General features: G+C 47.1%; 2 protein-coding genes across 3 annotated transcripts in view; one reads left to right on the top strand and one right to left on the bottom strand.

Moving 5' to 3' along the window:
• Window positions 1–26,871: 26,871 nt before the first annotated feature.
• LOC148339303 (chemokine-like protein TAFA-2) lies at window positions 26,872–62,910 on the bottom strand. Its single transcript, XM_088290581.1, has 5 exons — window positions 62,420–62,910; window positions 44,771–44,871; window positions 33,629–33,778; window positions 32,023–32,147; window positions 26,872–27,631 (listed from the first exon to the last, which is right to left on the bottom strand). The coding sequence occupies exons 2-5, from the start codon at window positions 44,868–44,870 to the stop codon at window positions 27,620–27,622; spliced, it is 387 nt and encodes a 128-aa protein (XP_088146707.1). The 5' UTR covers window position 44,871; window positions 62,420–62,910; the 3' UTR covers window positions 26,872–27,619.
• A 5,750-nt stretch (window positions 62,911–68,660) lies between these two features.
• Window positions 68,661–71,509, top strand: part of LOC148339302 (rho-related GTP-binding protein RhoA-D-like) — a 9,798-nt gene continuing 6,949 nt past the window's right edge. Inside the window, exon 1 of one of the 2 annotated variants that reach the window (XM_088289198.1) lies at window positions 68,661–68,853. The gene's annotated coding sequence lies outside the window, so the exon portion shown is untranslated. Of the gene's footprint in view, window positions 68,854–70,927; window positions 71,089–71,509 lie in introns of those variants that run through there. The other variant, XM_088289197.1, reaches the window with a different exon arrangement.

Raw genomic sequence — 71,509 nt, 5'->3', positions numbered from 1 at the left:
CAAGTGCATGAACGACTCCTTTAAAAACATTTTCATTTGCTTCATTCACGCGTTTACGTGGCTGCAGCGCATCTCGGCTCTCCGCGACTTGGCGTGGCCGTCGTTCAGCCCTCGAAATATTCTTGACGTCAAACTCTCAATGGCACCGACGGCCGACGACATAATACAGCAGTCGCCTACCTCGAGTTTGCGGCAAGCCATATTTTGACGGACTGCCATGTAAACAAACAAACACGGTTGAGTTCAAATGTGGTTGTTTTGAATTAGTTGGAGGCCAACGCATGTTCCTGGAGTGGCGCCACCTTCGGGTAAGGGGCGACAACCACACCCGTATTTGCCTCAAATTTACTCCCACAGATATTGTCACCATTTCCACGCCATCCGATTTATAAGTACGAGTTTGCCGTGTTTTTCCGATGCACAAATATATGCAGTGCAGGGTCTTCAACCGCTCCCTGGCTCAAGCAGTCATCCCCGCCTGCTTGAAAACCTCCACCATTATTCCTGTCCCCAAAAAGTCACCCGCCGTCCACCTGAATGACTACCGTCCTGTCGCTCTCACACCAGTCATTATGAAGTGCTTCGAGAGGCTGGTTCTCCAGCACATCAGGGACTGCCTTCCTCCCGCTCTGGACCCCTACCAGTTTGCATACCGGGCTAACAGATCCACTGAGGACGCCATCGACGCTGCCTTGCATGTTGTGCCGGGCCACCTGGAACAACAGCAGAGCTATGCAAGGATGCTCTTTGTGGACTACAGCTCGACATTCAACACGATCATCCCAGACATCCTCGTCGCCAAACTGGACACTCTCGGCCTCCCTGCCCTCACACGCATCTGGATTAAGGACTTTCTGACCAACAGACCCCAGACTGTGTTGCTCGGCCCCTACACGTCCTCCACCCGCATGCTGAGCACCGGTTCCCCTCAAGGATGCGTGCTGAGCCCTCTCCTGTACGCCCTCTACACCTACGACTGCAGCCCGGCCCACGGTAACAACACCGTCGTCAAGTTTGCTGACGACGCGACAGTGGTCGGTCTGATCTCGGAAGGTGACGAGACAGCCTACAGAGAGGAGGTCCGGAGGCTGACGGCTTGGTGCGAGGACAACAGACTGCAACTCAACATTGCAAAAACAAAGGAGATCGTCATCGACTTCAGGAGGAACAAGACGGTGCCGCCCCCCCTCTGCATCGAAGGCGTGTGTGTGGAGAGGGTCCACACGTTCAAGTTCCTGGGAGTACAGATCTCCGATGACCTTTCTTGGACTCACAACACCACAGCAGTGGTAAAGAAGGTCCACCGGCGTCTGCACTTCCTGAGAGTCCTCAGGAAATTCAACCTGGACAGGAAGCTGCTGCTAGCCTTCTACCACTCGTCCATCGAGAGCCTGTTGACGTACCGTGTCTCCACCTGGTACGGCGGCTGCACTGAGGCGGACAGAGTGAGGCTCCAGAGGACGGTCAAAACAGCGCAAAGGATTATTGGCTGCCCTCTCCCCTCACTGTCGGACATCGACACCGCCCGGTGCCTCAGAAGGGCTCTCAACATCGTCAAAGACGATACCCACCCAAACTCACACCTGTTCGACCTGATGCCCTCTGGCAGGCGCGACAGGTGCATCAAATCGAGGACCAACGGACTGAGAAACAGTTTCTTTCCGAGAGCCATCTCCATTATAAACTCTCACACACACGACCACCCAGCGTGATGTGTTTTTATATATCCTATTCAGTATTATTTTTCATTGCATATTCTCTTATTTATCTAATTTATATATCTATCTGAATTCTTGTTGTATTGCACTGGAGAGGGGAGCTCTCTAATCTCGTTGCACACTTGAGTACAATGACAATTGTCAGGGTCGCCTTTCGGCGAGGAGGAAGGTGGACCCAAAAGGCGAGGAGGCAGGGAATGGATGTCGTTCAGGGGGTTTATTAAAGGGGTTCAACAAAGGAAGACAACCGGGACGGTAGCAAAATAACAACGGTACCAAACGTGACGAACAGAAAAAGGGGGGCGAGGAACAAAACCGAGGCAAAAAGGCTGAGGAAGGCAAACGGGAACGAGGAGGAGGAGAACAAAAGCAAGAGCATGAACATGAACGTGAGCGAAACGTGGTCGTGGCAGTCCGTAACTTGCGGCAATGACCCGACACAGAGTGGTGGGTCTGGGAGGCTTAAATAGTCCGAGTAATTAGGGGAGCAGATGGGAATCAGGTGCGTGATGAGGGTAACGGGGAACAGGTGCGTGGCTGGTGAGGACGAGTGCTGAGGGGAGGCGCTATCACAGCTGACCAAAACAATAACAGAAAACACATGGCGGGAAGGAGGGGACCAAAACAATAACAAAACCGCATGCACATGAAAACAATAACAAAGCCCCTGTCATGCCCGACGCGGATCATGACAACAATAAAGGCATTTCTGATTCTGATATGTTCGATTTTCGCATGTTTGGTGACGTGACGGGCGCCGTCATCGTGGCCTATCGCTTGGAAATATTCAGTTCTGGGAGTGGATTGTCCAATGTGAGTTTGAGGATCAGCAAACATTTTTGAGAGAAATGTCAAATGCCGTTTAAAGATATTCTCAAATATAAAAAGGCCATCCAATCTCGGTTCGCAAGATCGCCACGTTGAACGGCCACAAGCCGCTTTAAAAAATTGGAAATGAAAAAATGAAGACCCAAACCCTGCGACTGGCCGGCGACCCGTTCAGGGTAACGTCCAACTTCCGCTCAAAGTCAGCCGGCAAGTCCGTTCGGGAGAAGCGGCGTTGAAAATGACCAAAATGCAAAACGAGCCTTTACTTGATGGTCCATTTGGCGCAAGTCACGGAAACAAAATAAAATCCGACCTTGCCGCTTGTTTTGACTTCAAACGAAAGGCCTTCTACTTCTGCGACTCTGTCTTAACGCGGACATTTTTTTTTTTGTTTGACTTTGGAGCTTTTTCACAGAATGCCACGTCGGAGAGTGACTCAGGTTTGTGACAACGTGCGCAAGAAAATGCCGCATTGGCGAGACGGTCGGGCCGACGCGGCTTTCAATTTTGCGGCATCTCGACTCCGCTTCTTGCAAGCTCGTCTGGCGGCACGTGTTCGTTGCCATGGCGACTCGATAAATTCCCTTCCAACGGCCATCGGAAGCTTGTTTGAATCCGATGTACGCCAAAAAATGCGTTCAGATGCCGTCAAGCATACATTTCCGACCTCGATCTGCTTTGCGACGGACGAAGACGCTCAAACGGATCTTTTTGGCGGTAAAGGTTGGAAATTCGTCATTTCCATCGCTCCTATTCGGCAAACTCCAAAAGTTTCACATCATCATCTTCAGACATGATTCCGTTTTTCAGGTGTGGGATTCGGTTTTCTAAATGCGTAAACCTCCTTTTTAAATTCTACTCATGCTTTGGATTGAATGTCAAACTAAGCCGACGACGAAGACGACCGTGGATTTAAAATAAGCTTTGCCTTACGACGTCCGTTTGGCTTCATGCAAATGAAAAACTAAAAATTGGAAATTGTGGTGGTCTTATAAATGTTTTAGGCAAACGCGTATTGGAACGCTCACAGGCAAATCTTTTTTGTCTAATATTACCAAACTCTTAAAGAAAGTTTGTTTGATGTCCGTTGCAATGAAGCAAACAACGTGGCGAGATTTGTTGAGTTGCCAACATTCGATTGGAATAATGAATTGAATTTGGTTGTTTTGATAAAGTACGACAATATAGCGTAACCTTTGTGAACGTAGAAACATATTATGCAATCTTTTGTTCACTTTTTCGTTTTTGGGGGTGGGGGGGGGGGCGGATTAATGGCATTTCCATTCATTACAATGGGCAAAAAGGATATATAATAGATAGATAGATATATATCTATCCAATTTTTAGGGTCTGAATTGTATGCCATTCTGGCTTGCACTGCTTGTAAATGACGATGTTTTCTTGACGGTGGATGGCCAACGGACGTTTGTTGATGGATGAATGGCAGCCATGAGATGAGTGAAGAGGAAAACAGGCAGCCGGGGTCGCTTTGAAGTTTGGTCACAAATAAAGGACCGCAAATCTTTTCTTGTGTCGGAACGCTCCAAGCACAAGTGGCAAGCAAGCGCATTTGTTTTTTGCATTTCTTCTGCAGGCTCCTTTTTTTTTTGCAGCATGCTTCTTTTTCAATTCTCTCCGCTCTTCTTATTTGATTGCTGTGTCGAGACCCTCAAAACTTCTGACGATGAAAACATTGCGGATTGACAAATTCTGCCAGCCCGTAAAGCTGAAGAATAAAAACTTTTGGACTTCAAATTTGGCTTGAAAGCGCTCCAGCACAAGCAAAAGTGCGCTGGAAATTTGTCACTTCCACTGCTGCGTTTTGCTCGTCTGACTTGATGGCGGTCAGAAAAAACATGCGGGTCGGCGCCGAGACGCAAGTCGTGCTGCAGTGAGCCCACGAATCCGTAGAGAAATTTGGAAAAGGTCATTCTGTCCTCCTGTGAGAGGCAAAAAATGTCGGATGTTTGTCTGATGCAGCAGCAAGTCATTGACTTGTTTGCTCCCGGTGGAACGTTGAGGAAGTGCAAGAAGCGAAAGATGTTTTGTCATCTTCCCAAGCAGACGCTCAAGTGACTTTGTCTAAAATTGAAGCGTTTAAAACTTTGAATCTTTGTTCCGTTTCATTGAGAAGCCAATTAATAGAACTGCATGAACAAGTACATGCAGTGAAAGTGAAATTGTGCGTTGCTATGACAACGGGCGCAACATCACGTTGTTTGTGAGCAACCGCTGCTCAACTTGAACTTTTCCTTTCGCCGCATACGTTCTTGTGCCCAGCAACCAAAATCATTTCGGTTCAAATCGGACATCAAAATCAGCAACGGCGGCATCACGACAAGTCCGCACGTCATCCCAATAGAATCTTTCGCTGCAAAGTTGGCATTTTTTAAAATGTTTAATTTCAGTGCACTTTTTCGCCTTTCATAAAACCAAAAGTCTGTTGAAATTAGCTTGCGATTGCCACAAAAACGTTCAGCGTTGGTCACGTTTATAGATTTTCAACTTTCGTTGGCATCAAATTTGACATTTTGGTTTACATTTAGTTTTAGATCAGACGGTTTTAGTTTCCGACAAATGTGGCTCTTGGCACGTAAACTTCCAGTTTTGAAAATTTGTCTTTTTCTTCTGCGTTGTGACGACTCAGCATTGGTCCGTTAAGGCGCAATATTTTTTTTGTTGTGGCCACTCGAAAAGATGCTTTCCAGAATGCAAACGATGCACCTCCACACAGCGGCGAGGCATTTTGCAGAATAACGCAACAACAATGACAGTTGAGCGGCTCACTCCACCACCAACGATGCATAACAAAGGCGATCGGCGTCTCGTCGTTCTGCAAATGACGACATTCCCGAAGAGTGCCGACACCAAAAGCATTTTGGTTGTTAGGACGTTGCTATGAGCCTAATTATCAATCAAAGGCATTTGTGTTCAATAAACTAACGTGAGTATTCTGAAAATGGATTAATTTCTCCAAATCAATCAAGCTTAATTCACACTAGGCCTTTAAAACACACGAAAATGTGTGCATTCATACGCGCACAAAAAAAAAGCGCGGAAAAGGTTCAAACAATCCTCCCAAACGAACGACGTTATATGCAAAGAGCTCGTTATTGCTTAAGTGTTCAGTCGTGTCTTGTTGAAATTTCAAAACATCGGCCGTGCTCTTGAACTCATTTCTTACTTCTTTGAAATATGTCGAATCGGCCGTCTTGCAGAAAAGTTGAGCGGTGAAGGAAGAAAAAAAACAAAGTGTAGGCTTAGCCACCTCTTCAGCTTGCTGAACTTTCTGCTCCATCGACACTTGCGACGAGATTAAGCGACGGCGAGTTGCTCCGGTGCGACGTTGGCCCGCTTGCTGTTTTCCATCGCGACGCATGTGTGCGCTTTCATCCGCGTGCGGGATTATCATCCCACTCTGATTGCATTTGTGCGAATGCGTATGCATGAGATGGCGTGCCTCGTGCGACCGCCGTCTCGCTCTCGGCTGATGACGTCCGTGCCGAGGAATTCCGCGGAGGCATAAGAGAGATTGCGACGAGCCGCTTCGCTTCCAACGACTAATAAGCTCCTCCCCCATTCATTCAACACTCGAGTCCTAATTGGACGATCATCCGCCGCATAAAGATTTTGTTTTAATCGCCGACGAAGCAACACGCGCTCCGAGAGTCGCGAATAAACCCTCAAGATGCCAAACGCTCTAATCTTTAGCAATTAAATGGCGTGCACGCGAGACTGAAGTCCTCACAAGGTTTTCATTTATTTACACGAGACTAAATTTTCGGGATCAAATTTGACAAAATGGTTGACTGTGTAATTTTAAACAAGGTCTTACTGCAGTTTGTTCCCGAAGATTGCCGTCAACGTTTTGGACTAATCGGCGAATTCAAGGAGCAAGATCAAAAAAATGAAAACAATTTCCTTTGGATTGGAGCGAGTGTTTTTATCTCGGCGGACGGTGGTTAGCACGAAGGCCTCGCATTGCCGAGCTCGTGGGTTCGATTCCGACTGCGGCCTTCCTGTGTGGCGTTTGCAGGTTCTCCCCGTGCCTGCGTGGCTTTTCTCCGGGTGCTCTGCTTTCCACCCACATTCCAAAAACTTGCATGGCAGGTCAGGATCGCTGCGATGGGCCCCAGCAGCCCCGCGACCCTTTTGAGGAGAAGCGATACAAATAATGGACGGACGGACGCTGGAGAGCGCCGACGCTTTGGTGGGTGTGGCTTGCTGCAATTATTTGGTCTTTTTGTTTCTTTTTACCCGAGGTGGGCACTTGACCCTTTTTTGCCGCTCACCGGTCGTGATCTTGATACCATTCGACCGCCCGGCCTTATTCAGGAAAAAAACCTTCTGCCTCCAGGACAGCCTTCCCAGCTCTGCTTTTTACGATATCGGGAAGCTTACCTTACAATACAATAAATTCGACACGTAATGTGCTACCTTTGTTTTTTCTGCCACAGGCTCGACATTCCCAGGCCGAAATCTTCCTCCTCTGCGCTGACCTCCATCTTGTGAAAAAAAGCGTGAAATGAAACAATTCCCGCGTGACACGGATCCCTTGAGGCCCGAGCATCTGACTTGAGAAACTTCCGGTCGAGTGAGCCGTGTGCTTTCGCCCCAGCCGGCCGTTCGCCGTCCGCCGTGTGTCTTCAAGCGGGCCAATGAGGGCGGGCGAGTGAAGCCCGGCAAGCCTTCGCCGCTCCCCTGACAGGACGAGCGCGTTTTCAGTCGAGCGGAAAAAGAGCAGCGCCTTCCGCAGACTTTGCCACGCGGCAAAATGCAGTTGTTGAGAAATATTCCATTTTCTCTTCGAAATGTGCGGAATTTCAAACATGTTTTTGTCAAAAAATTTGCAATGATATTTTGACACACTGAAACCTAAAATAAGACGGAAACCAGTTGGATGGCATCTCCAAAATGAATATTTCCCAGGAAATGCCAAAACGCCTTCTTGCTTGTTGAGTTAGCAAACTTTGCGATGTCGCGTTACGCACCAACATCAGCAACAACATCATGATCAACCTGGAATTTCATTTTTCATTTTTTTTTACGCTGTCATTGATTGCGACACGAGACGGGTAGGAAGGCAATTATTTTGGTACGAAAATGTGAGAAGGGAAGAAAACGTGGCGTCCTCTGGATGTGCTGGAAATGCTGTTCACCGCTTCCTGTGTCTATTTTCATCGTTCTCACATTTGCTCTTCTCCCGCGTGCGCCTCCTCTTGCGCCTTGAGAGGCGATCTCATCTGTGCCGTTGTCGTGGTTCTTATCTTAACGCTCCAACATGGCTGCCGTGCACAACCTTGCTGCTACTTTTCGGTGCAAATGTTTTAGCAGCGCTTCACTATTTGCAACGCTGAGCCACATTCTGGACTCGAAACGGGTTTGAAGCACATGCGCACGCTTGGACGTGCTTGTGGCGTCCCCCAAGGGTCTGCCTTCAGGCCAGAATCATTTAGGATTTGCGATAGTTACATAGAGAAAGCAGAATTATTTGCACATGACAAATACTTTTCATTGTTCTGGAGATTTCTAGGAATTATTCTTCTACCTCCATTCCTAGAACACCAACTGCCCGCACTAACTATTTGCTCTGGGCACGTTTGTGCAGAAGAAGCAGACGAATAAGAAGGAGACCGTAATAAGCGAAGCCGACTAACATTGTTTAAATTAACCTCCGACATTAGCATCTCTCTCGGCGGCGTCATGCACGGGGAATGTTTTTTTTTTTTTTTTTCAACAACAATAATTATGACTAAGGCCGGAGGGTGGAGTCCGGAACCCTACTGCGATAGCGTCCGGAGGACGGGAGACTGACCGACAACAAAAAGGGCTCAAGTGCCCAGCTCTGAATTGCTTGTGAATTTGAGCGAGCGTCTTTAAAAGTCTTCTAAAATCAAAGACACATCGGGTATGCTTTTCATCTTCCATTTTTTTCAATTAAGTTCTCAAAAGAGCTGAAATCCTTTTCATGCCTCTGCACAGCTCTCATCGTGCTCTCTGAAAAAAAAAAAAAAAGCAGGCAAACACGCAAAGCACCACTGGGCTTTCCTCGGAGATGATTTCAAAAAGAATGTAAATGATATTTTTGGAACACTGCGTCAACTTTTTCCTGATACGAATCCGGGTCGTGACAAAAAGAAAACAAACAAAACCCGACAAAGAATGTTGGAGACCAAATGAATAAATGTGTGACGAATGAGTCCGGGCGGGCGGGCTTATTGATTTCAAAGCGTTCACTAATCACGATGGTGGATGGAAGATGTAAATTGCTTGTTGTTCAATTTGCCACCGTAATCAACAGTCCAAACACACACACGGCGGCTCGGAATAATTGAGGTGAGATGGAGAGAAAAATAATATTCCAATCCAGATTGGCCAATCTGATCGATCGGAGCCGTTCCCTCTTCCATCTCGTCACTTTTGGAACGCCGCACAAATGAAACGAGAACACTTTCTTCATTCCGTTGTGTTCTCCATTACAGCTGCTATTAACTTTGCCATCGTGCAGTCCGTGGGATTGCATGTTTGCGTAGAACTGAGAGAAGAGGCTGGCAGATGTGTTTGATGCTCCATAAAAGAAGTCATACAGATTTAGTTTTTCTTTTTGTGGTCAAATTGACAGAATAACGCATGTTCAACATACGCGATGGTTGCCGACCAACACGCAGTAAGAGTCCGTCAGCTCTAAATGACTCAAACGAACGAGACTGCAATCCAGGTGCTTTGTTCCTGATTTGATTAGTCGTCCCCGAGCACGCGTGCGCACGCGTCTCTGTGAAAGCCATCACGCTCGTTTGGATTAGCCGCGATGGGCGGTGTCATAAGGTGCCACGAAATCCAAATGAATAATTGATTTGAAGCTGGGCCGGAAAGCCGTGCCAGATGCTCCCCGTCAGCTTCTCTCGCGTTCGCCAGCAGATGAAGCCTCCGATGGGCGGAGTTGCGTACACGACGCGCTCTCATCGTGCCACCCGTGTGCCGATCTGCAACCGTGTCGGGGCAGGGAAACCGAACCCGACGCCATCCGCGGCGAGTGTGTGAACGTCAACACACACGACAAAACAAGCAAGCGAACGACCTCGTTTGGGTGTGGCCTCACCGGCGACAAAAGCCCGTTTGGATCTTGGCTGCAACTTTTTTGCGGTTGCCGTTGCGATGTTCTCCGGGTTACTTTTTATTATTCAGAGTTGCGGCGGCATTTCCTTGTCAACATTTCAAGCAAGAAAGTACGCGAGGTGCAGAAAGATTCAGTCAGTGACTGAAATTTTTCTGGCGAGGGTCGCAATTTCCTCTGGCTTTAGTTTGCCCCAAAATTTGCTTTGAGGAGCTCATCTTTGCCAAATGCAAGTCCGACTTTGTGACTTCAGGCCTTTTTTGTTTTTTGTCACGGCTGTCTTTGTCGTTTTTTGGTTTTGCTTTTGTGAGTCTCGTCGTTAAAGCTTATCGCGTCCACCTGTGCTTGTCGCCGCCCCCGCTCCTGTTAGCCAATCAGCTCCCGCCAACGCTTTGCGTCTTGTCCAGGTGTTCCTCGTTGACTCGTCCATTTCTTTGGCTTTCCTCTCCACGTTCCTTTTCAATCTCGGTTGCTCGCTTGTCTGCCGTCCGTTCCTCAGCATGTTCATCATATTTATTGACTTTTTTTTTCTTTTTAAACAATTCCAACAGCTCCGCATTTTTCTTTGACGACGGTTCTGATTTGAAGCCGGTCGTGTAGTAAAAACTTCAACCTGATTGAAAAAGCAAAAACAAAATGAACTCGCGTGAGGTCAACTTGATTTTGAGGAATAAATCCATCTTAAGAATCCTCACGTTTGTTTTTTTAATGCCAACATTCTAGATTCATAGCGACCAAAATGCTTTTGTTCGGCAATCTTGGCGATTTCATTTGCCATTTTCTGAATTTCACGTTTGGTCTTGAAGTGAACGTCTGCTCTTGGCATCGCAAACGTGTGCAAAACGCAAAGTTCCGTTGCGTTTGTTTTTGTTTTGTGAGTCTTTAGAAAGCTCCTGGTGCCAATGTGTTCAGGAAGTGACACGTTTCTAAATTGTCAGCACGGCAATTAGTTTGCGTGTTACGTGAGCGCCGCCGCCGCCGCCGCCGCCGCCGTTTGGATGCACGGCTTTCTGCCGGACGCCGACGTCACGCCGACTGATGGATCAAGACGATAATTGTCGGATGGCGCTCGGAGAGACTTGCCCGATGACTTCCTTCGTTTGATGGAATTGGAAGCAGCACCGAGGTGACATTTGGCGACATCTCGTCGCTTCCGGTCGCCGATTTGCCACTCAAACGAGCGAGAAGGCGTTGCCGCGCGTGGCGCATACCGAAGCTCGTTCAAGTCAACCGTGCGCACATTTTGGGGACAAGAAAATTCTGAGATGCTGTGGGTCAGGTGGCGAAGCCGAGATCATCCCACACACACACACCAGTTTCACTTCATATCATTTGCGCTTTGTGTACAAATGAGTTTTTCACATTTTTTTTTCAGTTTTTTTCAAAGACACTTTTAAAGTGCCCTTCCGGGATAAATAAAGTATTTTGAGTGCAAAATGACACATCGACACTCGGACACAGCAAAAAAAAAAAACATACTCAACTTTCCGTTAATGACTTGAGTCTCAGAGCATCTCGACATGCGTTCACGTCACGTCTCCATTTGAAGGCGAGCGTCGGAACCAAAATGACTCGTTCACAAAGTCGCTCACATAATGTGAGTCTTGCGTTTCCGTGCAGCCATCAATCCATCATTGACGGCTTCACAGATTTATGAGGCGCGACTCGACAATCACTTTTGGATTCAGAACTGAGTTGAGTGCAAAAAAACAAAAAAGGAAATATGCCAGCCACACGTGTCATCGTGACATAGTAGCAGAATGTTGCGACTTGCACGGAACACATTTAGCGACACACACATTGGCGGAGCTGTCGGGAATTAGGTAGGTGACACTTGACGGTGACGTCTTGAAATACGAGTGTGCGTGCGTTGTTGTGCGCTGTTTGAACACAAATAATACAGGACAGATCATAAGACAACAAAATTCAAGAAGCATTAATATTGTTGCCCGGCTCCATCAATATATTCGGATGTGCGATTTAAGCGGCGGGCTTCCAGGTGACCAAGGCACGCGCATCGGAAGGAGAAGCACAATTTCCATTGAATTGAAGGGGAAAAAAACATTTTATTTCTATCATGACTGCATGTTTTTATCTTCAACAATATTATGAGTATTTTTTTTTTTTTTTTTTTTATAAAAAAAAAAAGTCTTTTTGTGGGAGGGTCCGAAATGGATAAATGCGATTTTTCCATTTCTCCTGAAATGACTTGAGTGAGGAAAGATGATTGCAGAGATGAGTTTCAAGTTGTGAGCGTGTTTGCGGAACAAAATGAACTCATATTTCAAGGCAGCCGCTGTCAGGCTTTGATTTGTTTGGTGCAAAGTGAGCTCATCGTTGTGGTCGTTCCATCGCTGTCGCTCGCTTCAGAGGCTGTCGTTGAAAATGAATTGAACATAAAAAAAAAGATTGAGCGGCATAAAAGGCAGAAGGCAATTTGTTTTCCCGTTGCAAGAAAGTCTGAAACTCCAAGACACTCGTGATCACCCGCGAGAATGTGATCACGATAAGATGACTGACGAGCTTCATCAAGTTCGCTTGAAGTCCAACTCGGAAATGAAATGTGACATTTTCACGGCGGCGATATGAAGCGGTCCACGCGGCAGATTGCGACTCGGCTCCGCTTTTTCATCTCTTGAACCGGAGGCCATAAAAAGAATGAAATGAGTTTGTGGTCGTCTTGCGTGCGCGAAACTTCCTCACATGAAAGCAAACCAAGTCGAGCTTGTGAAATGTAAAACAAGATTGGATTATTCTCCGTGACGGACTTTATTGACTCGTATTTTCCGGAGCTGGGCACTTGACCCTTTTTTTCTCGATACCATTCTGACCTCGACCCGCTGGCCTTATTCATGAAACAAGAGAAAAAAATGCGGCCGTGCGTGACGCCACCGCGGGAGCGATGCTAACGGTGGAGTTTTTTTTTTTAAACGATTCGTGGGCCAGACGAAAATCAATCTCTGGCGTTTGTTAATGGAACGCCTTTTTTCAAATTTGCAGAATGGAATGGACTGTCCAGCGCTGGCGTATTCCAGATCGTTTTTTTTTTTTTGTGGCTGCATTTAGTTGCCTGGATCTCGCCGTTCTGTGTTTGCTTTTCCACTGAGGCTCGTTTGTCGCTTTTTGCATCGTCGCCTTCGTGCGCTTCGTGCAACGTTAGCCATCAGCGCATGTCATCGGGCAAACGCACATTCTTGAAGCGGCTCGTCCATGTCCATGAAGCGCCACTTCGTTCTTTGCCGTCCTGGACCGCGGACGATATTCTTCGGCGGGCCGGGCGACGGGCTTCGCAGCTTCGACTGCCGCGAACTCGGTCGCGAGACTTCCCGCGGAAGCCTCAGCCCGCCACTCACACTTCCGAGGTCTTAAAAAAATGAGACTCCCTCGGGACGCGGCGGCCGCGCTCAAGTCTTGTCGCCATCCCATTTATATGCGGACGGATTTCAGTTTTAATTCCAGATAACCAAAGACGGTCACGCCGTCTCCAGGGAGGAAGAATGAAAATCAGAAGCGCGCGCTTGTCAGTGGAGCTTTGCATCATCGAGCATGTGCAGCCGTTCGTTAAGACGCTCCGGAAACATGTGGAGGGGGGCGTCGCCCATTTCAGAGCGTTGCGCCTGCCAAGATTTCACGAATCACGTTGAAAATAAATGCCAAAGCAGGTCGCTGGTGGTCGCGCTGGGGCTCGTCTCTGGAGCGCCGTCAGCAACAGGCGGCCTCGCCAAACAAACAAACACACACACACACACACCCGCGCACACACACACGGTGTCTACCAAGCCTTCTCCTCCTTTGCAAAAGGTCAGCCACGTCTCCCCGCCCCCTTTTATCGCTTGATTGGGCGGCCAAATTTGCAAAGTCTCACCTCGAAATGTAGCAGAGAGCGATGACGACACGCGTGTGCGTGTGTCGCCTTTATCACAATTATGGACGTCGTGTGTGTGCGTCGACAATGTTTCCTTTGCAAATGTTGCCAGGCCGACCGCTGATCTCACGTCAGCGCTTTAAATGGTGCCGCCTCAATAGATTTTCATTTTGTGCCAATGTGATCGAGGATCCGTTTCGATTGCATTTCGTGACGAGCAGAGCAGAGCTGAGCAGTCCGATCAGGGAACGGAACGCATCTTTGTTGACAAATACCCCTCTTGGAGTTGAAGTCTTACTCATCTTAGAGAAATTATTTACTTTGTTCAAATCCGGCGTCCATTTTCATTTCGGGATCCTGAAGTCCCGTTGAGAACTAAAAAAACAATTTTCGATTTTTTTTTTCCTCTCCTTACTAACTCTGCTCTAAATTTTCATGCAGAGTTCAAAGTGGACCCAAGAGCAACGGAGTCAGAAGTGGCAAAGAATTGGGATTTATTATGGAGAAGGTGGTGGGGGGGTCCAGTGGAAGGCAGGCCAGGTGAGAGGACGATGCGGCTTCAGGAGGTTCCAGGCGTTCACGCGGGGCTTGGGCCGACGGGACAGGAGAGAAACAGGAAATTGAGTCAGTTGGCAGGAGGGTTGCATCAACGCAAGGTGGGAGCCTGAGTCCCGCAGTTGACGCAGGATAATCTGGCGTCTGACTTTTGGCTGCACGGAGTTTTTGTCTGCTGGATGATTGTCAGTGATGAGCTGCAGGTGCGCCGGATCAGGAGGGCGATGAGAGGGATCCGCCCAAGCCCTGTTGCGAAGCACAGAGGCTCCAAAAAGCAGGACACCACGCAAAGTGCTTCGTCAAGTGGAAAAAAAAAACATAACAACCAAATAACAAAACATTACATTCCCAGCGTTCGCGTCCACTTGATCGTCAATTCGTTGCTGGGGGCAGAATCTCTGCAGGATCTCCGCCAAACTTTCCTTTTGGATGAAACGCAAAAGTCGGACGTGAGTTTCTGAGATGGTCTTTGTTCAATTGATCTTCAAACTTCGATGACGTTAGCTTTTTGCGAGCCGTCTCCGTGATGCAACTTTTTTCTCACGACCAATCGGAGAATGCCGAACAATGGCAGAATTATTTATTTATTTTCGTTTGCACACGCGTCACTCGGACAAGCAAGCGACACTTTGTTCATTCCGTCCTTGACGTTACATTCCGCCGCACATTCGATCTGCTCGGCAGCACCACCAAAAAAAAAAAAAAGAGCTTGTACTCTTTGAAGTGGGAGCTTGCAGGTTTTTTTTTGGAAGCCTGAAGAAGAACAACAACAATCAGAGATGGAAGGCAAATCCGATGACGTGCCAATCGTTTGTCCAACGCTCACCGGAACACTTATCTCGTGCCGACACGCTGCGTTTCGTTGATCACCTCTTTTGGATTTGTAATTGCGCCTCCCGAAAAAGAAACTAGCGATTATTAGTAGTCATGGAGGCCGATATCGTTGATTTGTGAAATGTGAGCGGGTCACTCTGCGACACGCGATTTCTAAGTTTCACCCTCTTCGACACAACGAGCAACGTTTGGAGGAACCATAAAGACGAACCTTCAAATCGGAACTCTCCATTCGTAGACGAGTGAAAACGAGCGCTTCTCTACACTTGATGTTTTTTTTTTTGTGCTATCGTTCATCACGGCAACTTAATGTTGGTCAAGTTAGCGTGCTGAACATCGTCAAAAGCAAGCTAACATTTGTCAAGCGTGAAAAAAGTGTTGTTGTCTTCATTCCAACAGGAAACGGTTTGAGCTTTTCCACGTGAGCAACGGGACATATTTCAAGTCCAATTTCCCACATTGGTGTCATGTCGCAGTGTCAAATTGTTCGGCGAGAGGTCTCATCCAATCAGAATTCAGATCGCTTGTGTTGCTCTGCAGATTTCAGAAGCTCCGAGGTGGCTCGATGACCTTCAGGATTCCGGCTGCTCGGTTCTTGCGTCGCGTGTTGCAACGTTTGATGTCGTCCTCATGAAATCCACATCATGACGAGATGTCGGGAAACCCAATTTTTGCGTGGCCAACGTGGCCCCATCTGCACACGTACGAGCTGGGCGTGCGGCACCGCGTCGCCGCTTGCGGCGTTCTCGCAGAGCAGACCATTTGCTCAATTTCCAGGGAAATTGATTTGATATCAGTTGCGTGTGCTTGTAAATCAGACTTCCGTTTCCAAGCGAGCGGGCGCTTCGACTCTTATCTCCTTGACTGGATTTGTTAAAAGCGCTTCCGAGTTCTCCGATTTGCAGCCGGCCCGCCCGCCTTGGGAATTTGCGTTTCCTGCTGCCGCGGCGATTTCGCCGATGAAGTGAATCAATTAAAGTGGAAAGAAACGTGACATGTTTCCTGCCCGCCTAAAAAAATCGCTTCGTTCGGGAGGACGATTGAGTTGGCAAAGCTCAAGTCCGTTTGAAGACTTTCAATTGTTAGATGGGACAAATCCTGTCGGGAGATGTTGTTTGTTGTTTTTGTGGCTTTAGTTTTTAAATTTTTTTGATTTATTAAAGCGTATCGCGTCCACCTGCGCTTGCCGCCGCCCTCGCTCGTGTTGGCCAATCAGCTCCCTCCAAGCGTTTGTGTCTGCTCCAGGTGTTCCTCGTTGTCTCGTCAATTTCTTGGCTTCCTTCCGATCCTGCCGTCGTGTCGGCCTTAATCAAGTCCGTCGCGTCACGTTAGCTCATGTCCGAGTTTTTCCTTTGCAAGCTTTTGTTTCTTGGATCCTTGTTGTTTTGCACGTTGATTTTCTTTTGGTTTACCTCGGTTGCCTTTTTGTTTCTTTCAATGAAACGCCCTTTAAGTGACCCCCCCCCCGCCCCCCCCCCCTCGCTTTCCCGCATTCGGCAGCTTAATTTAACAAGATGTGAAGCTGATGAGTGTTTTTTATTATCCAGGAGCACACAAGAAACGGACCAATCATCTTCCGCCAGCAAGGCTGCTGTTCATCGTGTGAAACTGGAAGAGTCACTCAATATTTTTTCTGTCCGACATTCTTCATTTGATCCGTTCCCAGTTTCTTCCCTCCAGATTCAACAATTGCGATGCAAAAGTGTCGTTTCACTGAAACGCTAATTGAATGAGACGTGCCCCCTACCTCGGAGCAGAACCCCCCGCCGCCGCCTCCCGTACTCGTGCCTTTTCATTCTTCACTGGATGTGTCAGTCAACCTTGAAATATTCATGCTGTCAAGTGAAAAATGAATGCGTGTGCTGCAAGGAGCCCACGCGGAAGACAAACGACTTCCTTTCTCGCCGCCGACGCTCGCTGGCGATCAAAGTGGCAAGTGTTGTTGCAGGTGTGCGGGACGCGAACATGCAGTCTTGACAACATTTAAGTCAACTCCTTCTCATCAATAATTGACGGATGTTGTTGACGTGAAGATTGCAGTCAATTCTCTTTCTTTCCCTCGCCAAAGTTGAGCGCTCATAGACTGCCGACTTTCCCGCGTATTTTCTCTCCATGTGACTTGCATCACTTTCCGCACTCACGCCGGCGTATTATTTGTTTGTTTTGAGGTCACATTCCACTTCGGATCAGCCCCAAATTGCACTTGTGTCCAAGTGAAAGGTGCTGCTTTCGGAAAAGTAATCGATCACCGGACGACGCAAGATCAAGTCAAAATGGACTTGGAAAAAAAGCCCGTCGGAAGAATTCATATCGGCGGATGTGGTGAATATTCGTCAACTGAGAAGCCCTTGAAGGCATTTTGCGACAAAGGGCGAGCGGAATAAATGTGACTTGACGAGAATCGCGCCCGTGAAATGACGTGATCACAATTTTTATGAATAAGGCCGGGCGGCAGAGGCCGGAAGGTCGTGAAACCTGACCTTGGACTTGCGTATACAAAGTCAAATGGCGAAAGAAAAGCGCAGCGCAGGCCAAAAGCCGCAACGTGTATAACGTGCGGAATCTGGAATGTCCCGTCAATTTTTCGGACGTATCTCCAGAAGCTCGTACTTCTTCCACATACGACTTTGCATCAAATGTTCTGATGGACTCGCTTGTCCCAAACTTTCCCGGTTACTCTGCAGATTGGAAGATTGTTTGGCGCTACTCGTGAAGAACGCTGCAAACCACACACACACACACGTCTGACACATGTGGAAGTCGTGTCCACATGTTTGAAACACGACGCAGTGACTGGACCGAAGCACACATTCCATTCGTGTTCCGCGGGCCGCTAATGGCGAATAAGACGCTTTTGGGCCGGCCGGGCTATTAATCATGGATGAACTTCGGCATCGCTGACAAATAAACCTCATCTCACCGGGAGGGGGCGGGGCTGCAAACGCTGGCATGCAAGCGTGCGGACACCCTCATCCATACATGCATTTTATCAGCCGGATCGCCTAAGACGGAGCCGAGCATGCTCGGACTAACAAACGGAGCATTAATGCAGAGCAGGCGGCGCTCAATCGTGACTTTTCACTTCTTTGAAGCTCCTCCAACACGTGCACATTTGCCAACTGCCCACTCAGATGCTTCCCAAAATGCAAACAATGCACAGCGCCGAGACATTTCGCAACGTCACTTGAGCAGCTCATCATTTTGTCAATGACGTCATTCCCAAAAGAAGGCCAAAATGTGCCAAAAAAAAGCATTTTGGTTGTGAGGGTGTTGCAAAGGGTCGAATTTGAATCGAGGGCGTTTGCATTAAAAAAAGATATGAATTTGGAGTATTCCTGAAAATACGATGTTGACTTCACATTTGGTCTTTGAGAGCAAAATGATTTGAAATGAGCACACGAGAAGCGTGTGGACGAGCGTGGCCATGAGTCGTATTTTCAAATCATTTTCGAATGATTATTTTTTTTTTTGTTTTCTTTCTTCCGCTATGTTGTTTTTTTTGTTCTGTTGGTTGCACCTTTCTTTAAGATCAGGCCTAACGATGACATGTATTTCATTTTCTCCGGCTCGGGTTAATTGCTGCGCTTTGCTGTCAGAAAGAGGTGAGGTTGCGACGCATTTCCTGATGAATGCCTCCCATTCACTGCTTTGAATTTATAGAAATGGTCTTTTTAATCTCAGTGAAAACACAAGCGAGGGTCCGCCTGCGTGGCGTACGTTCGACAACAACGCGTTCTCGAATTTGCCGGGCTAACGTCGCCGCGCTGAAAACGGCGATAAGAGAGAGTAATCGTCTTAGGTGTGGCGAAAGCTTAATCAATATTAACATATTCTTCAGCTCCCTCCCCATTGAATAATTGATATCCCCACGCAGTCTTGCTGAGAATGAAATAAGAAGTGGGAGTATTAAAATAACTTCCCGGAGATAAAAGAAAATTGATTAAAAAAAGATGGCTGAAAATTAAAGACAGGGAAAGCGAGCCTAAGGGATTGGATTTTGCATGCAAATGAAGCGTGGGGGGCGGGGCTTTAATGGAAGTTAGGAGCTCATTTCTCCACCTCAAAGCACCCTGTGAATTTTTTAGCCCCGCAATCAACGAGCCTAATCTGAGGGATCCGCTGATAATCTCCAATTTCTGACTTCCTTGTACAACATGTCGTTATTCATCAGCGGCCGCTCCTCGCCACTTTCCGCATGATTAGTCTTCATTACAGCATGCGGCGAGTCTGTGCGTCCGTGCGTGCGTGCGTGTGACCTCAACTCACAATGATTCTTTCCTGCTCTCGATCACAATTTGGATGAAATGAACTTTCCAACGTTTGAGCGCCGCGGCGTGAAGTTGAAAGCTACATGCTAATGCTAGCTTTACGAACAAAGCATCTCTTTTCACAACGTTCAGGATTTCAACTTCTTGGCCTTGCGACTGCCAGCGAATGGAAAAGTTGCAGGGATAAAACGTTTTTTATTCCAGTCGGCCCACCTCCGTGCCAAAGTTATTCAAGTTTGGGATTTTGAATTTGTCTTAGTTTTGATTTCATTTTGAGTTCGGGGTCTGTTATCTTTATTAGTTTTAGATTTAGTTGGATTTTAGTTCGTTTTAGTATTTGTGTCCTTTTTTTTTGTCTTCACGTGTTCTAAATTAAAGAAAAAAATGATAATTGATAATAATGATAAATGATAATTCCGTTTGCAGGTTAACAGTCCACAAGAAGCGGCGGGCAAGCCTTTAAGATGCAGACGCAGATAATTGCAATAAAGCTGGCTCGAATGACGACTTCTAAAGTTGATTTATGACTTGAAATCCTGTCAAGAAGTCTCACGGTAACAGTTTTGGAATGGATAATATTTTTTTTCCCGTTTGAAGCAGGAAAAAAAAAAAAACTTGTTTTGCCTCACGTTGAGTTTTGGGTTGAGTTTAATTTCAAGAGCAGGCAAGCAGTTCGAGCCAAAGCCACACGCAAACTCGTCTCGGAGGAGCGACGTCACCTGCTGACGCTTTTTTATTGGCTGCTGCTTGATGATGTCGCTTCTTTTCGACAAACAAATGAAGAAGACGACGACTCTCAGACGGCTGTTCCAACTTTTCTTCTTCCAGAAACGGCCATGCTGTTAATATCCAAAGAAATGCGAACGATGAAAACCAACAACATTTTGTGTGTGTGTGTGTGTAAGACGCGACAAAAGTTGTCCGTCTGCGGCGGTCACGGCACCACGTGAAGGTTGTTTGCGACGTTCCCGACAGGCGTTTTGGTTGTCGCGAGGAAAGAAAATAAGATGTCAACACGTTGACGACTATGGATTGGACATGTGAGACACGATAGCGCCACCTCACTGCCGTAAACAGCGACGTCGTGTCTCCCCGATGACATCTTTCGTGACTCGGCAGACAACTTGACGGATGCTCGGCCCTTCGCCGCGTCGCTAATGAAGACATATTTGCTCTCAGCGCGTCGCTCGTCATTAAGCGCACGACGGCACGCTTTACGAATCACTTGCCTTGTCGTCACTCTTATTTCGATTAAACGTCGACCTGTAAGTTTCGTTCGGTGACAATTCCATTCCCAAGGGATGTGTGTCATGACCCGTGTCGGTCCTGACAGGCTTTTTTGTTGTCATTTTCACGTCCCGTGCCTTGTCTTTGTTTTTGTTTTTCTTTGTCAGCTGAGTGGGGGCGTTTCCTTCTGCGCTCGTTCCCCACCAGCCACACACCGGTTCTCCGTTAGCCTCACACACCTGACTCCCATCTGCTCCCCTAATATTTAAGCACCCCTTGCCGACGGTTCGGCGTCGGTGCACTGCCCCATTTTGCCGACTCCACTGTGCCCTTGCGTTGCTTTGTCCTCATGTCATTGTTTGCTCGTTACTGTCATGACCCGTTTCGTTTCCTGCCTTCATGTGTTTGTTTTTGTGTCTGCCCAGATGACGTGGGGGCACCCTTCCCTGTCATGTCGTCACGGCTGGAGAGGCGCGCCCACCGGCCTCGCACCTGAGTCTCATCCTGTCATGATTGCTGCCTATTTAAACGCGTCAGCGTGGGATTATTCCCTTGCTCTTGCCATGTTCCAAGTGTCTATTCTCGCCATTGTTCTGTGCTTCACGTGTGTTTTGACCTCGTTTCCGCCCGTCGACTCCGTCTCTAGCCTTTGCCCTTCTCGGCCGCGTTCGCTCGCCAATTGGCTCCTCTTACCCTTCCGCGGTAAGCTATTTTCGTTCGTCCTTGTTTTCTTGCCTTTTGCAAGCTCTTTTTGTTCTTGGCGTTTTTCTCCTGGTGTGGACCCCCCACCAGCACCTTCGGTTCTACTCTCGGCACCTCCCTTCAGTTCTAGTCATTGTGCTTATGTAATTGGTGTTCTCTGCCGGAACAATAAATTCCTCGCCGACGTCTCTTGCTTGTCCGTGTCTGCGACCTCGGCGTTTCCGGCGCTGCCGGAGACGCCCCCCTTACAGATACCCCCGTTCATCCTCATAGCTCATAGTATTCGTTACTGTCCCCGTTTCTTAGTCAACTTTAGTCTTCCCCAGCCGCGTTTCGTTCGTCTTCCTTGGTTTGCACTTGGTCACGTTTATTTATTCCGAGTCCCTTGTTTGTCTTTCAATTTTGCTTTTGTTCATTAAATTCCCTTTACGTTACCCTTACCTTGTCTTCCCTGCGTTTCTTCGGTCCTCCTCCACCAGCGAGCCTAACAATGTGCTGCTTTCCGCTCTCGATGGTGACGAGGTTTTTAAAAGGAATTTACTTTTTGTCGGCCATTTCCGTCGATGGCCGTTAAAAGGACGGGGAGAGGAAATGAAACTGAAAGCTTGTCAACTGTTTGCTCTCCTAATTCACGGCGCTCACTGAAGACGTGTTCTCGACCAAATACTCAATTTGGTGTTTAGTTTCAGGCAATGTGCATTTGATGTTTTTCTGCCTCCTTCATCATCTCTTATTCTCTCTCGTTCTGTCGGCGCAGCCTTGGGCTCCTGTCGACTGAAACGAATGGACCTTTTTCCAACCAGTGCAGCATTGGGCATCTGTCAGTCAGGCTGCACGTATTGATCATTTTACTTGCCAAATGCCATTAAATCAGCCCGACGCAAGTAAAAATTAATCATGCTCGCCCCCCCGAAGCCAATAAAAAAATTTTTTCCGCAAATACGCCCGCATTTTTTCATCCGAGCGGAATATTGTCTCTGCACTTGCAAGGCGGGTCGCTGATGGTGTGGGCGGTCCTCTCGCCTGAACCGTTTGGTGCTCCGTGACGACGTCAGCCGGGAGCCGCGGTGAAGATGACGCGAGCCGATCGTCGTCCGACGGAAATTTACAATCCGAAAGCACCGTACGCATCGAATATGATCCAAATGCTATACGTACGATAAATACGTTATACGATGTGGCCCGATATACAAAATAATGTCGTGCTGAGAAGAACAAACAAAAGCGTTTATTTTGGCCAAAATGTTTCTTTGACCAGGCACCGTTGTCAACAAAATGCGACCATAAAAGTTGGAGACTTGAAAAGCAGCTGTTAAAAATGTTTCAATCCTTTTTTTTTTCCACACCGCTGACAAAAAAAGTCATGCAGACGCCGGCTCAATGTCCAGCTTGAAGACGGAAGCAATTGCCGACCAAATCTCAGGTTGCATCATCATGATGTGAAAACGCGCTCATCGAAAGCTGGAGCCGATCGATTTTTGGAAAGGCTCGCGGCCGTTGGCCGAGGTCTCGACTTGTTTTTTCCGGCGGCGAGGTTTCTATCTGGCCGGCCATCTGGGTCGGGTTATCCGACGCTGACCTTCAGCCTCGGCCCGGCGCGGCGCTACCCGCGGCCCGGCGCTGCGCCGCTCGCTGCTCGTCGTCCGCGTTTCCGGCCAACACATCTGTCCTCCCAGACGGGCCACGGGGACGTCTCGGGCCGGTCGCCGTCACCTTGTCGACACAATCCAATGGCAACGATGGCGTGGACTCCCCTCAAAAGATCTTGACCCGAATCAGCTCCTTTGGACTTTCCGCTCCTCTTTATTGACGACGTTACTCGGAGCCGATTTGCGTCATTAAAATGGAGCCAACCTCATCCACGTGTGACGTGTCGTCCGTCCGTCCGAAATATTTGCCGGCACAGGAAAGGCGGCTAAAGACTATTTCCATTCCTCGATCTCGCTTCGCTGCGTGTGCGCACTCTAAAAGATTCATCTGCTCGTGGTCATCTGCTGATGCTTTTTCCTTTCAATTATTTACTGTGGAAATGCAGGAACAATCTCATTGAAATGAATGGAACTCGCCCCCCCCCCCCCCCCCCCCATAAGATAAACGCTTTTCCATTGCTGCACTCTTACTCTATTGTCTTGCTCTGCATCTATTTTTTATTCGTATTAGTCTGCAGCGGCAGCCATCCTAATTAATTCTATATGGCTTCCTCGAATGTTTTTGGTGAAGTATGTGTCTGGAAAAGGAGCGCCCGCACAACGTCGTCGGCAGCCCAGTGAACAGCGGTTGATGTTGATCTGTGGACAACTTCTAAGCGAGAAACGCAATTATTGCGAGGCGTCGTCCCACGCGTGATTTCATCGGTCGGTGCCGTGCGAAGCTTTTTAAGTTTAAGATTGTGACGCCACCAACACGGAAAAAAAACACGTTTCTGAACGCATTCAACATCTTTGAAGGCAGCTAAAAATTCAATTCAGAAGATTGCGACGGAACCGGATTGTTTCCGTTTTGCGGATTTTTGTCACTTGACTAAATGAGCCCCCCGTGACGTTCTTTTACGTCTGGCGTGAGTGGCCCCTCCCACACGATGTAAGAAGGTGAGCGCCTTCGGGTCGCCTTCGTGGCCATATGTGGCACCGTTTTGTCTTCGCTGGAGAAGCCATCTTTATAAACCATGTAAAGTGAATTCCGGGAGTTGTTTCTCAATAAATGAAGCACGTTTGCAGATCATTTGTGAATGTTACACTTTGACGAAAATGCAAAAGTTGCCACCAGATTATATCGTCGGCAATAAACACAAAAGCAAAGTTGCCTCTTACAAAATGGTCCAAAATAAAGATAAGAGAGCGCACACAATCACAAAGTTGTCGCGATGATAAGATTTCCAATCGTTTTGTCTCTAAAAAGTCTTCAATCCACCAAAACAAACTTTTGCTTTTCTTCCAGTCTTCCGTCTTTGCGACGGCAGTTTGTGTGAATGCGATCGAAACGGAATCGAAACGGAGAATCGCACACCTTAGCGCGCGCGTCGCCGATGTCCGTGGCCGCCATCAGTAAATTGCCCAAAACTTTGGCTCTGTGACAAAAACATCGGGCGTCTGCAGATGCGACGCCAATGAGTGCTGAAACTCTCCCGAGTGGTGGATTGAGTACAACGTGGATGCGACTGCCATCACGCAAAACCGATCATGAAGCCAATAAAGATTTCCGTAAACAAGCGCACATTCGCCGCCACCTCCCTCTCTTCCTTTCTTGCCTCACTCTCAAATTGAACATGGGCTTCAAGATCAGCGCTCACCTTCACTCGATGTCATTGTAAGCGACAAATCAAGCCAGAAATGTTTTTTTCAATTATTGACTCAGACCTGAAAAATATTGCCCGAAAAAATGACGACCCTAACCCTAACCGTACCTATAACCCTACCCCTAGCCCTAACAATAAATCTAGCCCTAACCCTAACCCTACTCCTAACCCAAACCCTAACCCTAACAGTAACCCTAACCCTAGCCCGAACCGTAACCCTAAACCTAAACATACCCCGAACCCTAAGCCTACTCCTAACCCTGACCCTATCCATAACCCGAACCATACCCTTACCCCTAATCCTACCCCTAACCCTAGCCCTAACACTAACCCTAACCCTAGCCCGAACCGTAACCCTAAACCTAAACAAACAAGCAAAAGAAGCGGACGGGAACGGGCTTACGCTGCCATTCTGGCGCAGCACAAACAGGATGCTGCATCGAATGCGAAACAATTTGAAAAAGTACGACGAGAATGATGCCGCAGACGAAAAATTGGAAAGATCTGACGCGTTGGATCCGATGAAACCACAGACGACTGCAAGCAAGTCAAGTCGATATATCAAAAGCCTTCACTTAGCAACGTCTTGAGTGACCGTTAAATGTTAAAAAAAGAAAAAAAAAGATGATGATGTGAGGTCTTTTTTTCCACGAGTCGACGCTGCTAATCGGTCTCCCGGTGAATTGAACGTTGTTGCGAAGCGCCGACACTGTCGCCTCTGGGCCACCGTCTGTTTTCAGATGCAAGCACAATTCAGCCGAGCAGAACTCGGAAACGTGGTCGCTCGCGACAAGATGAATACGTCACCTTCCCGTTGAAGATCCGAGCTGATATGAGGCGACTCTCAAGTCCAACTGGGGCCTCGCTTCGGCAGCCACGCGAATCGTTTTGTGCAACTCAAAAGGCAATTTACTCAAACCTCACAAGATTGATCCGTTATTGGATTTCGGCGCAGCTCCAGAATCACTCGCAAATGAAATGAAAGGCCTAACAGTCTGTCGCTTTTTTTAGGTGTGGTCTGGACTTTTGACTTTTTACTTGATGTAACCCGGCTTGACTTGCACTAACGAGGCACTCTAATTTCAAGTGAGTCCGGACCGTGGAGCTCGCACTCGCGACATTCGAGTGAGGCGCAGGACAGAAACAACGGAACATTTAGAGCATGTCATCAAGTCAACCCAATTGCAATTCCCGTCCCGCATTTTTCTGGACGCGACACTTTTCGATGTGACACCGGTCTCTCCTTCAAATTCTGTTCCTTCCCATTTGGACCTTTTCCTCAAGTTATGTGAAGTCTTGCAAATTTTTCTCACGCGCTCGCAGCTTGCAAGAAGCTTAAAAGTGCTCCGCGATTCCGCTTGCTTTCTGCTCAACTCGTCATGTTCCGAAAGCGTCCGTCAAGGTTCTCATTAAGGTCTCACCCGTTTTTCATTCTGCCAATGCTTTGGACCAGATAAAACCCGGCCGGCCGGCAGCCTTGGAGCACATTTGCGGCCACGGCAGACTTGACTGAAGCCGCCGCGCCGGACTCAGCTTCATCGGCCCTCCCGTGTCCGACGGTCGGAGAACTGCAATGCGACGGATCGCACCGGTCGGGCGGCCAGACAAAGTAGCTCGTTGTGAGAACGGTCTCCAAACGGTGACGAGTCGTGAAAGGGATGCCCGGGAAATACACAGGATTCCGATCCCACCACTTTTGAATCACAACAGCTTTTCTCCTCGGCGCTGGAACGTCATTAAAAGTAAACGTCGGATTAATCGACATCCGTGATCGATCGCTGCCTTTTAATGAGTCGATATTTAAACTGGCACTAAACTTGTCGCACTGCCGCAATTTATTTGACATGTGGATCACCTAAGAAGAATTTCCTCTTCTCCAGATGTCCCACTTGAAGATTTAAACACATCACATGAAGTCACCCTTCATTATTTCACAAGTGTACGAAAGGAAAAAAATGACCAAATGGAATGTCGTGAGCTTGCAAATTCCTTTTTAAAAGTGAGATTTAATTCAAGCGGTATTTTACGGGAATCTGGTCACATGACGTGTCGATGGAATCGCAGTTATACTAAACGCAAATATTTGACGGGAAATACCAGGAATTAAAAAAATAAATAAATAAAATAAATATATATATTGAATGTACTTTTTACAATATTAGAGTAAAAAAAAAAACAACAACGAAGAGAAGATAAAGAGGACTAAGAATTGATCCTTGGGGGACGCCATATGGAATGTCCTGAATGTGATTCTGATGATCGACTACCAAAACGAAAGCCCAAATGTGACGGAGGGTTTCATTTTCAACAAAAAAGAAAACTTTACGATGATCAGCTCTTTGAAGCCAAATCTTTGAAATGGAATGAATGACTAGCCCTCGTTTTCGTTGCTTTTGTCTCGTAATCGTTACTTTAGATTGTCAATTGTGATCCACCTGAGTTGTCCATACAAACAAAAAGTAACATTTCCTTTTGAAAGGCTTTATTCATTTCATATAATACTGACACATACTCAATAGCGGTTAACAGGCCTTTAAAAACTCAGATATTAAAACCATTTGAGCATCACTCCACTTTTTGCCCCACGGAATCCAGGAATCCTTTTACGTGTTTACCGTAACACTTCATTGATAGCAGTCGAAACTAAACCTTGAACGGAAAAAGAAAAAAGACCGTCTGTTGAAATAAGAAATGCGGAGAAACCACAAACTTTTCAACGTAAATTATTCCTACAAAGTTCAAACATTTTTAGAGCTTTGACGGAGACATTTGATCGAATTTCGATCTTTCGCAATGTGTGTTCAATTTCAAAGTGTGCGTGATCCGTGTTTCTAGTCATGTTTTCTTTACAAAATCCAAAGCCCGACAATTGCCCGTGTAATTACGGAACGGCACAAAGTCAGAGAAGAGGTTTGAATAATATCGCTCGCTGGAAGGAAAATCTCGTTCGCCCACTCGTTTTCACTTCATAGTTTGAAAAAAAAATTCAAGTTGCCGTTTGGGTCAAGGGTGTGGCGTTACGCAGTCCTTTGCAGCAAGTTCGGGTCGGTCGGGCGACATCCAAGTCCTGCCTCGTCCGGCCGCCATTCCCCGGACGTCCTCGGAGAAATGAAACGAAATCTTCGCTCAAGTCCATCAGGAGATGTTTGCAGCGTGTTTGCAGGTCGTCGTGCTGCAAAATCACGGCAGCCGCCGCAAACTTGCCTTCCTCAACTATCGGGTCACCTGAAAAACCGAGACAAAAACAAAAACGTGGGTCAAAACCAGGAATGCCCCAAAAAATAAATAAAAGAGAAGTTGAGAAAATTTGTGACGACCGCTGGTGCTGATCACGTGCCAGCTGTGAAACATTCTGAGTGGTCCGTTTGAAAGGAATGCAAAGTGATGCTTGTCGGCGCAACAAGCGCACGGCCGGCACACGACTAAACAAGACGCAGCTGGAGTGATGCCCGCCCGCCCGCTCGCTCTCAGCACCTGGCGTGCTGCCATGTCACTTTGTGTGTTTGTGGGGACCGCCGCTGTAATCATGAGGACTCTTTAGTAGCGTTACCTCGCCAGCTTCCATTTTTCTTTGGCTGTCCGACCGCTTTTAAGTCATTTGCAGCTTTTAGGAGACGTCGCCGAACAGCGGATGTCACAAATAATCGTGTGCGAGGCTTTTTTGCGTCATCTTTCTGCCTCAACTCCCACTGGCTTTGTTTCCTAACAACAACTGCGGTCCCGTCTAGTGGGAGGCCGTCTTTTGTCCACGCCAGGTGCCAAGTGTTGAAGGCCAGCCATCGTCAGGAGAGCACCCAAAAAGGTTTTTTCCCTTTTTGCCTCCCAGCTGGCAGCCGGGGGGAGGCTTGGAGTGTACCGGGGCTGGCTCTGTGGCGCCATCACCGCCGGGGCCCGTTCTCATTGGCTTCGGGCTTCTCGTCAAAGACTCTTTGGGTGTTTGTTGTCACGCCAGTGCACACACACACACACACACCGCTGTATCGCTCTGCCTGCTATCGTTTAACGTAGCGAGTCCCTTTAGGCGCTTGTGTGTAAATATGCCCGCAGGTGGCCTGATTATGCCGCGGTGACAACAAGCGTACAAGTGTACGAGTGACTTTGCAAAGCTGATAAATGATTTTGGATCATGTCCTGTTTGTCCCCAAATAAAAGCGGACGTGTTTTGCAGCAAATTCAAAGAAATTGTTCATCGTAAATGTCTAATAAGATGCGGACACCAATTGGCCGTTACATAAAAAGTATTCACCACCAAAAGTCTTTTTTGGTCTTCTGCAAACTGATTCCACACTTTTGGAAGTGTACAATTCTCTAACATATCTTAAGGTCACGACAAGCAACAGATACTTTGGTGTTTCTCTCAAGCGTCTCCAGTTGCGCCAAAATACTGCCGCTCGTCTTTTAAGTGGAGCTCGGAAGAGGGAGCACATCACCCCAAACTTGGCCTCTCTTTGCATCTTTAAATCTTGACATGGCCTCGCCCCAGCATACCTCTCTGAGCTCCTCCCCCCTACGGACCCGCCGGCTGCCGGAGGTGCCGAGGACGAAGCGAAGCCTTTTCTGATGCCGCTCCTTCCCTCACGAATGAGCTCTCATTAAATGTTAGGCAAGCCCCGCCCCCTCTCTGTCCACTTTGAAAACTTGTTTGAAGACATTTTGGATTCATTGGCATGAGACTGTCGCTCTTCTTCTGCTCTTTGTGTTTTAATGTGTGTTCTCATTTCCAATGGCAATTTGACTTCATTACTCTTCAAATGTCATTTTTCTGAAAGGTTCAGCTTTGTGGTGCCCTAAGATGCTGCTAAAAAGAAGAACAAAATATCAGCGTGGAGGGATCAAAATAAGAACGCAACGAGGCCTGTCCGAATACTTTTTGTTTTTCTTTTCTGTCTTGAACGACGCGCTCGCGCAACAAACAAGATGCTCGCACGGCGCTCTGTGTCAGCCCAGCGACGTGTGGCTGCTCATTGGCATGATATTATTTGGCATGGATGGAGCTGTGATGTGTCTCCTCCCTTTCGCCCTCCCCCTCGCCACCAAGTCGGCGCTCTGCGCCAAAAGCTCAAGCTCATCGTCGGCGGACCAGCTGCGATGTTCTTGCTTTCAACTCTGCTTTACTGCTTTATCTTCCTCCCACCTCCTCTCCAGGCTACATGCCCCCCCCCCCCCCCCCCATGTGGCTCGCTCTTTCTTTTTACAGCTTTCATCTCATCTCTCTCTCATCTCTCGCGCTCGCCAGTCCATCGTCAGTTTCAATTTACGAGCGGGCCTTAATGGGACGATCAGAATGTGTGTGCTGGTATCGATCTGGATGCCGGTGCATCTTGACCTCAGCAACAATGAGAAAATAAATTTAAAAAAAACAAAAAAAAAGAACACGGCTTTCCATCATCTGGCAAAGGTTCATTTCATTTAGCACACAAATAATCGATTAAAGACCGAATGTCGTGATCTATATTTGTGGTTTTTGCTTTCTGATTTAGTTTTTTCCTGGTGTTTGGTGTGTCTCGTCATGTTCATTGTGCTCGTCTCGGCCCTCGCGTTAACCAATCAGCTCCTTCCGAGCCTTTGCGTCTCGTTGTCTCGTCAATTTGTTTGGATTTACTTCCGTGTTGTCGTTCACTTCTGCTCGGTGATTTGCCTTTGTCGGTTGTCCGTGGACATTTTCGTTCTTGTTGCCAGTGTCGCCGAGTCAACTTTAGTTTTCTGAAGTCAAGTCATTGTTTTGCACTTTCGGGTTTTTTTTAGTTCCTTCTTTTCTTTTTGTTTCTTCAATTAAAAAAGTGACTGGTGCCGCACTTTCCTGCATTTTTGGGTCCTCCTCTTCCTCCACCTCCTCGACAACCTGACACCGAATGCAACCCTTGAGAAATATTCCCAACTAAACTTTCCAGGCAGGAAAAAAAAAAGTGAAAGTTCCAGCGAGGAGGCTGACTCCACATTTCCGGCTGTTCTGTTTCAAATTGTCGGTCGTGGTCAGCAAAAAAGCAGGACGCGAGTGTGCGCCCCTCCCAGCCTTCGTCGATGCCGCTCTGCTCCCTTCCACAGTTCCTCGTTGCCGTGTAAATCTGCATCCTTTAGAAATGTTGAGGTCGGGATGTCCACGTGAATTTTGGGACGTTTGAAGCGAAGTTCAACGATTTCCAATGGCGACTTTGTAATCGGTTCCTTCGATGACACTCGCCAAAACACGGAGAGAGCGGAGGGGGTGTGGCCATATTCCTCATGAACTCATTCACGACCAGCCGGAAAAAAAAAGGATCTTTGACGTCTTTAGCCGTCAATGGCAGCAAATGAGTTAAGTTAAGTTTTATTTGCTAATTTCTCCAAAATGAAAAGAAAATAATACATTTTCGTTTCATGATCATAAAATGTATGAACTGAGCTTGTTGGCGAAAAATGGGCCATCTTGGATTTCGTCCTCCTTTAGAGAGGGAAGCGGTGCCATCGTCACTCGAGTGAAAACACTCGTCAACGCTGAGAACGCGTGAGACGGCTGCAAGCGATGCATCGTGCATTCATTTTCTTTTTTTTTTTTGAAACCCAAAAAGGAGCACTCTCCCTTCTTTGGCCACACCTCCAATCAATTATTAAGGCCGAAAACAAATGTCTGCACCTCGTCATGAATAATGAACGTTGAAGCAAGATGGCGGTTCGGACCAGAGGCGGTGCAGATGACGCGAGTTTTGCGCAAACGTCTCCTGGAGTGATGCGACGGACGCTTCGGCGCTCGTTGGAGAGCTCGATGCATTAAAAATAAAAAATAAAAAAAGCTCAATGCATTCCAAACAGACACACGCTGGCACTGCGCTCACGCGGGCAAGACCGACCCACACCCACGTGCAGAATTTGCGAGCCGAGGCGGTCGCACACCCGTGAGCGGCCGGTGAGAATGAAGTCGGCGTGCATCTCGTTCCGAAGCGCTGACCTTTCCTCAGTGGCTGATAACACAACGTAATAAGAGAGAAGTCAAGTGGAGGGGCGGGGCAAAACCCCAAAAAGCCAAACGAAACAAAGATGGAGACAAATCATGTGAAACGGAGTCAGGACGGAAGTGGGCCGCAGAATTTCGCTTGAACCTGTTTGGCAGTTTCCACCGAAATTTCATGTGCGCTTTGGAAACGCCGTCAACTTGATGTTCTGGTCACTTCCTTTTTTTCGCTACCACGGAACACGGGCGACGTAACGGCCCGAAAGGCCCGTCTACTTTTATGATTCTGCGTGATTAAAGTCAAGGCCGCTCTCGTTTGGAATGCGAACAAATACGACGGCTTTGAGGATTGTTTTCATTGTCATCGACTTCAACTTCTTCATATCAAACGGGAAGCGTCAGGTGCACAAATTGGCACTGCAGACGAGTTTTTCTTTTCTTTTCATTTTCATCTTTTAGCTCGCCTGCACCACGGCATCGTATGAGTCCGCGTGAAGTGTAAAAACGCGTCGCTAGATTAGCGTGCAAACATATGACCAACGTCAGTCTGAAAGCAGAAGAAAAATTCCGAGCGACGCCGGACAGCCCACGAGAAGCAGAGCGCTCGTCGCTTTGAGAGAGAAAGCAACAATAAAAGCAAAAAAAGAAAAATGCGAGAGTTGGAGAAAGAAAAGGTGTGTTTGTCCACCTTGGTGGTCTTGACTTTGTTGCCGGTGCTGCAGCTCCATCCTGTGAGGTCCGGAAGAACCTTACACTCCTCGCCTTCCATGCATGGCTCCATCTGACACCACCACTTCTGAGCAACGATGGACGCTGGGGAAAAAAAAGGCGCGAGGATATGGAGTGGACAAAAAAAAAACAAAACATGAATTTGAATGAATCCGACAGGATGAAATTAACACACGACTCGGACCGCCTCGACTCACGCGAGAGCTTCTCTGGAAAGGTCCGTCTTGAAAATGGCCTCGCAAGTGTAAATTATTTCCATATATTATTTCTATTTTTCTTGCAAGCATTCGTGAGCGCAAGCTTTGTAGCATCGAGTCTCGACGTAGACGGGAGCGCTTTCACGCCATGACTCTCGCAACGCCCGAAAGCTTCCAAATAGAACAGCGGATGTTCCTCTGTGGCTAAAACGAGATCATTTGAAGATGAGCTCAAAACGACACGTATCGGTTTCTTCTTTTTTTTACAATCTGTGCTTTTTTCTTCTTTTTCATTATTTATGATGGTGGTCTGCGTGACTGCGATGGGTCCGATCGTGTCATGCGAATTTAATCAGTACGCGGGGCCCCATTTGCATTTTCAATTCAAGTGGAAACAAATCCAAAAGGACAAAACCGGGGGCAAGATATTCATCAGACATCCGAGATGCGTTGCGATCTCTCGGGCTTGCGAGCACATTTGCCCGCCGCACATCACGTCGCATCAAAAGCGACGTGTGCCGTGAGCAAACATCGGCGAGACGAGCATCCGCGTTTGCGCTCGCCGTCGGGACCTTTCCCGGGCGGGAATTTAAGAGCAAATTTGATGACAGGTCATGGCGAGATTAGCGTTGAAGTTGTCGCTCCGTCTGTTGGGCGAAACGTTTTGAATGGCCGGGCGCCATCGAGACACGAGCGCGACTTTGCTTTCACATTTTGTGAGGTTGCGCAACCTGCGTGGCAAATTTTGACGCTTTTTGTTTCCGTTTTGATTCCATCCGGTTTTTATGCATTTTGTATTTTCTGCGTTCGCTCACAATTTCGGAATTAATTTCCTCTGACGGCCTCCAATCGCATCTTGACGACGACAAGAAACGTCATTTTCCAAAGACGGATTTCCTACGCAAATATAAATTGCGTCTTTAGATTTCTTCATTCGGGCTTTCGACTTTCCGTTCATGTCGACATTTTGAGATTTATTTTGAAAACATTGAAAAGAAGATCATCGTTGAAACTTTCCGGTCCTAAATTGGAAGATGATCGAGATGTTTTTCGCCGTTCCTCAATTTTTGGGACGTGACGTATTTTCTTTGTTTGTTCGCAAGCGCAACACAATTTTCACGCTTTGCAATGATTCGAATGCTTCCGATTCAGAAGACGAGTTTCTTTCCACGTCGCGAGTCGGATCACAAGAACGGCCGTCGGAACGGAAAGTGACGGTGTTGCAGTTGGCGCGTTGGCTTCCCGAGTTGCAACTTTTAAGAGTCGGCGTGGCTAAAATGAACTTCAGAGCGAGCGCCTTCATTTGTTGGTAAGCTCGCGTTGTCCGCCGTCCGCCGCGCACGGACCGCAAGCGAAATGCGTACGTACCGTGGACGCACGACGGCATGTTCCGAGTGGTGCCAGCGACCTGTCCGGGGAAGCACGAACATTTGACCGTTTGAGATCGCTCCTCGATCTTGTTCTTGTTGCAGCAGCGATGGGCGGCGATCACCTCGCACGTGCCTGCCTTCACGTGCACTGCACAACACACGCACACACACACACACACGCACACGCACGTGTGTTAAAAGAAGTCAAAGAGTCGTTTGCGAATATTTGAAAGCCATTTTTTTTTCTTCTTTTTTTGGGAGGGACGAAGCGTGTCGGCTGTGACTGCCATGTCGGATGCGCGCCCTCTCACTTGAGTCACGGCAACATTTTGTCGCGTCGCTGCAAGTTTTCAAGGACAAACCAAGTCGGAGAGAAATGGCAACCTCGCGTACTTTACTTTCAAGATGTATTCGGATGACAATTGAAAGAGACAAAAGATGGCACACAAGTGAAGAGCGACGCTCTCTGAGAAAATATGAAAATGGCACACGTGGAGAGAAACTCTGACGTTTTCCTCTTTGACTTTTGCCGACCGTGCTTTTGCTTTTGCTTTTGCTTTTGCTTGGCAGGTGTGAAAAAGCAAGCGAGTGGTTTGCAGTTTAGCGCCTCGCGTTGTTGGCAAAATCGTCCGGAATGCGGTTCGAATCCGATCGGAACATGAAGAAGAATCTTCATCAGCGCTCTGACCTTTTCGCTGACGAACGACCCCCACAGGAGCACTTTTGTTGACAATCGGACCTTTTTCAGATTGAATTTGGAGCCAATTATCGCAAATGAATGACGCAATTTCCTGGGGTTGTTTTAAATGCGTTGTTTTCCTTTCATGTTTCGTCGGACCGTAAACCTCAACTGGGCTTGGAAATCAGAAGCTTGAGGCTTATTTTTGAACAATCGTCAAAAGTGGCAAACTGCAGCCGCTTGTGACGTGAGCCAAGTTGAGTTGACTGCGACCGTGCAGCTCCTATCTCAAATTTTTGCTCTCAAGTCAAAAAAAAATCTTGAATGCGTGTCAAACACTTTTTTAAAAAAACAAAAAAACAAAAGCTAATGCGAAAACAAACTGACAGTAAACTAAAAGAAGCATTTTTGAAAAAACTAACAAAGCCACCATGAAAACTAACTACATTTAAAAAACAAAAGCAAATAAAAAGTAACCAAAGTAATTAAAATCCCCAAACTCTAATAAACCTGAAATGAGCTGACTCGGCGCTGTCGTCTCTCGCATCTCGTTGGCCAACGTGAGGAGGATCGCCTCGCGGCATTCATCGGGCGGCGCGTAATTCACGATGTCCTGCTCTCTCTCTCTTCACGTGATTCTACTTGGCATCTCGTTTGCGTGGCCTTTTCCTTGCGGGCTTGGCAAGCTTGTTGGCCAACGTAAAAAACCGAGCCAAAGAAACAACAACTTTTCTTTTCTTTTTCTTGACAATAAACTTTGCAGCTCTGGATATGAACGCTCGCCGCTTTGAGTTCTGATGATTTGCCGCCGATTGGACTTTGCAACGTTCACATTGGAAAGCAAAAGCGCAAGCTCATTCGCTGTCTTACAACATTTTTCCTTCCGTGTGTGCAAAAAGAAAAGAAAATCGCATCCTTATACATCCGAACAAAACAACTTTTTTTTTTTTTTCCACACCACAAATAATGCTTTTCCATAACGATGCAAACGCGTCTCTTAAGCTCACCGTTTACTCCTCAGAGGCATAAAGTTGCCGTCTGTACAAGTAGAAAAACAAAAGCTTCTCGTGCATGACGAATGTCAAGTCACATTTTTTCCTCAAAGTCTTCAAGCTTTTCATCTTGTGTCGCTATTTCGGAAATGAGCCTCCCACTTTACCCATTTTGCCCCCGACTGCGTCCGGCAGGGTAGCGAGCATCAGACGTTTTTTGTTGTGCCTCCGTTGACACAAGTTGTTATCGCGCGTGCCGGCGACGTTGGACCAGCGGATGTCGTTCGTCTCTGTGAGTTGCAGGGCGTGTTTTTTGGATTCAGAACGACCGGAGAGAAATCCCAAAGCTTGACTTGACTCTGACTGCAAAGTCGGCGCTACTTTTAAGCGATTCCAAACGGATCATTTATTTATTTTTTGTTCTGGTTGGCACCTTCACGCCACACTTGCAGAAATCTTTTCCGATGTTCCAAACTGCTGCTTGTTGTGACGTGACCCTGACTTGAGTTGAAAGAGTTCGACGGCGTCCACACACGCAAACGAGCCGCACGCTGCTTGCATCTCAAATTTTTGCTCTCAAGTCAAGGTAAGAAAAAAATCAAATAAAATCATCGGAACGTCGACTCACGTTTTTGAAAATTTGCAAGGCGTGTCACTCGTATCGTCACTGGAAAGTCAAAAAGATGATGATGATGAAGAATCTCGATGGCTTTGATGCTGAATTTCCTTTCGTGTGTTCAGGGAAGATGTTTTGAACTGGATCACGAGTTGCAAACATTTGTTAATTAGATAACATTGTACGAATGGGTGTGCTCTTGTGCGTGTGTGTGCGTGTGCGTGCGTGTTCCCATCAGTGCATGAAGTACGTCCGTGCATTTATGCTAATAATTAGATTACATTCCTCGGAGACGGGAACATCCGTTGTGAATTGTAAACAGCGGGCAAATTAGAATTCGCTTCTGGTTCCTGCCAAAACAATTAGCGGCGAGAAAAGTGCAGGAAAACACTTTGGACCGCTCCTTTATTTCCCTCTCCGCTCTTTTTGGGCTTCCTGCCATCTTGAATGTTCTTTAACACGTTCCGCCTTTGCCCTTCTTTGGACGCTGCGCTCGGGTATTTGCATAAACGTCGGCTTTATATTCTCTCCATATTTGATTTTTTTTTTATTTGAAAGCTGAGCACAGGCGAGGAAAAAAAGAAAAATTCAGTCCCCGTGCATATGAATACATTTCCCGTTTGCCAGCCCTAAAGGAGACTGACGCACAAACCGTCGAGACCCTCGTGTGGAAAAACCCAAGACGGAAAAACGGAGAAAAAACTCAACAAAAACGTGACACATGCACAGATTGAGCTCCTGTCGAAGGGGGCAAGAAATGCGTCATTTTTATGAAACATTTGCAGAAAATAATCCTTTTTATGCGTTGGCTGAGGGAAACGAAATGTAATCTATTACAAGTTACTTTCATTTGGAAGTTCCGTGAGATGAAATGACTTTTTCACGTGCTCGAATGGTGTTCCATTGTCTCCATCCCCAATAAAATCGACGTCGCCATCAGCGAGGCCTCGCTTCATCATGCCGCGGGACGCGCACACACACACCGGGTGACACATGGCGAGTCGCCACGTATTAGAAGAAGGCCCGACGCCGCCGAGCGCTAATTTCAACGGCAGGCCAATGCAATTGCATCGGAAATGTTATCATGAATTAACTCAACGTTACCAGTGAGGCATTAACCTGTGTGGGGGGGGGGTGCTTGCGTGCGTGCGTGTGTGTGTGTGTGTTTACGCAGTCCAGCTCTTTGAAACCTTGTGTTAATTGCTAATTCCTGACTGGAGGTGACTTTCTACAAGTGCTGCAGGCATTTCCTGCTCTCCTCTCCTCACATTTGTCGAGTGAGTTTTCATCCAATCAGAATTCTGCTAGCTTGTGTTGCCAGGCAGATTTCATAATCCTAGCGGCACATTCTTTTCCAGGCCTTCAGATTCTTACCCGGCGACTGTTTGAAAATCTAAAATCTATTTTTGCTTTTTTAAGACACAAGAATGGAAACGTGTGGATTTAATTGCAGAGACGCTCTCGCATCTCCAACACTCGCTCATGCGGAAGTGTGTGTCTTTGTATATTATTTCTCCAGCCGTGGTGTGAGAAATGTTGGCGTTATGAGGGCCATCTTCACCGAAGGCCGACGTATGCGTGAAACGCACGGCCCGCCACCTTCTCCGCATTTAACGTCATTTGCAGCCCAATTTTTTTGGCCGCGGACGTCATTTGAAGCTGGCGCGTTTTTTATTCGACCATCAGGCTCCCTTTTTTGTTCTTCTGGACAAGCGGATGTAAAATGATGGTCTTTGCTGTGAGCAGAGAAGAAAGAACGACTGCACGGCCGGCATGTTGATGAGCTTCAGATTCTGATTTCTGTCACAGGCAAAAGGGCGGCCACTCGTAAACGTCGGGCGCCGTGTATTTCACTTGAGCGGGTGTGTAGAAATATATCAACTGTCCATGTGACGGCGTGTGTGTGTGTGTGTGTGTGAGTTATTGTTGTTGTTTATGTCACCCCGCTGTGGAGGTGTCGTCGTGCAGATCAAGATAAATGGCTCGCTATCATCCCGCTTACGTTGCGTCAAACATTGGACACTCGCACATGCTGCAATGCACAGCGCCACACACACACACACACACACACACACACACACACACGCACACACACCCGCTGGCATCTGCAAACACATCAAGTCGCTCGTGTCAGGGATCCTCGCATTTTTTCAAGCGGCCAGAAGTAACATTTGGTTTTGTTCAAAACGCCTGGCAAGTTTCGTGCGCGGCCTTGAAATAAAAAATGGCCTCTTCCCAAAATCGTCCCCTCGTCCTCGGAAGGCGAATTCATGAAGCGCTGGGTGAATGTTTTCGGACAATAAATGTGCAGCAAATCGTCCAGAATGACAACATTTTTCTTTTGGTTCTCATCCGTTCACTTTTTCCAACTTTTGGCTGCAGCATCCGTTTCGAATTCAAACGATTTGCTTCCATCCGTTTTTTTTCTTCTTCAAATTCTCACAAAGATAACACAAGTGAATATAAAACGCCGTTTCTAAATGATGATTCGATTTTTGGAAGGCAATCTGAAAAAATCATTTCGCCGTCACTTTTCCAAATGGTTGCGTAAACTTTTGCAGATGAGGAATTTTGTCCAATTTTTGGAAGTGAGAAAGTTTTGGAGCATCAACTTTTGTGACCTGACTTGATTTCTTTGCCTTTGACTTTGGTTTGACGTTTTCTTTGCGTTCCTTTTGTGCGTCTTGTTAGCAAATGGCGTCCGGCTGGGCTGGTTTACGTTAGCCAATCAGCTCCCTCGGAGCTTTTGCGCCTTGCTCGGCCGTCCCTCGTTGGCTCGTCAATTTGTTTGCATTTCGTGACAATGTCAAAGTCGCTGTCTCGCGTCTTTGTTCGCCGTCGCCGCCCAGTTTTTGTTTGTGACTTTGAGTTTGGATTTTGCGGACGTTGTTGAGTTCTTTTTTTTTTTTTTTTTCCAAGTCTTCCTCAGTACGTCTGCTCTTGTTTTTGAAAATGATTTTGTTCAGCACACGCTGCACCCGTGCTTGTCTTGGTCTGGTTCCGTTTTCTTACAAGAAGTGCCCTTAACGTTTCAAGAAGCATGCCAATCGGACTTTCTGCCGGACCACACCAGCAGATTTAGCTTTTTTTTTGGGGGGGGTTTCGATTCGTTTTTCTTGCGATTGAGGCCGACGCAAATAAGACTTGGACTTGAAAGCGTTTCCACTTGAGGCTGACTTCTCTTCTTTTGGCAACTTGTTCCATTTGCGAGCAGCATAACGACCAAATGCGACGTCACCATCTTTGCTAACTGACCCGATTTATTATTGAAACGTCATTTCGTGAACGTATTGGGGACCCAAATTATTCGTTCATTTCTAGATTTTTAATTTTATTCCACTGCTCATTGGGAAGGCCGGCATCTTCTGAAGTGCGAGGCGGATGCGCCCACCCCTCGTCCACCGTGTCACTCGGGTCCATTTCAAAACATCGAAACTTTCCAATGGTCACAAAGTAACTTTTTTTCTCAAAGCGGGATCGGAAGCCTTTTAGGACGTTCCGTGGAATCGCTGCAAACAGTTTGTTGTGATCAAAAGCTGCACAGCGATCAAGAAGACCAACATGGACACCTTCCCAGCATCATTATTCAATCTTGGATTATTTCGTACTTTGATAAAATCATTTTCTATTCCGTGACGAGGTCAAGAAGCCGATTTGAAATTTTGTGTTCCAAACAAAATCGCTGAGCGGATTTCAAAGCACTTTTTGGACAATTGCGCTTAAAGTTTGACTCGGCTTAAGTCCGACATCTCCAAATTGAACTTCTTTCGGCGCTTGAGGATCATAAAGTTGCCGCGGTGGCCCGACGCTGCCTCGGCACATTTCCCGATTTTTCCAAAACGTCGAGGCCTCCCGTTGGAATGAAATCAGCTCTTCCGGTTCACATCACCGCAGCCGGAAAACAACCAATAAACGGTGAAACAAGTGACCTGATGGAAATGGTGAAAAGGATTTTGCTCCCCACCAGGCGCCGCAAACGCCAACCCGACTGGCACGATCGAAGCGAGTCCGTGCTTCGTGCGGCTCGCCCAATCAACGGCTTTCCTAAATGCGCTCGCCGCATCCAAATTGGTTTCGCGTGCCCTCGTTGGCCACCGAACGTTGACTAACGATGTGATGAGCGCCGCGATTGGTGCATGAAGCGCGTCAATTGGCGAAAGGCGCCCGCGATTCCCTCGCATCGGCACTTTGCCTCACGCGGCATTTTGTTCTTCCTCTCGCGCCACCGATCCGATGAAAGCGAAGCGCCGAGCCGGAGTTGGAAAGATGAGGAGGGAAGCGGCGATGGAGAGACGAAGGCCGCGTTGGCTGATTAGTCGCCGTGACAACCACTTCGATGATATCTTTGTCAGCAACTGAGTTGTCCTGCAGTGAGGCAGGAGGCCATGTTGGTTCGCCTGCGGGCCAAATAGGAACCTCGCGTCCCGCTGTTTTTTGCCATCCTTTTTCGAGTCACGTCTCGCAATACATGCCGTTGACTGCAGAGCGCTTCCAACGCAACATTGGAAAGCATCAATCAAAGCTTTTAGAAAACATTTGCAAGGCATCGCATGCCCCGGCGACGCCGTCATCATTGCAGAGAAAATGGAGCGGCGACGTCAGCAAGACGCATCTCTCAAACGTTTCCGTCGCCAAGATTGTTGCGGACGACGCCGAGAAGAAATTTTCATCGGAAAGCCAGCAGACTCGCGTACGAGGCAGTCGGCCGCTGACGTTTCCAAAAGAGAAATGACGTTGCGTTACGTACAAACAGAAAATGAAATTGTACGATTTTCGGCGCAAAAGGTGACTTGATATTCGCGCCGTCTCGCGCAACATGGCGGCTCGCTGGCGTGCGTTTGCTCCGGCTTCCTCCCACATTCCCAAAGAGGCTCAACATGTTAACGGACGTTCACAAACTGCAAAAGACATCTTTGAACCATACAAATCCTGAAGAAGTTTAGAACACAAACATTGACATCGTCCAGAAAGAAGGGAAGGTATTTCTGGAATCGGTTTCTGCTATTAAAAAAAAAAAAAGATTTCAATTAATCGGAGCCAAAATAAGCATAAAACACTCAGTGAGGGATTGAGTGATTTGTGCTTTAGTGCAACCCACAGAGTATTTACACTGCGGTTCTGCAAGGATTAGTCGCGTGTGTGAGCGAGCGAGAGCGAGAGAGGATTAGTAAAGCTGCATTACTGATGTTTTATTTAAATCACAACAGCAAAAGACTAAAAATAAAAGCCTCTTAAGCACATTTAGGCAACATGAGAGGCCGAGCCTGACAACTCGACAAACATCGTGTTTGTGTCCTTTTAAAGACACGAGCTGGAAAAGGATGCGCACGCAAAACTTTCTCTAATCTCGTAATCTGATGAAAGTTGCCCCGTGAGCATATGTTGGCCACGTGTCATATTAGCGAAGGCGAGAGAGAGAGGAAGAGAAGAGGGCAGCGCGTGCGGACAGAAAGCAGACGGGGAAGCCGAGAGGATTTCATCAAAAAGGCCGCGGGGGAGAGCGACGTGCCGAGGCAGCGCATTAGCTCGCCGCTTTCTCGCCTTCCTGGCATCGGCATTGATCGCAAGTACGTCGGTCGAGAGAAGAGCGAGCCATCCGTCGGGCCGGCACGGAGACGCCGAAACCCAAAAGCGGCCGCCACACCATCGCCGGGATGAAGGCGTAAACGTTCGCAACTCGACAGATGTTACGATTGTCGAGACGCGAGAGCGGGTGACGAAAAGGACAAATATTGCGATTTACGGAGTCACTCGTCAAACGCAGTTTGCGTGCGCGCGCCTCATCATGTCCGCCTTTTCTGATGCTGGTCCTTCTCTCTGGCGTGACCTTTGACCTCCCATTGAATGTTTGGCAAGCCCCGCCCCCTCTCGCTCCACTTTGAAACCTCGTTCGTTCGGGACTCAACGTGAGTCTGTCGCTGTTCTCTTCTTCCGTTTCCGTTTGCTAACTTGTGTTCAAATTTCCTGACAGCGCACGGAAAGCGCTTTTTTGACAGCTGTTGTTTGGAAAAATAAAGTGAGATTATCTTTTAAATCATTGTCGTAACAATTTCAATGATTGCAGTACTTTGGGATTTCATTTTGTTTATAATTATTATCATAATATTATGATACGATTTTGCACTTTGATTTTCTGGCTGTGCAAAGGTTGCATTAAAACCGATTTGAAGTTTACGAGTCTCCGACCGCCGCTCGTTGTCGCCTGCATCATCCATATTTCATTTGCATGCCGTCGCAAAACCCAGAAAAAGAAAAAGAAAAAGCCAAGCGACTCCTGAAGGCCACATTAGAAAAAGTCAGCCTGTCTTGCTTGCGCAATTTTTGTTGCACCGGTGAACGAAGACAACGAGCGCTTTGGGCTGTTTTGCTTTTGCTCACGTCAAACGCCAAATGGCGCTTTTAGCGCTTTTGCTTTTGTTGGTGTCCAAGTCGTCCCGCGTTTGCTCGTCTCCCGCCTCGCCGTCTTTGGCCCGCTGAGCGCCGTCGCACCTGCAAGCACGCCAACGAACCAATCAAGCAAAAACGGACGGACGGTGACGAGCGAGCCGGCCTGATGGCGCCTTTTTGGGCTACAGAAGTTGCCGGCGATAGCTCGTTAAATAATTGAACGAGACCATGTGGAACGCCCAAAAAAAAAAACCCAAAGAAAAACATGAACTTCAAGTGAACTCGTGTTGTCATCAGGAGTGGACAAACGCTTGAGATGGGAAGTAGCGAGAAGGAGTCGCTTGCGGCAAGTCCGATAACGTGCGCTCGTATTTCGCAATTTCTCAAACGCATCGGCGCCGTCGCAACCTTTCTCGTCATTTGCACCGTCGCGGACCGGCGACAACTTTTCATGTCTTTCAAACGCCGTTGGCTTTTCATTGGTCCGCTGCCGTCGTCCAACGTGAAGAACATCAAACGGGAATTTTCTCCAACAATGTTTTTGTTTCTTCTCGGATTAAAGCCATCGAACGCACAAACACGAAACGTCGGCAATTCTCACTTCATTGAACGAGAACGGGATGTGAAAAGATTTCTCAGCATTGCGTTTTGCGCGCCGTGACCAGCTGAACCGAAGCGAAGCGTTCGCAAACGCGACGGACGGACTACGCGGCTCTTCTTCAATCTTCGTGAGTGCTCGTCCGTTTGTCGGCATGAAACTTTCACGTGGAATTTTCCGCCGTGCATTTTTTATCAGGCCATATGGAGCGGCGTTGAGCGAGAAGCGCGGAGCGGAGGGCAGACGGGCCGTCTGCCGACACGGCACGCGAGCACCCGTCGCATGTGGGCCGGCGTGCACGTGAGAAGGCGTCCGTGCGCACCCGCCAGGGAACGTTCCCCACGGAGCGCGCGCATGCGAGAGTGCTTTCTGTCGCCATCTTGACACAAACGCCGTCTCCGAGTTGCACTTTTGGGGGAGATTGCCGTCCAAACTTTGGCGAGCGGCGTCATCCGACGAGAGGGAGCCGAAAGCCAAATTGCTTCCGGAGGAGATTGGCCGACTCTCGCCTCTTCATCTCGGCCGGACGCTGTCGTCGACGTTTGCCGACTGTCGTGTCTGAACGCTAACTGACGTTAGCACGCGCAGGCTAGCATGTGCGTCTGACGGAACGCCGCACGCGATTGGGCTACGCTCACGTCAGGTAGCGTCTTCGGTGGCTCGCGGCGAGTCACGTGGATTAAAAAGCAAAAGTTCGTTTTTAAGAGCAGTTGTGCTTCGCTAACGATCTGATGACTGGTTTGTTCCCGTCCGAGCGACGATCCGCCGATGGATGACGACGTGCTCTGCAATCCGTCGCGAAGGAAAAGGCGCGCCGGCACGCGACACACCTTCGCATTCGCCGCCGGCTGCTGCTGCTCGACGACGACGACGACGAGGAAATGTGACAGGACAAAAAGACAACAACCTTTGCGTCAAAGACGTTCGCGAGTCGATCGTGATGCCGGGCAGCCGGCGAACGTTCGAGGCGCTCATCCGGTCAAGTTTGAAAAGGGTCGGAAAATCTCAAAAAACGACGCGGGACGTCGCAAACGCATCGAGCGGTTGAGCCGAAGGGCAGGCAAAGGCACAACTTAACATTTGCCAGCCATCACTCGACATCTTCCGAGGTCAAATGAAAAAGTTTCGGGCTTCCTCTTCAGGCCGTGGCGTCGCCGCCGATGAGTCATTTTGGGCCGACGAGCTTTTTGTTGTTTTGTTCGGGAAGCGCAGCGTTCCGGTGGCCGACAAGTCGCGTGCCACCAGAATTGTGGTTTTTTTTAATCATTCGATCGAAATTTGTTTTTCCTTTGCCATTAAAACGCCTCAAATTTCGACTGCCGATTTTGCAGCCGTTCAAAATTTGAATCGTCGTTGCACGATTGGCCAAGACAGGAAAAAAGCGCCGACACTCTTGTGATGATGTCGTTGCAGATTAGAAGCGAGCGAGCGAGCGAAACGCAGCCACCCGCCAAGCAGATTGGAAGGATTTCTTTACAATTGGAAGCAAAACAAGTCAAGACTTTGTGAGCGGGAAAACCAAATATTGCGTCAAACTTTTCGGTGACCACCAGAAGCAAACGTTGTTTGTTGCGAGCGCTTTGAAGCAAAATCGAAAACGTGCGAGGCGTTGGGCCTCGTTGGTCTTCACTTTCGTTTTTCATCTTCCCTGGATTTCGTTTCCGCTTTGTTGACAAGCAAATTGCTCCGTTTTCTCTTCACGGGAGGAGACGCGAGGGTGCAAAAAGATTTTTGGGCAAATATCCTCAAATGATTTTTTTAACAACTCAAACCGACCGGCCGCTCTCGGGCCGCATTTACACAAGATTGCAAAAAATCAATCAATCAATCAAGGCCTTCGTTTTTTTTGGGGGGGGGGGGCACCCTACCTGTGTGACTCCGATGTGCCTGCGTGACGGAGGCCAGACAAAGTGACAGCAGGAGACTCCACACACCGACTGCGCACATCCAAGGGCCCCGCTCACGCATTCTGCCAGAAAAGAGGGGGGGGGGGGGGATACACGCACACTTTGTCAGAGATCGCACTTCCACTTGGCAGAAATGCGCGTCAACGTCCTCGCTTGGCGTCGTTTGCAGAAAACTGGAACACGGTCAAACAAAACAAGCACGACCTCGCAGCAAAAGACAAACCAAAAAAAAAAAAAACATTTTGTCTGCCTAAATGTTCACACGGAGGAGACGGCAGACGGCAGAGCGACAATGAAAAGATGACGAGATGGAAAGAAAAAGATTAAGGTTCTTTCTTTCATTTCCCGTGTTGGCGGCCAACGAGAACAAGGTCAACATCAAAAGCGGAGATGAGTCAGGTTCTCTTGTGCGTGTGCGTGCGTGCGTGCGTGTGTGTGCGTGAGTGTGCGTGAGTGTGAGGGTAGCAAATAGCTGGCATCTGCTAAATAAAGAGCAGCGTCCTCTCGAAGCAAGCCCGTTTCGCAACCTCGCTCAGACAAAACACGAGCGGTCAGAAAGCGCAAGATTCCAAAACGAAACGGAGCCATTTCATTTCAGAGAAAAATCAATTATCTTTCGCTGTCCCTGAAAGCGCGAGACGACAGCAGGTGTTTACATCAAAATGTTGAGCGGCGACGACGAGGACCGACGCTTCCATTTTGGAAAAAAAAAATACAAAATCGCAAACAACAAAGACAAAAACTTCTTTCGTCAACTCGGGAAACTTCGGGAAGCTTGTTGACGTTGCCAAGTCACGATTCATAATTACTGGAAATTGAGGCCAGTAAAAAAAAGGCAAAGTGTCCTGCGCATTGCTCTGATTATGTAAAAATTAACCAAAACGGCAACATTGAAAAATCTTTGAGAAATGTTATTTTTGCATATTTGGGTTCCCAGAGTGGCGCAAATGAGCATTTTTGTCGTCTCCGTCGGCGTTCGCGGAGTTCTGCCACGCTAACGCTGCGATGAGCAACTGACGGCCACGCTGAGTTGCCTCTTGATTCATTAAAAAGAAATTTAAAAATTGGGAGGCGACAAACCCAAATAATTCTTCGCTGATAAATATTCCATAATCGTGAATATGGAGAAAATCACGGAAAAAAACATCGACTGTCGTTTGTGGTTGTAATATCAGCGTCCACCGCTAGATGGCAGACACGACTAAGTTGCGCTTACTCCGTTCTCATACTAGCCGACGCCCACAATATTCTTGTGGATGATATGCACAACTAACTCAAGAATTAATCATTACGAGTTGATTTTTGGGCGGAGAAAATCTTCCGCCAGTGGCGAGGTCTGCAGGAAGTGGCATACAAATTATTATTTGTTTATTTTGAACGGATGTTTGGAACAAATGACGCCACTCGCTCGGAGCGGAAATACGCTTCCGCGAGATCGGATGGATTTGCAATTCGATGTTCACGACAACAAATATTCAAATCTTACAAATATTGCCGTCTCATGTAGAGTTGAAAAAGACCAAAATGTTTGTTTTGTTCGCGTTGCAACAAATAAATGAATGGTCCAAAGAGCTGGCTCGTGCTTTTTTTTTTTTTTAATTCTGTTGAATGAAGAACTTGTTGTTCAACATTGGAAAGCGCTCAACGCAAAAAATATCTTTGGTGCCGCGATCATCGTTTTCATCCCGTCAGCATTCCATCGGAGCGCTTCAAACCTTCCCGCAAGCGACTCGCATGTTTGTTTTCAGCCGCGCGCCACAAACGTCAAACGTCTCTTCTGAGGCCTGCCGGATGCGCGTTGAGCCTTGAAGCGGCGAGCGCCACTCATCGGGATATGCCAAACCTTTCTCCAGCCGAGGGAAGCGGCGAAGCCACACAGGCGGAGAGGCTTTGCGGCCTCCACGGGGCATCACACGCACGCACGGATGTTTTATTGACACATTTGTTGCCTTTTTCTTCATTCGTCACTTTGTGCTCATCCTCACGTGGTCGACAACCGCGCCTGCCGCCTCGCCACTGCAATGATGCGCCATTTCATTGACAAGTGTCTGCCACAGAGCACAAGGAGGCTTTGCCATGCGTCCTGCGTCCTGCGCCGTGTCACATGTCACGGCCACCGAAGAAGAGAGCGGCACATGGCGGACCGTTGCCTCCATTAGCATCGAGTGAGGCCGCGAATCGAAATCCCGCCCAAAGTGGCATCTCGTCTCCAGAGCGCGCCAAATATTAAAGGACATCGCGCTTTGAATATTGTTTACAGCAGTAAGATGTCACGTCGTGAAGTCGCCACGGCGCGATGAGCTCTGCCGGGCAAAATGGCGGCGACGAAGCCGCCGTGGCTCGTGCAAGCCCGCGTGATGTTGCTTTCATCAATCCCACCGACTCCGAGAAAAGAAAAGCAGAATTTGTGCTGGTCTCTGATGACTTGTGCAGTCTGTTCCACTCGTCTAATTAGTCCCGTTGGAATGCAACTCCCCCCCCCCTTCCGCACGCCTCGTCAGCCTCCTCTTCATATCTCGGCGCTTTTTCTGAGCGTGCATGTTTGTATGCATTCTTGCTAAAAGTGGAGCGACATCCCGCAGGCATTTTTCGACTTCCCAAAAAAAAGTGGACTGGAATTGGCTTTCCATCGGCAACATCCGTTCGAAGCAACAGAAACACGCATTTGGGAGTTGAAGGTCCGAAAGAGACGAGACCAATATGAGCGGAAAATCAAAATGAAGAGAACATCGACGAGAGATCGACAACTCGCAAATATTCCGTTTGCAGTTCTTTTAATAATTGATAGTTCTGTCGATTATTTCGTTGAAAAAAACGTTTAACTCTTGTTCTCTTCAGTCAAAAACAAAACGTTCGTTCAAACGGACAGTGTAAAAAAAAAAAAACATCAATTGTTCTTCCAAATTGATGGTGAACAAACATCGATTACGAATCGGTTCCTGGTTTGCTCCGTAACGCGCCGGAAAATGGCCAAAAGTGTGGCCGATTGTTTTCCAAAGTTGTGAAAATGCGCCATCAAAATGTGTTGATTTTGGTTTTTGACGTTCGTTTCATGTTTTGTCTTGTTCCTTCGTGTCTTCCGCCTCGTTAAGCTTATTGTGTCCACCTGTGCTGGTTGCCGCCCCCTCTCGTGTCGTAGCCAATCGGCTCCCTCTTGTCCAGGTGTTCCTCGTTGTCTCGTCAATTTCTTTAAATTTGGTTCCTTGTTTTGTTTGCCTTCACTTCTTGTCGTGTCGCTTTCGTCGTCCGCGTCGTTGTTTGTTTCTCTGGCGGTGATGTCCAGAAACTTTTTTTTTTTTCCACGCCAAGTCCAAGTTGCTTTTTGACTATTTGTTTGGTTACTTTGATTCTTGTTTTGGACTTTCATTTTCTCAGTTCTTTGGTCATTGTGAAAGCCATTCTCTGCATTTGGGTCCTCCGCCATGCCGAAAACCGAAACCTGACCAACAAATAATTGCAGATTATGCAAAATGTTTTCATGTGAGATGCAAGAAAGGTTTTTGACTTTTTGCTGACTCACAAATCTGGTTTTCATCGCAATAATATTTGTACTGCAGGAATATATTTAGTCATATTTCTGAACAATGGAAATTCGCTCGCTTTTGTCGGTCAAACCAAGAATGAAAACTCCAAAACAAGATTTGCTTCAAAAAAAAAAGTTTTGAAATCGATTTTGAGCCTCATGAAGCCTGATAATAAAAATTTGCTGTTGCCGTGTTTTTCCGGGGAGGATTACAACAATTTACAGCTGAGATTCTGAAATTCTCAGCCATAAATATTAAATTGAATCGATTAATTGTTGCACCTTCGCGTGCAGGTAGCATTGAATTGTTTTTCACCATTTCGTTTCCGATTTTCTTTTTTGGGGGGGGGGGCGTTACTAAAACGGCGCCCAATGACACACTTTGGAGCCTAGCATGAGACGTTCGTTCCGCAATTGCAACACAAAAAATTGGAGCGGCTTCATTGGCAACAGTGGCGAATTTCTCTGGCGACACGACGCGTTCCGTGAGCTCGGTCGCTACGGAAACGCGTCTTCTTTATCTCATGTGTCCTCGTTTGAACACACATTTGTATTCTTTGGCATAACCGTCGCTGTTCTGCTGTTAGCCATTGTTTGTCTTTTAATTTGTGTTCTAATTTCCCGCTCATTTCGATGACACCATACGGAAAGCGAATTATTAGAGCGCCAGCGGTTGTGAAAAGCGCTTGAGAAAAGAAGTTGGATTGGATTGTATCGGGAAAATAAAACAAAAAGCCGGCATCTAAATTGCAAATTGAAACGTCAGAGCAAATGTGCGTCTTTCTCGGACATATCGGAGGATTCTCCTCGCTTGCCGCGGTCTTTTCGAGCTAATTGCAAGCTCGAGAGGATTCGGCTGGACAAGTGTCCCCAAGTACAGCCACAAGCGTGCTCGTGCACGTGCACGTGCTCGTGCACGTGCACGAGCACGTTTTCTTTTTCGTGTAGCTTGTGTGTTTCACCTTCTCCATCCATTTGTCCTTTTGAATGCACTTCATGTGGCTTGTAGAAGAGGCCAGTGGCTCAGAATGAAACCTCAAATTTAACGCCCCCCCCCCCCCCGAAATAAATGGCGCGGTGTGTGCGTGCGCACACCAACACGCTCTCATTAAAAGAAGTTTTTGACCGACTCCAGCAGAACGCGCATCTCAGACTTGACATTCTCATCTTCCAAATCAGCTTTTGCCTCTTCCTGCCACGTCCGCACGTCTTCCGCGTGTCCCCCAACACGTCCCCAAAACTTGATCGGAGCCAACCCGCGGTGTCACGCTCCATCCATCCGCGGCTCTCGCTAACCTGGAGAACTTGTTTCACCTCAAGGGACGCTCCCCGCGTCAGGACAAATCGCTCGTCTGCGAGGTTCCGCGGCCGCCCCAAAAACAGCCCGAGGTCAAACAGAGCACGACATTGCGAAAAACGTGATGAGCCATCAGAAGCGCTCGCGTGCCACACACGTGACAGCTATGCACTAAGTATGTTTTACAAACCATTTCAAACGGGTTGTGAGGTAAAAGCCCCAAACTTTGAGAATTCCTCGCAAGCATTTTCCAGCTGCGGATGGAATGGATCCATTTGAAAGGACGTCTTCCGTGCCGCAAAATGACGCCACCGTTGCCTGAAGTGGTGAGCGAGCGGGCCGTCGCTCTACTCTAATTTGTCGGCGAGAAAACTTTAAAAATGCATTCATTCATCCATTCATTCATTCATCACAAGTCGAGCGAGCGAGCGCTGAAGTTGCCCGCTTGCAAAAGCTCCAAGTCGTCCCGAATCGTCCGTTTGACCTCCGGGTGGCTTCGTGTTGCGCACGGCCGCAAAAAGCGGCACGCTAGCCCGACTCAAAACGTCCGCAAGTTGCTTGCGCCGCGTGGAGACAAAAAAAAAAAAGAGGACAACCAAATTGGAAAAGGATCAAACGGAGGAGGTGAAAGGAGAACGCCAAAGTGACTTTTTTCATCGGAAGGAATGTCCAGCTTTTTTTTTTTTTCTTCGTAAGATCAGAAGACGGTTTGTCCCGTAAAACACTTCGGCCGACTGCGTTTCCGTGCCCTAAATGCATCCTTTGGTGAATCGAGCATCTGCTTGGGTGGTCTCGACGGGGCTCGCACGCCGGCCGTCCAAAATAGTTCCACTTTCATTCCAAAATATCAACTCCAAATTTCCACGACGGCGTGTCATCTTGCGTGAATCCTTTTTGCAATTTCTTGGCGTGATTCGGAAGATTTCGATTGTTCGGGAACGCCGTGGAAATGTGCAAAAAGAAGCAAAATCAAACAGGCCATGCCAGACAACGCAATTTCTTTGTTTTTCTCTTTTTTTATTTGCCGCGGTTGTTGTTTCATTGGCATTCTGCTGTGACACGGCGATACGTTTTGGAGGTCAGCCAACAGCCGCAGGAAGCGACCTGATAAATGGAGACGTGATCACTAGCAGCGTCAAATGAATTGACATCTATCTTGGATGTGCACGCCATGTGTGTGTGTGTGTGTGTGTTTCGAATGTCCTTCGTAGCTTCCGCCGATGCTCTTTTCAGTGCACCCAAAACAGATGGCCTTCTGTGACACACACACACACACACACACACACACGCACACACACACACACGCATGCAAATCCACACCCGAGCGAGTCATCAAAATGATCCCATTCCAAAATCGCGACGTGTGATTTTATTTGCGTCGTGTGTGTTGGCGCAGCGACGCGGGTGCGCGGTCGTCGTCGTGGCCTCACAGCGGCTCACGTAAGGTCACGCGGAAATATCTTTGGCAGAGCCGAGACGTCTGCTCAACTGGAACATTTAGCACACGCACGCAAATTGGGATGGCCTTCGCGAGCTGGCGCCGAACGATTTAGACAAACCGTGAACCTCCTCCGCCAGGTGATGGAGAACGAAAACCAGTCAAGAATTAGTGACCGCCAGAGTGAAAAGTTGACACTAAAAGAAACGAATGAAGACAATTGAAGCTTCAGGCTAAGACTGCTCGATAAAACAATTTCCAACCCTCGGAAAATAAGAGAAAATAATGAAGATTTTTTCTTTTTGGGAAAAATCCAACAGCCTTACTACAGTCGATGACAAAGCAAACGCGGAACTTTCCGTTCTTTGGGCTTGTCAAGTGAACGGAAACCGAGTCAAAGCGATGCCTTTTGAGGTCCAACGTGGACGATAAGCGCGCATTCACGTCTGGAAGGAAATGTTGCTTCACGCGACAAAACGTGCTTGGATCAATCCACGAGGAATGAAAATGATCGGAGGAATTTGTATCCCAGCGTCTGGCCGGTCAAAATGGATGCTGCCTCTGCCGTTGCCATGGTAACGCACTTTGCTAGTCTAGAATTATAATTAGTGGACTTGCACAAACAGCTCGCGTGTTGCGCCCACCAAAAGGTCACGAGGGAGGGTTTTTTTTTTTCGTCGTCACTCGAATATTTCCTACTTCAAGTAGACGTCAGTCCGCTCCATTTCAAATTTTCAAAGTTTCATTTGCCGCTTCGGAGAAAATGCAAACAACTTTTATTGATCGGAGGAACGACGACTCGCTTCGTTTTCGTTGTTCTTCCCATTTCGTGTCCGTCATTCCACCCAAAAAGGACAAAAAAAGCAAAATCGGGCCAACTTATTTTGTCAATCCTCCATTTTGACATCTGGAGCGCGACGGTGACCTTTTTGTGTTGGACATCCGCTCAGTCGGGGCAGATGTTACGCACACTCTCTGTAATTTGACTTCATAATACTTGGCCGAGCACACTCGCTCCCCGCAAGTCACACACACGCGCACGCACACACACACATGTTTACAAAGCACTCATGATGGAAAAATAAAACTTCCAATTGGCTTCATGAACCGGCTGCCGAATTTTGGAGTTCTCTTGATGGCACTGTTGTTTTGAAAAGGACGAGGGGTTGTGCTTTCAGCCCAATGTTGAACAGAGAGGAGTCCAAAAATACCACAACTGGTTCATCAAGCAAATTTGAAGCTTCACTCCAAAGCATCACCGACTCAAATGAGAAGAGCGCACCACCCGGCCCTCCATTTTTGACAAAAATAATAATTGTGAAAAATGCAATCCAACCGAGATGCGCAAATGTGGCGAATGCTAATTGTCCACTTCAACATTGCAGCACAATTTAACATTTCAAATTGAAATCAACCAAAAGAAACCAGCAAGCGCCTTTTCAAGACTTTTCAAACTTTCTTTAAAAAAGCTTTGACATGTTAATCAGCCCTGAAAACAATCAATCGCTCTGTCGCGACTCAGCATGTTTTCAAATTTCAAAGCAAGGCAGAATAAAAAGCTAAAACTGCAACTAGTTGGTTTATTTTGAGGAGGGGGGGGGTTGTTCTGTTTTTTTTGACAATATTTTTCTTTTGACTGTGATGGTGTTGCTCTGCAAAATCATCTTTTTGGATGTTGTACAATTTTTCAGTTTTGGACAACAAATTAACGATGTTCGAGAACGGCAGCTTTTGCCGACCGAGGCCTTTTTTTGCACGGCCGCGGTGGCGTTTGCCGGATTGGGCGCCGCGGGGCCAGGTGGTGGGAATTTGTTGGAGATTAAAGAGCGAACCGGCTCAACCTTGCCCCGACGCGCATGCCACCTCTGGCGCGGCAGGCGGCCTCCGTCTGTCCTGGGTGGCGAGAAACGGGAATGTGGAAGAGGATTTCGTGAGCCTAATCGGGAAGCCAAAAACACAATTTTGAGCAAGCGTTTTGTTGGGTTTTTTTTCTTGCTTTTGTGCCCGCAAGACTGGCAATCAAACGGCGAAGCAAACGCTTTGCTGATCTTGGCCCTGATTTGAAAATGGAGTGACGTTGATGACTTCATGTTAGCTGCTTAAATGTCAAGGACGACCACTTTTCTCTTTGCGTAATTGAACAGAGCTTATGAAGAGAGTGTGTGTGTGTGTGTGTGTGTGTTCCGCTCTACGCGCTTGTTATGCAGATTTTCCCCAATTCCCAAAGCAGAGGACAACAACAACCTCCGTCGGTTTTTGGGCTTTGACACACGAGCAAGAATTTGAGTCTTCGAGCTTTCCAATCGAATCAAAGCGCAAGTTTGTTGTCAAACGGCACAAACTTCAAGACAATTCCATCTTGCGCTTTGCTTCCGATCGGTCCTTTGAGCTTCTTGCTAACGTCCGTCCATGCGATCGTCCATCAGCTGCCGCTTATCGACGGTCGGGTCGCGAAAGCAAAAGCCGCGGCGTCCATCGTTCGATGATTGCCAAATTGCCAATTGAAGGTTTGTTTGTTTTTTTTCTCTCCTTTGCACTCTAAAAACAGTTGCCTTCAAATGATTTGCAGGCAAAAAGCGGACCGACACACCCGTTTGCGTTTTGTGCAAAATCGCCCAATTTTGTTAGTTGTTGTTTTTTCCTCTCAGAATTTTGGCTCGAATAGAACGAAAATGTCCACGAAAAAAAAGTACCAAATGTGACCCAAACGTTTTTATTCTTTACATGCTGATTAATTACAGATTGCCGCACACGATTACAGAGGACTGCTTTCCACCCAACAAACATTTACTTGTATTCATTTTTTTGTGAGCCCGCAATGAATATTGGAATTTACATTTCATTTCATTTCACTGCTGCGTGTTTTTAATGATGAGCGCGTCAAACAACAAATCAAACTTGGATGTCGACTCACCGTGTCCATCACGTAAATTGTTGTGAGAGAAAATTCGCACTTCAAGAATTTATGCATTGTAAACCACCACAATGACGACGATGACGATGACGACGACGACGACGACGACGACGATGACAATGACGACGATGACAATGACGACGATGACGATGACGACGACGACGATGACGATGATGCCGACATTTCCGCTCAAAATTGTGGCAACTGTTTCAATGTTTCGTGTTGGCATTGATTGTAAAAGCTGTAAAGTTTTCACTGGATTGCGTAACCAGGGTGAATCGGTGACAGAAATTGTTCACAGCTTCACTCTCATCCCCCAAATCCCTCTCTCAGCATATCAGCCTATGCACACACACACACACACAAAGGTTGAAGTGGATACAAGCTGTGCATGAGAGACTGAATACATTTAGCGTACGAATTGCGACCTCTCGCGTATTTTTCTTCAAGTTGAAGAACGGAGATATGAATTTGTGAGAAGCGGCGGCCTGGCTTTGCGTGGCTTTTGGTGTCCACTGAAGATGCTTACGTTGAAAATCAAATAATCCACTTGTGATTTCGGCAGATTTTTCCTGCCTCGATTTGGTTTACCGTGTTCTGATTGAAGAATCGTATCCAAACGCTACAGCAACAACATCTGTGTGTGTGTGGGGGGGGCGGGGGGTGTTGTCAAGCTAGTGAAATAGCGTGTAGACAATGTGTGGACTTTTACAGTAGGGCTGTGCAATTAATGAAAATTCAACACTCAATAATGACAAAATTGGCATCATTGTAAAAATAATTTATTCGAGTTAACAATATTATATATAACATTGTTCAAATAGTTGTCCTTTTGCATGGTCGAATACGATCGGGAGTATTCTTGAGTTCAAAATGTGGACGTTCTATTGAAATTGTTTATTTCAATGTTGCAATTTCGAAAAGTGTAGACCAAGTCAACGGGGGGTCTTGGGGGGGTTTCCATGTGTTGTTTGGGTGTAACGAGTGGGCTTTGCACGTTGTCGTACTCATTTTGCTCACGTGTGGCTTTGATATTGGCGGAATGTGAGTTAAACAATTGGCATCTTGAAACGCGTCAAGACTCCGAGACCGACGTAGTCCAAAGTTTTTTTTTATTTCTTTCATCTGTTTAGCCTGCCGCGGACTTGTCCAAAATGGTCCACGGCCCGGTTCTTGGAGACCACGGTATATTGCGCTGGTCTTAGTGAGCAGAAACACTACAGACACACCGAGCCAAGAAAGCCGTCATGACTCAATGTTATTACTCGGCGGAAGAGGGAAAATATTGTCTTTGCGCACCACTTGAGAGCAGAAATAGAGAGAAGCCAGAACGGAAGCAGGTGAAAGCGGGAAAAGCCGGGCCAAGCCGAGCCAAGCGGCGAGCCAAGCGGCGAGAGCGACGCTGGTGACACGCTTTGCAGGAGGAAGCCAGACAAGCTTTTTTGTTGCGGGAACACAAGTAGCTCAGCAGGCAGCTGTTGGCGAGCGCTTCCAAGCAACACGGCGGAAATCAATCTCTCTCAGCGTGGCCCAACACTCGCGCTCACGCCCACACCGGCGCTCACTCGATAGCAAATCCAAACGGCTCGGCCAAAGCAAACGTTTCCTCGGTGCGGCCATGTTTCGCCCGTCGGCTCAACGACACGCTCGCTTCGGTTCATCGGCGGCCGCAACGAAGAAGCGCTCGTGATCGACAGGCCGCCGGAACAACAAAACCAAGTCACGCGCACGCACAGACGATGAGTTCATCTGCTTTTTGTCTTCAAGCATTGCTTAGTTGGTTCCACTCGCTTGTTTTGTTTTTTCCTGTTCTTGTCGTTGCCAGCGCCTTTTGTCGGCATTTCCGTTTTTCGGTCAGTTGATGAAATTTGTTGACGCTTCTTTTTGGTTACGAGCAGAAATACGACAGCGAGCCACAACTGCTTCGACTTTGACCAAGTGAGTGAGCCATCTTGGCTGCCAGGATGGCCGAGTGGTCTAAGGCGCCGCGTTCAGGACCCAGTCTCCCCAGGAGGCCTGGGTTCCAATCTCAAATTTCCCCATTGTGGGACTAATAGAGGGAATATTATTATTATCTTTTGTGGTTTTCCAGATCCGAGCCGTCATTTGGACAAAATTGTGATGCAAATTCTGGTGCAAACGTGCCGTGGCGGAAGTGAAATCAATTCAACTCACTTGCGTTTTTGCACGTTTTCTATTTAAAACAAGCGTACTTTGCCTTTTGCTAACATATGAGACAAAAATCAAAAATGTCACATTCACACCGTTGATTTTGGTTTTGGACTTTGGTTTCATCTTTTTCCTTTTTTTTTTTTCTTGTATCAAAGCTGATTGCGACCAACTGCGCTCTTGTCGCCGCCCTCGCTCGTGTTAGCCAATCAGCACGCTCCAAACTTTTGTGCCTGGTCCAGGTGTTCCTCGTTGTCTTGTCGACACGCTCGACACGATGACGAACGATGACGCGTTTGCGTCGCTGTGGTGCGTCTACGTGGACACGTGCGCGACTGTCCGACTCCTGATTGGTGAAGAATGGTGGCACAATCGTCAAATCTGCATTTTGTACGCAAAGAGGAGAGAAGCCGTAAACGTAAAACCGATTTTTGTGCCGACGCTTGGAGGGTCACGTACTGGCAAAAGATATTTTTGTACGAACAAAATAGTTGACATTTCGCTTACGTAATTGTGGCCTAAATGGAACGGCATCCGTTTCCTCCGAACGCGATTGCAGACATCTCCACCTTTGGGTGAGACGCACCACGCGTGCAGCAACAATTTCAAAGACGTTCCGCGCAGGAAAAAGAAATTCCGCTTCAGCCTCCGGCACAAAACAATGACATGAAGTCTTAGCTGACCTTTGACCTTTTAAAGACACCATCACCTCATTTGAGGACGGTCGGACGATTTGTGAGTCCACCAAACGGAATTAAGACGGGAAGCACGTGACATCTTGAAAAGGGACGGGATTTTATTGTTTTACCCTCAACTCAGATTCACCACTAAATCCCCCGAAATAATCTCTGTGCCGTCAAACAAACAGAACAATGCGGTGAGGATCGGCAAATAGGTTTTTGGGGGAGGGGGGGAAGGATTTGGGAAAGGCCCAAAAGCCAAAATGCAAGCCCAATGATGTCGAGCGCAGGTGCGGCATCCGGGAAGGCGCGAGGCCGCAAAATGTCAACCGGAATGCTAATAAAGTTGGATTCCGTCCGATTGGCTCAAATTAGAATTCTTCTTGTGCTTTCAAACACTCCCGGCGAGCGTCTCACACTGCCGCGACAACTGAGACACTCTTGTGTTCTCCTCATGCACGAAATCCCTTTACGACGACAAATCATATATTTTGTCGTCTAAAATGGACAAAATTGCTCACATCGCATTTGAGGGAAGACTCAAAACCAGCAACTCGGCTTTTTTGGAGAGATGATCATGCGTCGGCGAGGGAGCGAGCCAATTTTTACACGCGATCCGTCGGAAATTTCTTTGCACCCTAGTGGCCTCGCACAATTGTATATACATTAAAATACAAATTGTATTTCGTGCCGGGCCGATATTTGGCATTTTATATTTTATTATTGGCATCTTTCTTTTTTTTTTTTGATAACTTTCAAGGCCGGTAAATTTGAAGCTCGCTGGTTCGCTGCGGCATACGTCACTCTTTCTCTCTCTCTCTGGTGTGCTGGCGGCCCTGCCTGCAGAAGCGGATTGGCCCGCCCACTGCACCTTGTGCGGTGGATGGCAGCCAATCAGCAGTACGCTGCCTGTTTGCTTTTTCACCTCGGGAAAGCAGAAGGACGTGATGATCCCGCTTGCATTACTGTCAGCGCGGCCTCCTGAGCACACTTGGGTCGCATCTCACGATAGAAGGCGCTCCGAAACTTGACGCGCGGAGGTGCGCCCCCTGCTGGAGCTCCGTGTGGATTACGTTCGCTCGTCTTGGAAAGTGCCGGCCAGGGAGTCGATATCTCCTCAAGACTTCCACACTTTGACATTTCATTCAAAGAAAAAAATCATCGTATGTTTTATGTCGTTGATGTCGTGAGACGTGGCGGGCCTAGTCCAGAACCCTGCGCGACACCTTTTGAGATGTGCAAACGGCTCAGAAAGAAGTCGGTCCGGCCTCAATGACGGCGGCCGTAAAACCAAGTGACAACGCTTTCAACATTCCGCAATCTTTCAGTGCAGTTCCGAACAAAATCAAATGACTTTGCAAACGCAGCGGCAGCTCAACAACCGTCACATTCCAACGACGTGCAAGCGCCATTTAATTTTTTTTTTCTTTAGCCAAAGCTGGGAGCGATTCCTGCTCACTCGAGACACTAAAGCGGAAATTGAGAAAATGGCGGCAAAATAAGGCGGCACGAGTTGCTTTTGTGTGTCGCGCTGAAACACACGAAGCTTCATGCGCAATGAAAATCTGCAACTGAGAACGTGTCGCCATTGCGGACGACAACTCGACGAGCGCCCCAACTTAAAAAGAACATCATCAAAGACGGAAAGAGAAACGTGCACAACAAGCAGGAGGACAACAAGCCACAGGACATGAAAATATCAGCACGTGTGTGTGTGTGTGTGTGCGTGTGTGTGTGTGTGTGCGTGTTCTCATTCGAATTAGTCAACGGAGGCTTTCTTGTGTCATGTCGCAGCCTTTGGGACGTCATTTGCTCTTCACTTTTCCTTCCTAATCACGACTGGCCACACAAAAAGCTCTCCCTTAGAGCAGTGGAAGAACACACACACACACACACACACACCACAATTAGGTATGTGTCGTTGCTCCTGATGACGAAAGCTTCGTTGCGCGTTTTGGACTGGTGGCGACGAGCCGTAACGAGTCCAGTGCCGTCGTTTGTTTTTTTCTTTGTCAGAACCGTCGCCGCTCGTCAAAAATTCTCGGGGCTCGTGATCGACACCTAAAATAAGATGACACGTAGTCACGGACGTACAACTGGCCACCAATTTCATATCAAGCAAAAGTAAATGTTTTTGTTTGGCAAACGTTCTCAACGCTTCTCGCTCTCCATTTATGCGAAAAATGATGACATTTGAAAGGTTTGCTTTCATGTGACGGCTCCAACAAACGAGTCATGTGACAACAGCACCTGAGGCCGAAGTCTCCCTGATCGACCGAGACGTGCGGATCACGTGAGCAAGAAGAAATAAAAGCAAACGTAGCACCGTGTCACGGAAAGAGGAACGGGGGCGGAACGGGGGCGGAACGGGGGCGGGGGCAGACAAGTTTTCTGAATATGCCCGCAGGGTCGAGGTTGGAACGGTTCCGAGGTCGTGGCCGGACCTCGAAAAAAGGCTCAAGTGCTCAGCTCTGGGAGCAGGAAAGCAGCACTCTTTCTTCTCATCCAAAATAACCGCATCAAAGTCCAAAATATGTCGCATTCCAACCAAAAGTACGGTTTTAAAAACAAAAGTTTGACATTTTTGCCGACAACTTTTAAAGACTAAAATATTGAATCCTCAAAAGTACGCCCAATTTCCAATTGTCAGCTTTGCTCGCATACTCGCGGACGCCAAAATGTTGTGAAAACACCAACCCAAGACTATTTGGACCCAACGATTTTTTTTTTTTTAAGACGGCAAATTTGATGTTCAAGAGAAAGACGCCGTGCACGGTCATGACGTGTGCAAATGAAAAGAAAACGAAAATGGCAGCGCCCCAAAGTCACTCGGAGGGAGATGGATGGCTTTCAGCTCACATACGCGACACGTCATCACTCATGTCGGACAAACATGCACACACGTGCACGTGCATGAGCGTTCATGCACGTGCACGTGCAGGCGAGTCCTTTCATATTCAAACTGAGTCACGTGCGCTCCCACGTTCGCGAATATTTCGCTCTTATTAACCTTCCGTACGTGCCACTTGCACTTTCATGCTTTGCAGTCTCATCGGGAAGTGTGGAAAACACTTGTGAGCGCACACACACGCGAGCCCCCCCCCCTACACACACACACACCTCAACACTAACAACAACAACAACCTCATTAGTGAACGAGACGCCCCCCCCGTCAGTGCATTCATTTTGTTCCATTCATCCTTCGGAAATTAGCATCTTCATATTCATTAAAGCTGCAAATGCATTTAGCTTCTCTTCATGTTAAAAAAAAAAACAAAAACAAAAACATCCGACTTTGTCCAGAGTTGAATCACTTGAAGCAGATGACATTTTTTTTTCTGCTCTCACACTGATGGGTAAATAATAAATTAAAGTGGGCGTGGCCAACATGTGACCGTACAAGCACTGAACACAAATGTGAAAAGTCATGTTAGCGATAGCGCTCATGCTAACGCAACACGAAAATGTGACCAGGCGGATCGTAGAAGACGTTGATGCGGATCGAAGCGAAAACATTTCAAGCCGTAAATTGATGTGATTGAATCGAAGATATTCAAACGCTCATCCAGTATCTCTGCTTTGTCTGTAATCGTGATTACAAAGCGCTTTTCCACTTCCTCCTTTTGCACGTCTCTACTTGCTATTTCCATTTCACGCTACGCAAGAAGCACGTCGAGTTGCCCTTTCACACTGGACATTGAACTTGGACACCTTCCACATTGGCCTCAGAAGTTATCTGGTGCTTTTGTGACCGAGAGTTGGCTAGCTCGTTAAACTTACACATCGAAAAATACATGCACAAAAATAGGAAAAATTCAAAAAATTCGATGCTCGTTTTTTTTTCTTTAACAACAAATTAGTTAAGAGTGAATCAACAGCGCCTCCGCTGGTTGCAGCCAAGTACTGCTCTCCATTTTGCCTCAAATGTTTCATGATGCAATTAATCCACACAGCTGACAACATTCTAAATAGTTACTATTACCATCCAGAGCAGAAAAAAATATGTTATATAGATGACACTAAATAAATACTTAATTTATAAACGGAGTCACATTTCATACTAAGTAGGCCAGTTGAAGAGAAAATAAATCAAATATAAATGAAAACTAAATCCCTCCCACCTTTGCTGGCCAAATGGCAAATTCCTTTAAAAAATGGCAGCAAGCAAAATGTTGACATCTGCAAAAGCTCCGTACGGAAGAAGGTGTACAACCGAAGTTACTTCCGCGGCCTCGAATCGGCCAATCGCTTCATCTCTCCGACACTCTCTGCTGTCAGTCATCTCACGGCAACTTCTCGCTCTTATTAAATTGCAACGTATCACTCGCGCTCTTCGTCGGGCTTGTAAAAGCAAAGTGGGAGCAGGAGCAGCTGGGTGCCGAAATGTAACTGCAATTGCAAAATCCTGATTTGTTGCAGTCAAAAAAAAAAAAAAAAAAAGTTTGCAGTTACAAGGCGACACTTTGAGGAAGTAAAAAAAAAAAAGAGAAACAATTTAAAAGCATGAATGTTCAGAAGGCAGAAAAATGTCACAGACGCCGCAAAGATATTTTACGTCCCTGCAACGATTTCCCTTCAGATGATTTGACACACGGCTTGTCCTCATTGCCTCCCTGAGCTGACTTTGGACGCAAAGCAGGCCACACCCGGCCGAGACCGGTCGCCATCCAATCGCACGGTCCCTTCCGTCAAGCAAGCAGTCACGCTCACATTGTCACGTTTGGACAATGTGAGCGTCTTCAGTGAAACTCAAGCGCATCTTTTTGGAACGTGGGAGGAGCCGAGATTCAAACCGAGAACCTCAGAACTGTGAGCCGCCTGTGCTGCCCAACTTCATCACGACGAATGCGACCGTTTTCCCTCCCACGTGCACATTTGCAATAAGTCGTCGCTTCCATCTTGAAAAAGGCCGCAACACGAGGCAGGCGGGTGGCCGATGTGTCGTCTGCGTTAAAGAAAGAAAATTGAAAAAACACAACAACCTGACCTCATTCCTGTCAACCGCCATTTGAGATGAACTCCAAATACAAGACCTCACAGACAGAAGAAGAATGAAAAGAATTTCCCGGAGACTCAAACATCAACAAGCGTATCTTATTCGGTAGCATTGTTAGCGGACCGATTTCACAATATAAATTCATTTTTTGTCCAAATAATAACTTGTGAATTGTAAATGACAATTGGGAAAAATTGAACAGACGCATGCTGTAATATAAAGAACACAAACAACAACTTGGGTTAGAAAAGAATGAATTAATTATAATAATAATAATAAAAAATGTATGTGCGCGCGTGCGCGTGTGCACGTGTGCGCAACACCCAAGCAACCGCAGTCATTAGTCTGCAATATAAGAATAAGAAGTGAGAGCAGGTTTTGTTTTTGTTTTGCCTCTCGGCAAAATGACACCAGCGCGATGCTTCTCGCTCTTTTTTTTTTCATAAATTTTAATCGAGCGGCAACGTGTTTATGAACTTTCTTGTCACTTTCCCTCTGGTGGATGCGCAATCAACGCGCTCAGAAGAGAGCTGATTCCCAAGAGTGCGCGCGCGCGTGTGCGTGCTTGCGTGTCGCACTGGCACGGCCCATACCTGTTGGTGCGGTGTGGTCTGGTTCCGTTAGCCCCGAGAGCAGACTTCTCTTCTCATGGCGGCTCTCATCGCCTCTCCGGTGTCATTTTCTCGCTTTCCGGGTCTCGTTGCGGCATAAAAAAAATCCGCTTTCCCGCCTTCCGCCTCCCGCTTTCCCGCCTCCTGCCTCCACAGCCCAGCTGCAAAGACACGGACGCGGCACCGGATTGCTTTTCCTCCCGCTTGTCCTCCCCGGGAAAAGGTCCACTGAGAGTTCGGCAGCTGTCTCCTTTCCTTCGGCACTGAGATGGCCACGAAGCAAACTTAGTTGTGGCGCCCGACGGCACCCGTGGCCGAAAAATCCAAACGAAAGCCGCACATCGGGCTTTGCTGCTTGCACAATCCTTCTTGAAGGACGAGAAGGTACCGGTGCAGTCGTGTGCCGCTGTTCCAATCTGACGGCAGCTCGCCTGCCTGCTTGCTTGATGTCCTCCTGCAGGATGAGCGAGAAGCTGTGCGTGACTGGCTGTCAGAGTCGAGCAAGTGGAGCAGCGCCCTCTCGCGGTCTTACGTGGGATCAGCTGCCTTGAGTCTGTGTTGGAGGCAACTGAGCAGGAGGACAACGCGACCCAGATCGCGAAAGATATTAAATCGATGTGAAATGAGGGTTAAGAAGGTAGATTATTTTTTTTTTTTTTTTTAGTTGAAGACTGTTTGTCAATCGAAGTTTGTAATTCAAAGAGGTTGTTGAATTCGACATGTATTTTGGTTGAATTAAAAAAAAATGACAGCTCAATGTTTAGCTTCATCGTAGATTCAACACTTAAGACGAACCATATTTCAACATTTTGCTATCTGGAGAACTTTGTCAGCGACTTTCAACATGAGACCATTGGACAGAGTAAGTGATAAAGATGACACATGCTGACTTCTGACAAGGGAGGATTGTGCATCGCTGGGCTATATTTTTTCCTCAAATGCTATATTTTACTTTTTAAATGAACCCGCTGTTCAGCTCATTTGCAAGTGATTTAGTAAAAAATGTTCAATTATATCTAATAATAAAAAAATAGTAACGATAACATGGTGGAGGTCGGGGGTCGAGAAAATTGATTTTTTAATATGCGGTTGTGCATTTCGAGGCGACTTGATGGCAAAACGTTTTCAAAAGACTTTTTCGCATTTCACGCGGCTCTTCTCGCGGTGTCACAATGGCCAGCGGAGGGCCGACAAACAACAGAAACTTTCTCGAGTGGCAGAGGTCAACTTCCCAAAACACATCCACAAAACGTTTATAGCGTGCGCTTGTCCGTGCGTGTGCTGATGAGGATCGGTTGCGCACGTGGATGGCGGTGTAACGGATCCGTGCTGATGTGTGACGGGGAGTGCGTGTGCACGTCAGGTGTGCGCCAACTCGTCTATCGGCCGCTGAGCTCGTCTGCGACCGCGGCCGAGACTTCGCATCACCGACGTCTCCTTTCCGTCCCGCTTTGCAACATTCTCGCTTTTCTTTTCACTTGGCCGTCTGTCGACCGCCACGTTATCTTCTACTTGAATCCACGCCTTCGTGGCGGCCGCCCGCGGGATTGGTCAACTGGACGAAGCCTTCGAATGGACATGTGGAGCTCCAGATAAGAGACAAATGCTTGGAATTGCCACTCGGAAGCCGTCACAAATCATCCCGACTCTTTTGGGACGAGCGTCACCCTCAGCCCGGCGTTTGTGAACACGCTCCGGTTGGTGGCCTCGCAGCGATTTCCACGCGCCAAACGCAGACCTTGGTGGATTTCTGTGTCCGCAAAGATAGAGAATTCCCTCCGAGAGCAGCTTTGCGCTCCGCATGACCGCATTAGCGGCGCCTAATCGTCAACGAGGGCGAGAGGATATATTAGCGGAGTAGGTCAGAGTCGCCTGATGACTTTTGTTTGTCAAACATTTCCTTGGCAAAGTGGAAAGCAGCTCAAAGATGGAGACTAAATGCAGCCAAATCCTGCTGGAGCGTGACATAATCCCCCCCAAACATTTGCCACACGGCACACACGCGTGATGAGCCGAGTTGTTCAAGACCCGGCAACGTGAATTTGCTTCTTCGTACGTTGGAAAACGAACTGCTGAAAATGTGCAAAGACGGGCAACTGTCATGTGGATTTTCATTCACCATTGCAAATTTTTTTTTGGAAAGCAAAAATGATTCAAATGGTGCCGTGTCGGGACGGGCAGGAGTTGACACTACATCACAATTTCAACGTGCTCGTTTTTATCGCAAAGTGTAAGAATTTTTAAAAAAAAGCAAAACAAACGAATGAAATCAAAATCAGCCAAAACCTTACAAATGATTTAAAAATGAAAATGTGACTTTTCACATTCATCTGCGTTAGCTTCGGCGCTGGGCACTTGACCCTTTTTTGCCGATCAGCCACCCCCCCCCGACCTCCGGCCGCGATTTGGGTAACCTTCAACTCGACGACCGTATTCATGAAAATTGTCGGCCTCACACCCGTTCCAAAAAAAAAAAAAATGCGCATGACGCCGCCGCTGGCGAGATGCTAACGGCGGAGGTTTATTTATTGATCGTTAGCTGGCTAATTTAACGAACGGCTTATCATGATGGGAAGTGTTTTGGCAAACCCAAGTGTGATAACGTCGCCTTCTTCTTCTTCTTCTTCTCCACAAACGTGCCCAATGCCAGTAAGTACGCCCAGTCGGTCGTGGCGCTTTTGTCGGCCGGGCCGTTCCGACCCGGGAACGAACGGCCCAACTCTGGGAAACATGCAGAAAGAACTTATGCCGCTGAGCACCCAAAAAAAAAAAAGATTTGAAAGATTGACATTTCCTGCCCTGAAAACACAAATTTTTGTAACTCGCTGGGATCATTTCGAGGTGGCCTTTAAGTGCCGTGTGGCATCGACTACGTCACCACACCGCAAATACACGCACACACATCCGCACACTGATTTTGGTTTTGCACCGGCAGTTGGTCTCACCGACGTTCGCATATGCAAGACGGCAGCCGCAAGGCGTAGCGCGCTAGCTGCTGCTGCTGTTGAGTTTTGTTTTTTTTTGTGTTCTCCGTTCAGAAGCGATGCGCCCGCTTGCATTTCTTGCCGCTTTCCTGTGAGTCCCCCCCACCCCGTCAATCTCATTGTCCGTGTGTGGCTAATCAACCGCATCAGAAGCGTAAGAGCCGACAGAAATGATGTCGCGTTTCATTGAAAAGCCAAACCTACGCTGTCACTTTTTTGCAAGTGCACAAATTGCGTTTGACGTGTTTGACGTGTTTCATTTTTTTTTTTCATTCAGGGCTAGATTAGTTCGCCATTTCTCTTTTGGAACGCATTATTTCATGACCGTCTTGACATCCTCCACCTTCCATTGGTGCATATTTTTTCAACCGCTTGCTTTTGTTTCATTTTTTTGAAGAAACTCAAACGACTTTCCATTTGATGTCTCAAGTTGCTGTTGGACGGCGGCGACCCGCCCAGATTTCAACCCTCGACTTCGATACCACGAGGCGGATGTCCTTTTATTGTCACGGCCGAGGACGACATCGTCATTCAGGGAGATTTCATTTGATTTAATTTGGACGACGTACATAAACTTGTTCAATTAGTTCAACTGAGACACTGCAAGTTTTGGAGCCCCCCCCCCAAAAAAAAAAAAGTTGCGGCCCTCGGCAACCGACACATTATGTGAGATAAGGGCGGGGTGCGACCTTCCATCACAATTCTCTCCTCATGTCGGTTTCTCCCGTTTTTGCTTTCTCACTCCAAGATGTAAATGTTCAAAGGCTCTAATTCCTTCCGAGCGGCGATGAGCACGAAAGGCCCGCCTCCTCCCGCACTGCAAATTGATGGCGTCGCATCGCTGCAGGAACGCCGCGCTCATTAGCGAGCCATGCGTTCCGTTTGCCGGCCTTCTCACTTCATTTCAAACTTGGCAGAATCCATCCATCCGAATTTGTGTGACAAAAAATGAGTCTTTTTTTAGTCTGGATATGTGCGTCTGATCACTTTCTAGTCTTGCATTGTTCCAAAATGCAGAAATACAAAAAAAAAAAAAAGCAATGGAGGTGACACATGAAGAAATGCGCATGCGAGCATTTATTGACGGAGTCGCCTGCCGTCTCACTTAAGGAGGGAAAAAAAAGCCATGATGCGGGAACTTATCCGATGTCCAAGTGTGAAGGAGTCCGTTATCCTATCCGCGCACGGTGATATGCACACCAGCTGGAACGCCGGGAGCGAGTGCAAGGAGAGAGGCTGCAGTAAGACGTGTTGACTTGTTGTCATGGATTTTTTAAAACATTCAACAGCTGAATGTGACGCTTCAGGTTGCTCATGCCTTGCCACTTGACAGCAGGATTTGTTTGTTCTCATCCTTTGCTAAATTGACCCATAGCTCTCTCTCTATATATATATATATATATATATATATATATACACTATGTGAGGCACACCTGCATATAAACCACAGCAACTCTTTTTGAAAAAACATTTTCTATGTTTTCAAAAATGAGTTGTTTACTGCATGTAAAGAACGATTTTGTACTGTGAATACACATAAAGGTACATCAACAGATTGTTAAAGCAGAACAGATCCAAGAGAAAAAAAAATATTTTCTGAACTATAGAGCGCTCCAACCGGTAAAAGAAAAATCCACAGAAAAGCTGCACCGTTGTATTAGCCGCATCATTCAAAATCTAGGAAAAAAGTAGCGGCTTTAAGTACGGCTTATATACGATATATATATATATATATATATATATATATATATATATATATATATATATATATATACGATATATATGGCTGTTTTCCTATCCGATGGTGTGACCTCTCAGGTCGTCTCGGCAACATTCAAGTTGCTGAGCTCAGTCGCCCTCCACAACGTCGAGCTGTCAGCGGCAAAGCGAGAATTTGCAGCAGAAAACAACACCACGAGAAATCTGGGATTTACTCGCTCGCCAGAACTGATTCATAGACAGCAATATCTGTTGCTCCTTCCATATTTTTAATCCTCTCCCACTCTGAGTTTCCCCCCTGCCTTCCTCTCACTCTCCTTCGCTAAGTCTGATAAACAGCTTTAGCTCTTATCGGGATGGCTTCGGACAGAAAAGGCTGTTTGGAACTTGAAAGGACACATTTTTGGCAGAAGAATTTATTCGATTGACATTCTGCGATTGTTCATTTTCGAGCGACAAATCGGGAGAGAGACATCGCCAGACGCTGTGGCAGCCTTCGGCTTCGGAGCTTGAACGGCTTCTCTCTTCCATTCGCATTGAAAACTTTTTCTTTTCGCTTTGACTAACTTGCTGCCTCAATTGGGCTCAGTGCGCGGTTGCAGAAAAGGGAACCCGGGAAGCGACAACAACGCAAGCTTTCGCTTCGTGTGGTAACAAATTCATTTTGGCATTTTGGCAGGTTGGGCTGATCTTTGCAACGTCCTTGCGGACGCAGTCTGACATAGAAAATTGTCCCCGGGCGGCATCCCGTTTTTGCCACGATACCGACTCGGATGTGCGGCAATTCGACACATCAGTGTGCAAAGGGAGGCCGCCGAAATCCAGTCTGTGCGTTTGCCAGCGGGGCCACAGTGCCTTCATTCATCCATCTCATCCGTCCTTCGCCACCTGCAACTCCCTTTGCACGCTTATTTCTCTCCGATCGCCTCCATTTCCCCCATGACGACACCCACACTTGAAAAATGATCATGCGGGCCAGTTTGGAAGCATTTTCTCTGAGGCAGCAGGGGGACTTCTCACCCGATCTCTGTTAATTCCCACAAGTGTTTTTTACTCGACCGACTTGCTGAGGGAAAAAACAGTGGAGGGAGTCAAGATGAAAGACACTTTGGAGAGGAGAAGTCCAACAGCCTCCGTTTTGTGCTACTGAGACCACGGTTTGGGAGGAAAATCAACTTCGAGCACGAGTAGGAGGCTGGAAGTAATGGCGGCCGTAAATGTCGACTTATGAAGAAATATGAGGCTTTTTATTTGGTTTAGATCCTGGTTAAAGACCTCCTAAGTATCCACCAGAGACACAAAGAAGCATGAACAATACTTTTCAGTAGTTCCTAGAGTGGCAACTATTTTTTAAATGAGTCCTCATATAACACATTGTAAAGTGAAATAAATCATGGTTGCAATAATAATGCTGGTGTGAAATGTCACTTTGTACACGAGGGCCCTCTTCTGGTGACTTCTGCAATTGCAACTGCTAGAAGGTGGGCGTTCAAATAGCAGGAAGTGAAGAAGTGTCACGATCTGCTTTGTTGGTTCGGGTCAGGGGTCGGGAACTCCGGTTCCTGGAGAGCCAAATAATCAGGATCGTTTCAGGATTCGACGGGGCTTGTTGAGGTGCTGATCGTTTGAATCGGGTGTGTTTGGAGTAGGGAGAGATCGAAAACGGACTGGATGCGACTCTCCAGGAACAGGAGTTCCCTACACCTGCTTTAGGTTTTTATTTTCATTGCTTTTGCTTTTGACTTTCGTTTCATATTTTCCTTGTGTTCCCCGTTAGTTTATTTTGTCCACCCGTGTTCGTTTACGCAATCTCTTGTGTTAACCAATCAGCTCCCTCCGAGCATTTGCGTCTCGTCCAGGTGTTCGTCGTTGTCTCGTCAATTTGTTTGGATTTAATTCCCCGTTTGCTTTCACTTCTTGTCGGTTCATTTTCCCTGTCAGTTGTCCCCCTACCTCCCTCGACTTGTTAAGATGTGTTTTGTTGATCCGTGTTGTTTTGTACTTTTGTGCTTCATTTAGTTTTTTTTCCCCAGTGCCTTGTTTTCTTTACATTAAATTTCCATTTAAATTAAATCTGGCTCGCTTCCCTGCGTTTGGGTCCCTAACCCAACCCTCAACCTCCACACAAAACTTGATAATAAGAACATAACGTAATATAGATCGATAGCGTGTGCGTGTCCCCGACGCCGCACTTGTCGCGTAATTTTGGAACTCAAAACATTCGAGTAGCACTTTTATTCGATTCCAATTGTCACTTTGTGTTGGACCATTTCAAATTGCAATCATCTTGAAGTGTCATAACATCCATCCTTCTTGCACTTGTTTAGAATAATTTTCACTTGAAGGGCCTGCGCTCAACTTGTTGTCGACATAAGCTACCACCGGCAGGTGTCGCTGTGCACTTCAGATTGCTTCAAAGAGTGACGTGATCCATGCGTTAATATATTATCATTATTGCTATTGTTATTAATTATAATTGTCTTCTTATTAATATTCGTATTATTAATAATAATATTAAATCACTGTTTAATTAAAATGGGATTTGTCTTTAAATGTGTCCTTGTTGGGCCAAATAAAATATTTATGAGTCGAATACTTATGCTTGGAAATAAGAGACAAAGAAAACAAATGTTTTTTTATCTGGATTTTTGCAATATTATAGCTAAAGGCTAAGAAAAAGTTCACCCCCCGCCCCAGTTTTGACAGAATATGAAAGGGTATCACATTTCATAAAATGTTAGTTTTATTTATTTACGATTTATTATTGATTATTAATGTTTCATCCAGGTGACCCAGGTTATCTTGGATGTGTTATTTAAAGTACAGACATCCAGAAAATGTTGTCCAACGTTTTCACAGCCATATGTTTCAACAGATTTCTTCACATGAGTTGTATTTTTTTCCACACAATGTTGAAAAGTAGCTCGTCAATCTCAGCAATTATTTTCTGTGCAAATACAAATCTCGAGATGCACAAGTTAACCGTGATACGACTTCTGCCTTCGAGAAAAGAACTTTGCCTCTGAGAGATCTGCCGCAAGAGCCAATGGTTAAGCTTTCCTTTTTTTTTAGTTGGTTCGATAATATGATTGAAATGTATCTAAATTCTTTTTATACGCAAGGTAAAATATTTCACAGAGTGCAAAACAAATGACAATATGATGAGGAATACATGTCAAAACCTTGACTTGTTTTAGTGGTATAGAAACACCATTGGCAAATTTGTTGGATGACTGAAAAGTTTAGTCGAAAAAAGCCATATATTTAAACCATTTTTTTGTGTGCGTTTGCTGTGATGTTTTTGTTTTATTTTTTTTTTTTATTGATATATGATACAAATATTTGTGAATTGTATAAATCAGTATGGAAAATGGAACGGTTAATCAAGATAACAAAAATACAGAAGGATTCAATACAGTTAAAAATATACATATATACAGACAGAAAAGGGTTAAGGAACAACATGAACTATAAACCATTATCAATTTAAAGCCAAACAAGTGACATCATCCACTAACGGTAAAGGGGTGTGGAAATTGTGAGAGTTCAATCATATTAGCCAATAGCGTGGAGGCGTTGTTGTTCGTCACGAAGTTGCATTAAAAACAATCCGATATGACCATTTTATGTTTTTTAGGAGGCACCGGAATACACGTCCTTTGTCTGAGTCGCATTGTTTCAAGACTTCAGCTGAAAATAAAAAACATGAAATAAAACCCGGGAAGAAAGAATTTAAAGGCTAACTACCCAAGCTGTTGTTTACCGAACGAACATATCGGGATATTAAAATTGGGACTTACGAGGGAGTGTGAACGCATCAGTCTGGCTGGGAATGCGTCTGATTCCTTCCCAGCTGATTCATTTCTCGTCTATTCGCTTTTGCGGTCGCGACCAGTTTTGGAAGGAAACACGGAGGTGGTCCATATTTGAAAGTCTTCTTCGGCCGAGGTAGGCGAGCAAACCAAATTAACATTTCAAAAGCGTCTCTGGCTCTTTGAGGCAACAAACTGAGTTTGACCCGAAACCAAAAGCACACTGCTTATTTAGCTTGTTAGCTAGCTAGCTCACTCGCTCGCTAGCAACAGCTCGCCGACTTGTTGAAAGGTGATGAAACACTTTGGCCGAACTTTGCCCTCTGAACATTCCAAATGACTTTTTGAAGTTTCTGGGTGGGCACTCGCCACGAGGATAACCTTTGGCGTTGAAACACATTCATTTGGAACCTTGAACCGAGCAAGCCATCCCTGAAACTGGCTCGGTGCGCCTCTTTTGATGACGTCATTTGATTGTCAAGTTCAAGTTTTAGACTTTTCCAAAATGTCCGTTTTTGGACTTGAGTTTTGCACAGACAGGGCTGTGTTTATTTATT

The sequence above is a fragment of the Idiotropiscis lumnitzeri genome, chromosome 3, assembly GCF_059441095.1.
Source record: "Idiotropiscis lumnitzeri isolate Australia: NSW breed Sydney's pygmy pipehorse chromosome 3, RoL_Ilum_1.0, whole genome shotgun sequence".
In the NCBI taxonomy this organism is placed as follows: Eukaryota; Metazoa; Chordata; class Actinopteri; order Syngnathiformes; family Syngnathidae; genus Idiotropiscis; species Idiotropiscis lumnitzeri.
The sequence above is the reverse complement of the archived record's forward strand: the minus strand, read 5'-3'. Positions and strand labels throughout refer to the sequence as shown.

Excerpts from the sequence above, each read along its gene's own strand:
- LOC148339303 (XM_088290581.1), bottom strand. The coding sequence starts at position 44,870 with ATGCGTGAGCGGGGCCCTTGGATGTGCGCAGTCGGTGTGTGGAGTCTC. Across the intron at positions 33,779-44,770 it reads GGCACATCGGAGTCACACAG|TGCACGTGAAGGCAGGCACG; the intron begins GTAGGGTGCCCC and ends TGTGTTGTGCAG. Across the intron at positions 32,148-33,628 it reads CATGCCGTCGTGCGTCCACG|CGTCCATCGTTGCTCAGAAG; the intron begins GTACGTACGCAT and ends TTTTTTCCCCAG.